General features: G+C 43.3%; 3 protein-coding genes across 3 annotated transcripts; 2 read left to right on the top strand and 1 right to left on the bottom strand.

The window, feature by feature from the left end:
* Positions 1 to 44,360: 44,360 nt before the first annotated feature.
* On the top strand, positions 44,361 to 46,237 carry LOC124705666. The gene is made up of 3 exons (XM_047237367.1): positions 44,361 to 44,700; positions 44,814 to 45,164; positions 45,372 to 46,237. The coding sequence occupies exons 1-3, from the start codon at positions 44,404 to 44,406 to the stop codon at positions 46,146 to 46,148; spliced, it is 1,425 nt and encodes a 474-aa protein (XP_047093323.1). The 5' UTR covers positions 44,361 to 44,403; the 3' UTR covers positions 46,149 to 46,237.
* A 452-nt stretch (positions 46,238 to 46,689) lies between these two features.
* LOC124647342 (probable metal-nicotianamine transporter YSL3) lies at positions 46,690 to 63,411 on the top strand. The gene is made up of 6 exons (XM_047187303.1): positions 46,690 to 47,029; positions 52,829 to 52,998; positions 56,349 to 56,446; positions 56,544 to 56,678; positions 57,061 to 57,258; positions 62,409 to 63,411. The coding sequence occupies exons 1-6, from the start codon at positions 46,690 to 46,692 to the stop codon at positions 63,409 to 63,411; spliced, it is 1,944 nt and encodes a 647-aa protein (XP_047043259.1).
* Positions 63,412 to 64,624: 1,213 nt separating this feature from the next.
* LOC124649416 (protein kish-like) lies at positions 64,625 to 68,565 on the bottom strand. The gene is made up of 4 exons (XM_047189061.1): positions 68,430 to 68,565; positions 68,211 to 68,317; positions 67,242 to 67,276; positions 64,625 to 65,013 (listed from the first exon to the last, which is right to left on the bottom strand). The coding sequence occupies exons 1-4, from the start codon at positions 68,430 to 68,432 to the stop codon at positions 64,946 to 64,948; spliced, it is 213 nt and encodes a 70-aa protein (XP_047045017.1). The 5' UTR covers positions 68,433 to 68,565; the 3' UTR covers positions 64,625 to 64,945.
* Positions 68,566 to 68,837: the final 272 nt, after the last annotated feature.

The raw sequence follows: 68,837 nt of genomic DNA, 5'->3' as shown, positions 1-68,837 counted from the left end.
GTGATATTCGACTATTATGCCTCGCAACAACATTATCCTGGGATTGCGATGAATGACATAATAGGCATCTGGACTTAAAAATCCGGGTGTTGACACTTTTCCTTGCAATTCCATTGGGTTGGTGTATCGGGCCAACGAAGAACAACCGGTTGTGTGTGTGTGTTGCGTTTGTATCTTCGATCCACCCCGCTTTCCACCCGTGTTCTTCGCGTTCCTCCACCTCCCCCACGAATCCCATCCAAATCCGTGAAGATCGGGCCTCCCCTAGGGCTTAGCCTTATCAGATGTCGAGTGTGCATTTGGTGTCCTCCAGCAGAGATTTGTTGTAGTCCGGTTTCCCGCTTTGACTTGGTCCAAAGATCAGATGTGAGAGGTGATGAACTGTTGTGTGTGCTTACACAACATGATTATCGAGAATGAGCGGAAGTATTCGGTTCCTCTGAGCGAACAAGCTGCACCATATGACAGAGATGGTCCTCTTGCACAGCCTAACCACCAGGTGCCTGCATCGTGGGCTGCGTTCATCGCTATGCGTCAGGAGATTCGAGACTCCACAATGCATCAACAGCTGTAGGATGATCTGGTGGATCACATATGGACGCTTCGAGGAAACACCAACTAGTTTTCATTTGATTTGTTTAAAAACTTGTCTTGTTTTGTTGAACTGTAATATTTATTTGTAAAAATAAGCCAAATATTGGCAAAACTGGTCAAATTCGCCGAATTATGCTGGAAATTTGGCAGCCATGGACGTTTCCAGGAACGTTTTTTTCCTGAAAAACGCCGAACACCGGGTGTCTACCGGGGAGACGAGTGAACTTTGGCGCTCCCCGGTTGAAATTTTCGTCCAATCCGGCTCTATTTAGCGCCGGATTTCGCTGTGGGGAACACCAACGGCTGGAGATGCTCTTAGAAGTCAGCAGATTATGGATAGCTGCAAACATGTGTATGATACGGTAAAACCGACTCTAGTCTTCATGCGGTTTTTTTATTTTTGCGGTTTTATTCGATTCATAACCGCTGCAGGTAACCACTTCGCTGTCGATTTTTTATTTGTTAGCAAAAACTAACTCCGCTAGCCGACTCTAATACTCTGCTTTTTTATGTTCCTTACATTGATTCTCTTTTTCTCCAACCAGTAGAAAAAAGGCATTAAAAACACTCTTATCATTGACTCAGAAAAAGAAGATATCCTTTGCTGGAAATTAAGTCCTAATGATAAGTGCACATCTAAATCAGCATACATGACCTCTTTGCAAGCTTTAGAGAATGATCGTTTGCCCTTCCAGTGCCACTGGATGATGCTACAAAAAAAAAAGTGCTAGCTCAGGTACGGAAGTGCAAGAAAATGATACCTCTAGTGAAAACATTTGCATGGAGACTTTTGAGACGTGTCATTCCTTTAACAGGGCTTCCAGGTACTCTAAGCATATTAATAATAAACTCCTGAAGATGATCAACATCTCTTTCTTAATTGCCCTTCTTGGTTCCTCGATCCATGGTTTACTAGAGCAGATGTCTTTACCTAGAACCAATATAATGTTTCACAAATTATTCCGAACTTACTGGCTCTTAATCACCACTGTAATGATTTGCAAAAAAAATCACGTTTATTTGGTGCTTATGGAAATCAAGGAACGAAGAGTTATTTTGCAGGAAAAAAATGACATGTCAGGTGGCCGTAAGAGAAAAAGCACTTCTAAACGACCTGGAGATTGACATCCCTAATTCTGCTGCTCCAAGTAGATTGCTCCAGCAACATAGCTCAACCAGCCCAATGCAAGGCTCTTCGGTTCCATGTGATTTTGTGTTTGCAGGTCCAAAGCTCAATGGTAATGCACCTTCAATGAAGAGGACTGGATTCATTCGTGCAACGGAAGGTCTAGGAATATATCTTCATTTGCTCGATCAGGGCTCATACAGATGTCTTCATTATGGCGTCAGTTCCCTGAATTTCATCTCCGATTCAAGTCGAAGCTGGAGCTTTACTTCTAGCGGGCCACTTTGCATCATCCATGCAGCTGCAGAACCCATTTTCTTCACTGACAATAGCTCTTTAGCAAGAGCAGCGGCGGCTCCAGGTGCAAAAGACCCCGTGGTTCTTTGGGAGATTTAAAACATGCCATTAAGTTTTAGAATTTGTCAAGGCCCTTGCAACCCTCCATTTACCACATCAGCAGGGAAATCAATGGCATTGCCCATTGTTGTGCTCATCAGGCAAAAAGATCTTTAAGATTTGAGCCCACCAGTTCATGTAGGAAGTAGGAACTCGGCTCATAGCAACACTTCTTGTCCTGCTCTTGTGGCAATCAATCGATTGAGAGACTGCGCTTTGAAATTCATGATGTACATAGCTTCTGAGCTGAAATGGAAGTTTTGCGTGCTCCACATCCTTCCCCGTTCAAAAAAAAAAGTGACTACTCAAAAAAATGTGGAAGTCCGACAATGAGGGGTGAATGGGAGTTGAAAATGGATGGTTTTGCATGATGGCAACGAACCTATGTCGTTTTGTTTATTTGGTGTTACTAGATACAAAGATCTTTATCCACAACCTAATAATTAATACACAGGTGAGAAGATTTGTAGTACTGTAACAAAAACGTCTTGTAAGTTGTAACTCTTTCCGAAGACATCTATTTTGGCTACAATTTATGAAAGTGAAGGCTTTCCAGATGTAACAGTTGCTTGAGGATCTACAATGATACTGGCAGTTGTAATCTTGGAGATGCCAATACAGATGTAGGCATGTAGCTACATCCAGATCAAAAACTTCTTAATCCCCTGCCGCACATCCCTGCGGAGCTTAGCTGCCTATCTATACTTAGTATGTATCTTTTGTCTTTCCGGCCGGCGCCGACCGATATACAGATGCACGCACGCACGAAAACGCCGTTCGACACGTAGCACGGTCGCCGCTTCATCTGCACGCATGCATGTGCCTGCGGCGGCCGCTACGGCAGGCCGGCGGCAATCATAAGCGGTTACCGCAAGGCATCTATGTCTACATACGTATACTAGCTCCGGCAATGACGCGACCGAGACCGTCGTCCATAATGCTGATGGATCGCAACAAAAAGGCAATTGGAATCCACAACGTGGCTGTGTCGAGCTCATCTTTGGCATATGCGCACCTGTGCAATCCACATCCGATCGGCACAGATTTTTATTCAGATTTCGATTCATGCACACACGATCAATCATATCGAACATCTCGCGGCGCAGCTAACTAATTAAAATGTCTCATGTCCTTACTCATCAGAACAATAAGCTCCCAGGAGGGAGCTTCCTCGGCAGCTACCCTTTCTGAATTATTTCTTGTTGGTGTTTTTGTTTTGTCTGTGTATATCAATCTAGCATAATGGTGTGTCTCGCAACAGACGATGCTGTTTGGTCGATCCGACCAAAGTTGCTGATTTATCGGATCGATCTACACGTGCTACGATCTGCTGATTTCGACCTACAGGTTCGTTGCTAGTTGCTATACAAGGAGAGAAAGAAAAGGAAACCTAGGAACTCCTTAGGGCCTGGGTAATTGTGGCTTGAAGGTAGTTATCACGTGAGAGGGTAGGAGCGCAAAGAGAGCACCACAACCTCGCCAGAAAAGAGGAAAAACATAAATGGTGATTTCTACTTAGATTGGTGATTCCCGGCCGATTGTATCCAACAGTAAATTTTTTATTCTCAAACAAATTTGATTTATTTGTTAAAAGGCGAAAGAAAATTGAATTATGCCCAAATTTGTCACTCCTGGCCGATTGTATCCAACCTGGTGATTGGAGATTGAAACATGCTTGGATTCGGGATTCTTGCTCTTAAACAAATATAGTAACCAAAATGTTGGTGCCCACTAGTAGGAAAAACGCATCGAGATGAAAATAATGATGTCCCTTATTTGAGCAATATGGTTAGCTAGTTTAAGTTTGAGCCACCATAGCATGAGTGGATATTTGTCTCGTCAATTTGGATTAATGCAGTTCTAGCACTGAGCAATTTAAGTAGGCAAACAGACGACATCGTTAATTATTACAAGGGTTTTTTCGGCGGTCCTAAGCAAAAGGCAACTTCTCCTTGGCCCAGTCTCGAATAGATGATATTTCTCAAGTTTTAGAGAATAAAAATAGCTTACTTACAAATACCTTATACTAAGGAAGAAGTAAGAAAAATGATTTTTCAAATGGAACACAATAAAGTTCATGGTCTCGATGGCTTCCGGCTGAGTTCTGTCAGAACTTTTGGGATGTTATCAAGTCTGATCTTCTAGATTTGTTTAGCTTCCTTTATTACGGACAACTACAATTGTTTCACTTCAATTTTGCTGAAATAATTTTCCTACCTACGGTTAAGGAAGTAGAAAGTATTCAACAATACCGGCCTATCTTTCTTTTTAATGTTAGCTTTAAATTTTTAATCAAAGTCGCGAGCATAAGGTTGAACTCTATGGCTGACCATGTGGTTCGTCCTTCTCAGACTTGTTTTATACAAGGACATAACAACCTCGATGAGGTGGTTAACCTTCATGAAACGGTTCACGAAGTACATCGGAAAAGGTTGAATGGGGTGGTATTAAAAATTAATTTTGAGAAAGCCTACAGTAAAGTTAAATGGTCCTTCCTTCAGCAGACTCTCGGAATTATATGTTTTTCTGATGAGGGCGTGCTTTAATCCAGAGCTTCATCTTGGAAAGAAGTGTAGCCATTAAATTCAATGACGACATTGACAAATACTTCCCAACCAAGAAAGTACTTAGACAGGGTGACCCATTATTGTCAATGATATTTAATATAGTGGTTGATATACTCGCTTTTATGACTAAACGTGCAACGTGTCTGATGGCCAAATTAAAAGTGTGATTCCTCATATTGTTGATATTGTTCATGGAGGAGTATTCATTCTTCAATATGCGAATGATACAATCTTTTTTTATGAAATATTCCATCAAAAAGGCAAAAAATCTAAAGTTAATTCTATCAGTGTTCGAGCAATTACGGGTTCTGAAGATGATTTTCCATCAGATTGAGTTGTTTTCTTTCGGCGAGGCTCAAGACGGTATCGCCCTGTACGCTGATTTATTTAGCTACGGTCAAGGTCATTTCCTATTATGTATTTTGGTATTCCGATTCATTATCGGATACTTACAGATGTTGAATGGAAACTGGTGGAGGAGAGGCTATAAATTGGATTATCTAGCTGGAAAGGAAAATTGTTATCCTTAGATGGGAGATTGGTTCTCATTAATCAATACTAAGTAATAATATGGTATTGTATATGATTTAATTTCCTTCAACTTGCAAAAGAATTCTTAAAGCGATTGGATTATATATTTCCCGTCAAGATTCTTCTGGTAGGGTGATAGTGAAAAATATATCGATTGGCTAACTAAAGTGTGGTTTGCCGCCACAAAGATCAAGGAGGACTTAGGGATTCAAGACCTTGAGGTCAAGCACAGGGTCCTCCTTGGAAAATGGCTTTTCAAGCTTCTTGCTTACGAGGCGGTTTAGAAATCCCTCCTTAGGAGAAAGTATGTTGGTTCACGTGCGTTGTCTCCGGTTAGTTGGAAACCTTGTGACTTACACTTTTGGGTCTGCTCATGACGACGGAAAAATTCTTATTCCCACATGAGTCTTTCTCTGTTAGGGATGGTGTCGAGGGTACTCCTCGGCAATGCCCTCCGATTGGGGCTTAGGGTTGATGGAATCCTGTAGGCTGACACGAGACATCGGTTCACAGACAAGCGGGGAGAGCGATTTACCCAGGTTCGGGGCCCTCGATGAGGTAAAACCCTTACGTCCTGCCTGTCTGATCTTGATTATGAGAATATTGGATTACAATGGGGTGCCGAAGGGTTCGGCTGAGATCTCGTCGAGAGGCTAAGTGCTGCGGCGACCTAGCTCTAGACTTCTGGTGGCTAAGATTGCTAAGATTGATCGTGTCCCTCGGCAGCCCCTCTCCTGGCCTTTATATAGGAGGCCAGGTCTCAAGAGGTCTAACCGAGTACGACTAGGTTTACAGTAGTCCTAGCTCTAAATTTTCCTTATTCGGCTCCTTCCTTGTCTTGCCCGTCAAGGAATCTTCTGCTGCGCCATCCAAGTGGCCCGCCTTGCCATCGAGTACCTTCATGGGCCTCCAGTTAGATCGTATAGGGTAGGGCAATGCCGGTTACCCAAAGGGTAATGCCCACGTCAGTAGCCCCCGAGTGTCTAGCCGAAGATAGTTCGGGTAGAGACTAAAGCATGTCTCCACCTAATGTTCTTGTCCCTGATTGTTTTTGTCCATCTTGTATTAGCATCATCTTCTTCTATCGAGTGCGCGTCCAGCGCTCCCGATGGGAGTAGCCCCCGAGTCTAGGTACGGATGCTTGCAATCCGTGCGTAGACTCAAGTTGTGCCACTCGAACGTTTCGCTCTGCCGAAGTTTTTCTGCAAGTCTTCATGGGTCATCCGATACTAAGGCTTGTATTCTTCGATAAGTTTTCCGCGCGTAAGGGATAATGAGTAACGTGCCCAACTTTTGTTGATTAACTGCCGATGGCAAAACAACGTCACCCTACACAGAATCAAGTCCCCGGGCATGATCCTGGAGTGCAAAAAAGTTCTATCGGGTGCGCGTCCAGCGCTCCCGATGGGAGTAGCCCCCGAGTCTGGACACGGGCGCTTGCAACTGGGTGCAGACTCGAGCTGAGCATTTCATCCTTTTCTTCAAACGTTTCTTTACAGGAATATCTTCGAGTCCTCATTTTATCGGATGCGCGTCTCCCGATGGGAGTAGCCCCCGAGTCTAGGTGCGGATGCTCGCAATCCGTGCATAGACTCAAATTCACCATTCGATACCTTTTACATTTCTTCGAATGCTTCGAGCGTTCCTCACGACGTCACTGATGACGCTATTGACACTTTGATTTTAACTGACAAGACGCGACCCGTTGGGCCCATCCTACCTCTGCCTGGCTCTGTTTTTAAGTAATATCCACCTTTCTCGTACGGTTACCAAGGCGCCTCCTCGATTTCCGCGATCAACGATTGAGAAAGGATCCTCTTAATGAACTGACAGCAGCGACACGTGCCCACGCAATCCTCAAGTTCTCCCCTACTTAAAATCTCTCAGGATAAAATCCTTAGCATTTTCTCATATTCATCGTAGCATCCTCCTGTTCTTCTTCTACCTTTCTCTTTCACAACCGCTGCGCCGCCACCACTGTTTTTAGATCTTCTACAGATCTTGCGATGGTGAAGAAGAAGAATCTCGCTGCCGCCGCCAGCTCCACGAGTGGTGGCGCCGCCGCCAAGGCCTCCTCGAATCTTGCGAAGAGGAGCACTCCAGATGCTCCTCCCCCACCTCCGGCGCCGCCAGCACCGCCAAGCTCGGTAGCTGCAGCCAAACCCGGAGATTGGCTAGCGTCCTCCATCACGAAGCGTGATGAAAAGAGGGCCCGAAGCCTCGGTCTAGTCTCCTCCGACGAGGGGAATGTGATTCTCCCAGGTGCGATCTCTCGGCCCAATCCTCCCGCTGGTTTTACCGTGATGTTCTTGTCGTTCCTGTATCGGGGTCTCTCGCTTCCTGCTCACGAGTTCTTTCATCGCCTTCTACGGACTTACGGAATCCAACTGTGGCAACTTACCCCCAACTCAATCCTTCACGTTGCTGTGTTCATCACCCTTTGCGAGGCGTTCTTGGGCATCGAGCCTCACTTTGGGTTGTGGAAGAAAATCTTCTTCATAAAGAGATACAGCAGTAGCAATGGTCCTTTCATCATTGGGGGAGTGGGGTTCGTTGTCCGTTCAGAGGTCAATTATTTCAGTTTTCCAAGGAGAGAATCCGTGCAAGGATGGAGACTGAAATGGTTTTATGTTAAGGATTCCCCAACAATCGAGTCCCAGCTTCCTTGCTTTGCCGATGTCCTTGAAGCCAAGCCTAAGCATTCTTGGAAGAACATCCTCTCTCCCGATGAAAGGACAGCAGCCGATGAGTTATTTGCCAAATTCCTTCGGATCAAAGAAGCCGATGGCCAAACCATGATCGGCACAGAGGTGGCCGCGGTGTTCTTGAAACATCGAGTCCAGCCAGTTATGGCCAGGATTCGTCCGATGTGGTTGTATTCAGGTCCAAAGGATGAAACCAGGATAAACATCGTTGAACTATCGGAAAAGGAGCTGCTTGATGAAGTTCGTCGCCTCACTCTCTTTAGTCAGGAAGACTCGATCCCGTTGATATCTTCTTATTCTCCCCTTGATGCCGATCATCCGCTGACAGAGGTAAATTTTCCTTCTCATACTCTTATTGCCCTGTTCCACTTTGTCGACACAACTACTATCGTTCTTATTTGCTCTTTTCTTCGACAGATCCCCATAGTTTCTGAAAACTTGCATGATTTACCAAACGACACTTCCGAAGGAAGAGGTTCCTCAGCCCCTGTTGATTTTCATACTGCCGAGTACACGAGCTCAAAGAGCGAACACGATGACCCGATAGATTCTGAGGCTATCTGCACCGATCTTCCTCCCCCAGCCAATGATACTTGCGACACAGCGGGATCAGTGCGTTATGACGACGCTGATCATGATGCCTTTGTTAATGCAGCTGTGGAGGAGGCCAGAGCTTCACCCGCGAAGAGATCAACCGGTGGCTTTGCCGACGAGGATGATCTCTTTGACCTGTAAGCGCCTTTTTCCTAGAATCCGTATTTTGCCTTTATCATTCGCATTTTCTTCATAATTCCTGCCAACCATTCCCTTTCGTAGTGACGAAGGTTTCATCGAGCCTCCGTCTAAGAAAGCCAAATCTGGCGCCGTTCTGCCGGATGTCGCAGCTTCCGAAGCTTTGGCTCCTACTGCAGCCCCCGTGGCCCAGGTATCGACTGCTTCCTCCCTTTCTAAGGGGAAGGATATTCCTTCGACTTCTACCGCCATGACCCCTCCTTCAGGAAAACCTGTAAGCCTTTCTCGATCGCAACGCGGATTTCCCTGAATGTGCCTTGATTCATGATTCTTCGTCGAACATCTGTTTTTTCCCTTTCCTTAAGGATCTACGGGGTGCTATATCTTCTTTGGAGGCCTTCGCCTCCCAATTTACTTCCCTGGAAGCAGACAAGGTTCGGCTGCAAAAGGAAGTTAAATCCTCTTCCTCGAAGTTGGAAGGCGCAATCAAAATAGCCGCCGCAGCTCGCCAAGAGGTCGACTCCCTGAAGGAGGAACTCAGCAGGCTGAAGGAGAAGCTGAAGGAAGAGGAAGAGCGTCTAGGCTGGTCGCCGAAGCTCGGGCGACTGAAAAAGATGAACTTCTTCGCTAGTCTTCCTTGGCTTTGCTTGGTAATTCTTTTTATGCTTCCCTGTCGATTATCACTTTGCAAATTCGATCCTTTGATAGTAACCTTTCCCATTTCATTGCTTGCAAAGGCCGCTGACATCCCTGCCGATGCCTTGGATAAAATTCCAAGCAACTCTCCGGCAAACAGTGTGTCAATGACTCTTGCCGCATGATGTCTACGGGAGCTTCTATTCTTGTAGACAGTGTTGGGCCTCCAAGAGCAGAGGTTTGTAGAACAGCAGCAAGTTTCCCTTAAGTGAATCACCCAAGGTTTATCGAACTCAGGGAGGAAGAGGTCAAAGATATCCCTCTCAAGCAACCCCGCAATCACGATACAAGGAGTCTCTTGTGTCCCCAACACACCTAATACACTTGTCGGATGTATAGGTGCACTAGTTCGGCGAAGAGATAGTGAAATACAAGTAGTATGGATGTATATGAGTGGTAATAGCAATCTGAATAAAATATGGCAGCGAGTAAACATGCAACAGAACAGTAAATAAACGGAGATTCGATGTTTGGAAACAAGGCCTAGGGATCATACTTTCACTAGTGGCCACTCTCAACATTGATCGCATAATAAATAACTCTTTCTCTTGTGTGCTACATACACTCTTTTGTTGGATGATGAACACATTGCGTAGGATTACACGAACCCTCAATGCCGGAGTTAACAAGCTCCACAATTCAATGTTCATATTTAAATAACCTTAGAGCGTAATAGATCACTGCAAAATAAACCAAGAACTAACATAGTGCACACGCTGTCCACATTACACTATGAAGGAGGAATAGATCACATCAATACTATCATAATGATAATTAACTCCACAATCTACAGGAGATCATGATCATAGCCTACGACAAGAACCACATGGTGCACACACTAGTCACCTTTACACCATGCAGGAGGAATAGACTACTTTAATAACATCACATGAGTAGCACATAAACTAGTAGCGATACAAAGCTCATCATATGGATCTCAATCATGCAAAGCAATTCACGAGATCATTGTATTGGAGTACAGAGAGAGAGATTAACCACATAGCTACGGTAGAGCCCTCAGCCCAGGGGTGAATTACTCCCTCCTCATCATGGAGTCAGCGATGGCGGTGAAGATGGCGGTGGAGACGGCGGTGGAGATGACTCCGGGGGCAATTCCCCGTCCCGGCAGGGTGCCGGAACAGAGAGTTCTGTCCCCCGAATTGGACTTTCGCGATGGCGGCGGCTCTGGATGGTTTTCTCTGTTTCCGTCCTTTTCTGTCGATGTTTTTAGGTCAGGGACGATTATATAGGCCGAGAGTCGGAGTCGGAGGGGCCACGGGGTGACGCCACCATAGGGGGGCGCCCCCCCCCCCCTTGGGCCGCGCCGCCCTGTGGTGTGGGGCCCCCGGCACCCCTCTGACTTTTCTCCGGTGCTCGGAAGCTTCCGGGAATTATAAGGCCTTCGGTCTTGATTTCGTCCGATTCAGAAAATATTTCTTTACTAGGATTTCTGAAACCAAAAACAGCGAGAAAACAAGCAACCGGCCTTTCGGCATCTCGTCAATAGGTTAGTTCGAAAAACGCATAAAAATGATATAAAGTGTGAACAAAACATGTTGGTATTGTCATAAAACAAGCATGGAACATCAGAAATTATAGATACGTTGGAGACGTATCAGCATCCCTAAGCTTAGTTCCTACTCGTCCTCGAGTAGGTAAACGATAAAAGATAATTTCGAGGTGACATGCTACCAACATAATCTTAATCATACTATTGTAAAGCATATGAGATGAATGCAGCGATTCAAAACAATGTTAATTCAATGAGTAAACAATTGAATCATATAGCAAAGACTTTTCATGAATAATACTTTCAAGGCAAGCATCAATAAGACTTGTATAAGAGTTAACTCATAAAGCAATAAATTCAAAGTAAAGATATTGAAGCAACACAATGGAAGATTAAGTTTAAGCGGTTGCTTTCAACTTGTAACATGTATATCTCATGGATAATTGTCAATGCAAAGCAATATAACAAGTATAATATGCAAGTATGTAAGAATTAATGCACAATTAATCACAAGTGTTTGCTTCTGGGATAGAGAGAAATGGGTAAACTGACTCAACATAAAAGTAAAAGAATGGCCCTTCGCAGAGGGAAACATTGATTGCTATATTTGTGCTAGAGCTTTGGTTTTGAAAGCAAGAAACAATTTTGTCAATGGTAGTAATAAAGCATATGAGTTATGTAAATTATGTCTTACAAGTTGCAAGCCTCATGAATAGTATACTAATAGTGCCCGCACCTTGTCCTAATTAGCTTGGACTACCGGATCATCGCAATACACATGTTTTAACCAAGTGTCACAATGGGGTACCTCCATGCCGCCCGTACAAAGGTCTAAGGAGAAAGCTCGCATTTTGGATTTCTCGCTTTTGATTATTCTCAACTTAGACATCCATACCGGGACAACATGGACAACAGATAATGGACTCCTCTTTAATGCATAAGCATGTGGCAACAATTATTATTCTCATATGAGATTGAGGATATATGTCCAAAACTGAAACTTCCACCATGAATCATGGCTTTAGTTAGCGGCCCAATGTTCTTCTCTAACAATATGCATGCTCCAACCATTAAGGTGGTAGATCTCTCTTACTTCAGATAAGACGGACATGCATAGCAACTCACATGATATTCAACAAAGAATAGTTGATGGCGTCCCCAGGAACATGGTTATCGCACAACAAGCAACTTATAAGAAATAAAATGCATAAGTACATATTCAATACCACAATAGTTTTTAAGCTATTTGTCCCATGAGCTATATATTGTAAAGGTAGAGGATAGAAATTTAAAGGTAGCACTTCAAGCAATTTACTTTGGAATGGCGGAGAAATACCATGTAGTAGGTAGGTATGGTGGACACAAATGGCATAGTGGTTGGCTCAAGGATTTTGGATGCATGAGAAGTATTCCCTCTCGATACAAGGTTTAGGCTAGCAAGGTTATTTGAAACAAACACAAGCATAAACTAGTACATCAAAACTTACATAAAACACATATTACAAGCATTATAAGACTATACATTGTCTTCCTTGTTGTTTGATGGCGTGTATTTCACACGTTCGTTGGGCAACCCCAAGAGGAAGGTATGATGCGCACAGAAGCAAGTTTTCCCTCAGAAAGAAACCAAGGTTTATCGAACCAGGAGGAGCCAAGAAGCACGTTGAAGGTTGATGCCGGCGGGATGTAGTGCGGCGCAACACCAGAGATTCCGGCGCCAACGTGGAACCTGCACAACACAACCAAAGTACTTTGCCCCAACGAAGCAGTGAGGTTGTCAATCTCACCGGCTTGCTTGTAACAAAGGATTAACCGTATTGTGTGGAAGATGATTGTTTGCGGAGAAAACAGTAAAACAAGTATTGCAGCAGATTTGTATTTCAGTATTAAAGAATGGACCGGGGTCCACGAGTTCACTAGAGGTGTCTCTCCCATAAGATAAAAGCATGTTGGGTGAACAAATTACAGTCGGGCAATTGACAAATAGAGAGGGCATAACAATGCACATACATGACATGATAAGTATAGTGAGATTTAATTGGGCATTACGACAAAGTACATAGACCGCCATCCAACTGCATCTATGCCTAAAAAGTCCACCTTCGAGGTTATCATCCGAACCCCCTCCGGTATTAAGTTGCAAAGCAACGAGACAATTGCATTAAGTATGGTGCGTAATGTAATCAATAACTACATCCTCGGACATAGCGCCAATGTTTTATCCCTAGTGGCAACAGACACAACACAACCTTAGAACTTTCGTCATCCTTGTCCCAGTGTCAATGCGAGGCATGAACCCACTATCGAGCATAAGTACTCCCTCTTGGAGTTAAAAGTAAAAACTTGGCCAGAGCCTCTACTAGTAACGGAGAGCATGCAAGATCATAAACAACACATGTATAATAACTTGATAATTAACATGACATAGTATTCTCTATCCATCGGATCCCGACAAACACAACATATAGAATTACAGATATATGATCTTGATCATGTTAGGCAGCTCACAAGATCCAACAATGAAGCACAATGAGGAGAAGACAACCATCTAGCTACTGCTATGGACCCATAGTCCGGGGGTGAACTACTCACTCATCACTCCGGAGGCGACCATGGCGGTGTAGAGTCCTTCGGGAGATGAATCCCCTCTCCGGCGAGGTGCCTGGAGGAGATCTCCGGAATCCCCGAGATGGGATCGGCGGCGGCGGCGTCTCAGTAAGGTTTTCCGTATCGTGGTTTTTCGCATCGGGGGTTTCGCGACGGAGGCTTTAAGTAGGCGGAAGGGCAGAGTCGGGGGCCAGACGAGGGGGCCACACCATAGGGCAGCGCGGGCCCCCACGGGCCGCGCCGCGCTTGTGGTGTCGCCACCTCGTGGCCCCACTTCGTGTGTTCTTCGGTCTTCGGAAGCTCCGTGGAAAAATAGGCCCCTGGGTCTTCGTTTCGTCCAATTCCGAGAATATTTTGTTACTAGGATTTCTGAAACCAAAAACAGCGAGAAACGAGAAGCGGCACTTCGGCATCTTGTTAATAGGTTAGTTCCAGAAAATGCACGAATATGACATAAAGTGTGCATAAAACATGTAGGTATCATCAATAATATGGCATAGAACATAAGAAATTATCGATACGTCGGAGACGTATCATTGTTCAAACACCTCACCAGAAAATATCTAGACTCTAGAGAAACCACCCATGCAAACCAAATTTTAACAAGCTCTATGTATTTCTTCACTAATAGGTGCAAAGTATATGATGCAAGAGCTTAAACATGAGCACAACAATTGCCAAGTATCAAGTTATTCAAGACATCATACCAGTTACTACATGTAGTATTTTCCGTTTCCAACCATATAACAATTAACGAAGCAGTTTCATCCTTCGCCATGAAAATTAAAAGCTAAGAACACATGTGTTCATACGAACCAGCGGAGTGTGTCTCTCTCCCACACAAGCATTTATTCAAACAAAAACAAAAACAAGAAACATACAGACGCTCCAAGTAAAGTACATAAGATGTGACCGAATAAAAATATAGTTTCAAGAGAAGGAACTCGATAATTTGTCGATGAAGAAGGGGATGCCTTGGGCATCCCCAAGCTTAGACGCTTGAGTCTTCTTAAAATATGCAGGGGTGAACCACCGGGGCATCCCCAAGCTTAGAGCTTTCACTCTTCTTGATCATAGTATATCATCCTCCTCTCTTGACCCTTGAAAACTTCCTCCACACCAAACTCAAAGCAAACTCATTAGAGGGTTAGTGCATAATCAAAAACTCACATGTTCAGAGGTGACATAATCATTCTTAACACTTCTGTACATTGCTCAAAGCTACTGGAAGGTAATGGAACAAAGAAATCCACCCAACACAGCGAAAGAAGCAATGCGAAATAAAAAGGCAGAATCTGTCAAAACAGAACAGTCCGTAAAGATGAATTTAATTGAGGCACCAGACTTGCTCAAATGAAAATTCCCAAATTGAATGAAAGTTGCGTACATATCTGAGGATTACTCACGTAAATTGGCTTAATTTTCTGAGTTGCCTACAGAGAATTAGACCCAGATTCGTGACAGCAAAGAAATCTGTTTCTGCGCAGTAATCCAAATCTAGTATTTACTTTACTATCAAAGACTTTACTTGGCACAACAAAACACAAACTAAGATAAGGAGAGGTTGCTACAGTAGTAAACAACTTCCAAGACACAAATATAAAACAAAGTACTGTAGCAAAATAACACATGGGTTATCTCCCAAGAAGTTCTTTCTTTATAGCCATTAAGATGGGCTCGAGCAGTTTTAATGATGCACTCGCAGGAAATAGTATTCGAAGCAAAAGAGAGCTTCAAGAGGCAAATTCAAAACAAATTTAAGTCTAACATGCTTCCTATGAAGAGGAATCTTGTACACAAATGAATTCATGAAGAACAAAGTGACAAGCATAAGAGGATAAAACACGAGTAACTTCAAGATTCTCGACATAAAGAGGGGAAACTTAATATTATTAAGATGCATGTAACCATATTTCCCTCTCTTATAATAACTTTCAGTAGCATCATTGATGAAATCCACAATATACCCATCACTTAAAACATTCTTATCATGGTTCATATGCATAGAAGTATCATTAAATTTGGCATAAGAAAAGTTATTCTCATTAATAGTAATTGGAGCAAGATTATTATCAAGAATTTGAACATGGTAAACAAGTTGCATATTAAGGGAATTGTTTTTGGTAATCCAATCATGACTATGACAAGTTTCATAAGGATAGTTATAACCTATATCATAGCATTCTTTATAATAATCATCAAAGATCGGAGGCACGAGTGTCGTCAATAGAATAGTTATCTTTCACGAGTCGGTTTATCCGTGTCCACACCATCATTGTTATTAGAAGGAGATGTATCAAACACATAATGATCAGTAGCAAAAGGATTTTCAAACACCTCTTCCCCAAGCTTAGAGCTTTCTATATCATTATGGGAGGAAGCATGGATAGCACTGACACTATGGCAATTATTATCATCATTATTTTCAGAATTAGTTTCCCAGAGATTTGCAATATCAAAAATAGTGTGCTCATTCAAATCATGATCACTAATGTATGAAAAGGGCATAGGAAGATCATCGTATTCAGATTCATTATCATAATAATCATTAGGAGCAACATACTTACGGTTACCTAGCGTTATCTCATTCACGCGGTGATACGCCGTTACCTCTTTCTTTTTATTCTCCTTCTTCTTCTTCTTCTTCTTCTTCTTCTTCTTCTTCTTCTTCTTCTTCGTTCCCTTCTTCTTCTCCTTCTTCTCGTTCCCTTCTTCAGGAGGAAGAGGCTTGAAGGGTGGCTTGTCCGCGTAACCTGATTTACTTTCAGAAACAATAGAAAAAACTTGGGAGGATCCCTCCTTTTCATTAATTAGTTGAAAACACACAGCGGTCCTATCATATTTTGGCAAGGTGTCATCTTCTAAAATATTTTGTATGTAAGTATTTGTATGGCTATTATCAATGCAATAAGAAAAACACCCATGCAGGACATCATCAATATCAAGATCACTCATATGTAACAAAGAGATTTTTCTCGACAGTTCTTCACACCCCAAAAATAAAGTAAGTTCATCATGCTGATTAGGAGTAATTTCATCATCACAATACAAATTTGCAGCACTCATTGGGTTCAAATTATCATTGGAGGGGCATTGAAAATTAAAATGACCCACTACATGGCAAACTTCACAAATAAAAGGATAGAGGGCACAAACTTTTTTACCAAGATCATCTAGAGCCCTAAACCACTTTCTAGTTTTTTCATTAGCATGATGGATACAATATTCATCTTTGATTTGATTAATTCCACAAGGTCTATGTATTCCACAAAAATTAACATGCTTATAGGAAATAACATTCTTAGGAGTTTGAGCATGCTCATTACAATAATTAACAACAATTTCATTCTTCATGCAAGCCTCTTTAAAAGGTTCATGATACTTATCAAAATTATTTTTAGGCAATTCAAAATGAGAAGCAAAGGCTTTATAAAGATTTGCAGCAACTTGAGAGTCAAGACCATAAGTAGCACTCATATTTCGAAATTTATCGGTATCCATAAAAGCTTCAATGCATTCATAATCATAATTTATACTTGACTCTTTACCTTTGTCGTTCTCCCAATCTTCAGCATTCTCCTTAATCCGATCAAGAAGGTCCCTTTTAAGCTCTTCTTTGTTGCGCGTGAATGATCCGGAACAAGTAGTATCCGGCAAGGTCTTATCTTGAAAAGAAAGTCTTGCATAGAAATTATCAATGATGATATTACCTGGAAGCTCATGATTGGGGCATTTGAGCATTAAAGACTTCAATCTCTCCCATGCTTGGGCAATACTCTCTCCATTATGAGGCCAGAAATTATATATTCGGTTTCGGTCTTTGTGAATTTCACTTGGAGGATAGAATTTAGAATAAAATAGAGGCACAATATCCTTCCAATCAAGAGAATGCTCATCTTTCAGCAGTTTATGCCAATGCGCCGCTTTACCAGACAACGACATAGAGAATAATTTCTTCTTCACTTCATCCATAGAGATACCTGCACAGTTGAATAACCCGCATAATTCATGCAAAAACAGTAAATGATCTCCAGGATGGACAGTTCCATCCCCTTAATAGCGGTTATCCATAACACGTTCAATAATTTCATAGGTTTTTTATATGGAATACTTTCAGTAGGTGCATTTAAAATATCGCAAGCATCATTAGAGTTATCGCATATGGGAGATAAAGTATTATCAGAGCAAATTTTCTCCCCTAAAGATGGGAAGCTAAAAATATCACAAAAACTAGCTTCCCCAAGCTTAGACTTCTCCATAGCATTAGCAGTAATTGCATTCGTACTAATAACATTGCTACTATCATGCAAATAAGGTTCCATAGGTTTTTTAATTTTCGCATCAAACAATTCTAAATTAGGAAAAAGATTAAAAAGCTCACCAAAAATTTTGTTGTTTTCCATTATGCCTAACTAGTGAAAACAAGAAACAAAAAAATGCAATTGCGGGATCTAAATGAAATAGCTTCGAGCACTCACACACCGGCAACAGTGCTAGGAAATAGCTTAGTAGTCGGAGGATGTGAATACCTTTTACCTTACCTCCCCGGCAACGGCGCCAGAAAATAGCTTGATGTCTACGGGAGCTTCTATTCTTGTAGACCGTGTTGGGCCTCCAAGAGCAGAGGTTTGTAGAACGGCGGCAAGTTTCCCTTAAGTGAATCACCCAAGGTTTATCGAACTCAGGGAGGAAGAGGTCAAAGATATCCCTCTCAAGCAACCCTGCAATCACGATACAAGGAGTCTCTTGTGTCCCCAACACACCTAATACACTTGTCAGATGTATAGGTGCACTAGTTCGGTGAAGATATAGTGAAATACAAGTAGTATGGATGTATATGAGTGGTAATAGCAATCTGAATAAAATATGGCAGCGAGTAAACATGCAACGAACGAGTAAATAAACGGAGATTCGATGTTTGGAAACAAGGCCTAGGGATCATACTTTCACTAGTGGCCACTCTCAACATTGATCGCATAATAAATAACTCTTTCTCTTGTGTGCTACATACACTCTTTTGTTGGATGATGAACACATTGCGTAGGATTACACGAACCCTCAATGCCGGAGTTAACAAGCTCCACAATTCAATGTTCATATTTAAATAACCTTAGAGCGTAATAGATCACTGCAAAATAAACCAAGAACTAACATAGTGCACACGCTGTCCACATTACACTATGAAGGAGGAATAGATCACATCAACTCTATCATAATGATAATTAACTCCACAATCTACAGGAGATCATGATCATAGCCTACGACAAGAACCACACGGTGCACACACTAGTCACCTTTACACCATGCAGGAGGAATAGACTACTTTAATAACATCACATGAGTAGCACATAAACTAGTAGCGATACAAAGCTCATCATATGGATCTCAATCATGCAAAGCAATTCACGAGATCATTGTATTGGAGTACAGAGAGAGAGATTAACCACATAGCTACGGTAGAGCCCTCAGCCCAAGGGTGAATTACTCCCTCCTCATCATGGAGGCAGCGATGGCGGTGAAGATGGCGGTGGAGACGGCGGTGGAGATGACTCGGGGGCAATTCCCCGTCCGGCGAGGTGCCGGAACGAGAGTTCTGTCCCCCGAATTGGACTTTCGCGATGGCGGCGGCTCTGGATGGTTTTCTCTGTTTCCGTCCTTTTCAGTCGATGTTTTTAGGTCAGGGACGATTATATAGGCCGAGAGTCGGAGTCGGAGGGGCCACAGGGTGACGCCACCATAGGGGGGCGCCCCCCTTGGGCCGCGCCGCCTCGTGGTGTGGGGCCCCCCGGCACCCTCTCGACTTTTCTCCGGTGCTCGGAAGCTTCCGGGAATTATAAGGCCTTCGGTCTTGATTTCGTCCGATTCCGAAAATATTTCTTTACTAGGATTTACTGAAACCAAAAACAGCGAGAAAACGAGCAAGCGGCCTTTCGGCATCTCGTCAATAGGTTAGTTCCGAAAAACCCATAAAAATGATATAAAGTGTGAACAAAACATGTTGGTATTGTCATAAAACAAGCATGGAACATCAGAAATTATAGATACGTTGGAGACGTATCACCGCACACCAACTTACACGGGAGCTCCTTGATAAGGGTAAAGGTGCCATGGCGCGAATGCACTCAATGATCTTCCCCAAGATCAGTCAAGAAAGACTCTGGGGCAGCTGATCGATGCCTTCGCAGTCGACACCAAGGAGGTTATCGAGGTATTCAAACGTACTTCGCGCACCTATGGTGCCCTCCTAGCCTTCCAACTTATGATGGGTCATAGCTTCAAGGCCGATATTGAGGAGATGTCTAGGGAGCTGCCGAAGGATCAAGATGGGCAGTTCATTGATTTAAGCACCTTCAAAATGTCAGCTCTTAAGTGTGCACGCCAGCTCCTTGAGCTGGTTTCATCAAAGAAAACGTCGGCTGGCCCAAGTTTATCGACCCAGATCCAAGCCCCTTGATTTTTGTAGCAATCTTCTTTTTGAATTGATGTGAAACAATGTTCTATCGCAAAACTTATGGTTGTAATAAATTCCGTGCTAGCAATGTTGCTAGTACACTCTTGTCGTGGCATTTCTACTTGCACTCTCCCGATGGGAGTTACTTTTAATGCTGAAGCGATACGATCCGTCATACCCTTGACACTGTTTTTGCAGGTTTTCCCAGTGCCTGTGTTTGTCGATGACTCTTCGGGTGCTCTTTCTGGAGATGCTCGAATCTAACGTATGAAGGATCGGATCGCGCAGATGGAAAAGGATCTGCGCAATACCTATGCCTTAGCTGCCATTATCAAGAAGAAGAGCGAGATTGCAGCCGACGTAGAGCGCTACGCTCTTACTGAACTGCATAAAGCCACCGAAAGTTTGAACTGTAAGTTCACTGGTCCTTGCGCTCATTACTCTTTTGTCAAAAATGCATTGTCTGATCTTCTATTGATTCCTTTGCTAGTCATAGCTCTGAACCGTGCTGAAGAGAACAAGCGGATTCACGAGCGCGTGAACGCATTAACCCAGCTATCATCAGCCGATGAAATTTTCTGGAGGGAGCACTCGAAAGCTTCGGCTGTCTCTCAGTTTCAAGATCGGGTCCAGCAAGTCCACCACTTCTTCGACAAGTGTTACAAGGGACTGTGAGTAATATGGAAGACAATGTTTCCGTTGAACGCAGTTCCTCCCACGCTGATGACTTTAATTTCAGAATTCAGCAATGCCAAGAAGATCAAGAACTTGGTACGGGCTCAAGTGTTTGCGGGAGCTAGATTTACGCTTGCCCTCGTCCTTGCGCGTTATCCTTCGGCAGACTTGCTATCCATTGCCAATGCAGTGGGCGATTTGGAGTTTCTGTACCCGAAGGTTATACTGGCGTCCAATGTAATTGTCGACAGGCTGGAAAAGGACTCGAAGGTACCTGAAGAAAAAGACACTTCGCAACAGTAATTCAGGGTCACGTTCTTATTGTAAATAGGTAGTTTGGCTACTTCATCCAAGCGTTTGGATTGCGTAGTTGAAACTTATTGTTCGGTAGGTACATGTATATGTATTTGTACCGTGTCAATGCCGTTGGCAAATTTTGGAGGAGCAAATCTTAATTGCCCGTTTAAACGTATGTGTATTCGTTGGTCAGCAAATTGTTTGAGTGATCAGCTCGTGTTGCAGGTCTTGCTAAACCCGTTGTATGTGCAACTTTGCTTTCAACCGATGTATGTTCTGACAGCAGCTCCCGAATATATTGGGAGCATTAACGCTGCTGATGAGCCCGTTGTTCTTTGATATTTCCATAAGTGAAATATCGAACGTGGGTTGTATTATATGTATTTCCAAACTCTTGCTATTTACGGCGCTCGTAGAGGCATCTATAGCAGAGGGAAAGGTTAGCACCCTTGTTTATTTTGCATCCTTTAGCACTCGTAGAGGCTTTTTCGGAGCACGATCTTTTGCCGCGTACTACGTTGCACCGTCGTTCGCCAAGGGGCGTAAGCAAGGTTTACGATGATGCGGTTTGGGTGCTCCGAATTACTGCAATGCTTTTCAAGGAATCAAAATTTAAGTTCTCATTAATAAAAGAAACACGGGACTAAGGGGCGAAAGAAAGAGGGCCCTGTTGAAAAGAGAGGGAAAACTAAACACTATTAAACCGCTTAAGCAAGGAAAGGGTTCTTCTTATCTTCCGGCTTGTCCACCACGGTAGCGGTTATCGAAGCTTCGTTGATTTCACTAGGTGTCTCGACAGCGATTGCCAGTGTCTTGTTGTCTCCTAGGACTATTGTGCCATCAACTGCCGAAGCTTTTGCTGCCGAAGCTTCTGGAGCAGGGTCTGCTGGCTTCTTCTTGGTTTCCCTGACGTGTTTTTCTTCCTTATTATCGCGTGACGATGACTTGGAAGGAAGATCGGTGATTTCCTGTTTTATCCCAAACTTTGCAGCAATCCTCTGAAAGTCGCGATCACAATTGTCCGAGCGTGAAAAACTTCCATAGACTGTGATGTTTGTCCCGTTGCTCCCAGGCATTTTCAGCTTGAGGTATGCGTAGTGCGGTACAGCCATGAACTTGGCATAAGCTGGTCTTCCGAGTATAGCGTGATACTGTGATTCCCAGTTCACGACGTCAAACTCGATCTTTTCCTTCCTGAAGTTGTCGGGTTTGCCAAAGACGACGTTCAGGTAAACTTTGCCAAGAGAGTACGCCGGTGAAGTGGGGAGAATCCCATGAAAACAGGTGTCTGTTTCTTCTAGCATCCTCATGGTGATCCCCATACTTTTGATTGTGTCGACGAATATCAGGTTTAGTCCGCTTCCACCATCCATGAAGACTTTGCTCATCTTGAACCCCCCGATTTGTGCCTCGACTACTAAGGCAGCGTGTCCTGGTTTTGGTATGGTCATCGGGTGATCTGCTCGGCTGAACGTAATGTTCTGAGACGACCACTCGACATACTCAGGGATGTTCGCCATGATACTTTCTGCCAGATTGATTTCTCGGGTGAGCTTCTTCATTTCTCTTCTTGAAACACCTGTCCTGTGGATCATGCTCATATGCCCACCTGGTGGTGGAAACGTCTCATTGGGTTGGTGAGGCTGAGCCTGCTGGACCTGGTGCTGCGGTGGTGGTGGTGGCGGTGGTGGTGTTGGCTGTTGCTGCTGCTGGATGAGTTTCTGCATGTCAATGAACTGCCTACAATCTCTGAGCAGGTGGTTTGACTTCGTTTTGTTGTCCTTAGACGTACGAGTGCAAATAGCAAGGAGCGTTGATCTGCTCGGCGAAGGGTAGCTCGGGAGTCCTCTGTGGTCGTGGTTTGTAGTTTCCGCGGTTTCCAGAGTTGTTCTGATTGCCGTCCTGCCGATCGTCTCGTCTGTCGTCATACCGATCGTCCTGTCGATCAGAGTATCCTGCGGCTACCAGGTTGCTATCGTTGTAACAGCGGTTTTTCCTTTTCTTGTGGCAATCCCTTCATCCACCTGAGTCGTGCTTCGGCTGGTCGTCGTCTTCATCGTCACTGCGCTGTCGCGGCTTTCGTACGTTGTCCTCGCCATCAGCCCAGCTGTTGGCGATTTCCATTAACTTGATTATGGTTTTTGGTTTTTTGCGCCCAAGTTCCTCTATGTAGCTTTCACGTCGGATGCCATCGCTGAAGGCATCGATTTCTCTGTCGACAGAAACATCTTCGGCAGCGTTTAAGAGCTTGGTGAATCTCCCGATGTATGCGCGCATCGATTCCTTCTGCTTTTGCTGGCAATGCCGTAATTCCTCAATCCCGACGGGCCTTTTGTATGTTGCTTGGAAATTGGCAACGAAAGTGTCTACTAGGTCGTCCCATGATTTGATGGAACCCTTCGGCGGGCCTCTTAACCAAGCTCGTGTTGAATCCTTCAGGTAAATCTGCAAGCATTGCATTGCTGCTATCTGATTTCCTTTGTGCAGAATCACAGTCTGCAAGTAGTCGTCTATCCAGGACCTCGGCTCCTGCTGTCCATCGTATTTGGCGGCGTCAGTAGGGGTAGGTTTGAACTTTCTGGGTGGCATCGCCTCGCGGATTTTGTAGCTTAAACAATCGGCCCCCCTTAGCTCGCCGTCGTTCTCCTGGCTTTGATCCGAAGAATCACTGTCATATTCCTCCCTAGCGGCGCGTCGTCGCCTTGCTTTGTCGATTCTGCTCTGGGTGATTTCATCTCGAGCATCTCTCGCATGATGCTTTGAGCCGCTGGCCTGTAACGTGGTCTTTTCCTTCCGCGGGACCAGGTTGTCTCCCAGTATTGCGAGACTTTCTAGGGCACCTCGATGGGCTTGGGCCATGGAACCTTCAGGGCGCTGATTGATGAGGTATGCTGCGAGATTGGCGGTTGCTCCTGCGACGGTTTTTGGCCGTGGCATGCCCGCGGTGTCTGATACGTCTCCAACGTATCGATAATTTCTTATGTTCCATGCCACATTATTGATGATATCTACATGTTTTATGCACACTTTATGTCATATTCGTGCATTTTCTGGAACTAACCTATTAACAAGATGCCGAAGAGCCGACTTGCTGTTTTCTGCTGTTTTTGGTTTCAGAAATCCTAGTAACGAAATATTCTCGGAATTGGACGAAATCAACGCCCAGGGTCCTATTTTGCCATGAAGCTTCCAGAAGACCGAAGGGGAGTCGAAGTGGGGCCACGAGGCGCCGCCACACTAGGGCGGCGCGGCCCAGGCCCTGGCCGCACCGACCTATGGTGTGGGCCCCTCGTGTGGCCCCTCGCGTTGCCCTTCCGCCTACTTAAAGCCTCCGTCGCGAAACCCCCAGTACCGAGAGCCACGATACGGAAAACCTTACTGAGACGCCGCCGCCGCCAATCCCATCTCGGGGGATTCTGGAGATCTCTTCCGGCACCCTGCCGGAGAGGGGATTCATCTCCGGAGGACTCTTCACCGCCATGGTCGCCTCCGGAGTGATGAGTGAGTAGTTCACCCCTGGACTATGGGTCCATAGCAGTAGCTAGATGGTTGTCTTCTCCTCATGTGCTTCATTGTTGGATCTTGTGAGCTGCCTAACATGATCAAGATCATCTATCTGTAATGCTATATGTTGTGTTTGTCGAGATCCGATGGATAGAGAATACTATGTTATGTTAATTATCAAGTTATTACCTATGTGTTGTTTATGATCTTGCATGCTCTCCGTTATTAGTAGAGGCTCGGCCAAGTTTTTGCTCTTAACTCCAAGAGGGAGTATTTATGCTCGATAGTGGGTTCATGTCTCCGTGAATCTGGGGGAGTGACAGAAACCCCTAAGGTTATGGATGTGATGTTGCGACTAGGGATACAACATTGATGCTATGTCCGAGGATGTAGTTATTGATTACATTACGCACCATACTTAATGCAATTGTCTGTTGTTTTGCAACTTAATACTGGAAGGGGTTCGGACGATAACCTGAAGGTGGACTTTTTAGGCATAGATGCATGCTCGGATAGCGGTCTATGTACTTTGTCGTAATGCCCAATTAAATCTCACTATATTTATCATGACATGTATGTGCATTGTTATGCCCTCTCTATTTGTCAATTGCCCGACTGTAATTTGTTCACCCAACATGCTTTTATCTTATGGGAGAGACAACTCTAGTGAACTGTGGACCCCGGTCCATTCTTTTATACTGAAATACAAATCTGCTGCAATACTTGTTTTACTGTTTTCTTGCAAACAATCATCTTCCACACAATACGGTTAACCCTTTGTTACAGCAAGCCGGTGAGATTGACAACCTCACCTGTTTCGTTGGGGCAAAGTACTTTGGTTGTGTTGTGCAGGTTCCACGTTGGCGCCGGAATCTCTGGTGTTGCGCCGCACTACATCCCGCCGCCGTCAACCTTCAACGTGCTTCTTGACTCCTACTGGTTCGATTAAACCTTGGTTTCTTACTGAGGAAAACTTGCCGCTGTGCGCATCACACCTTCCTCTTGGGGTTCCCAACGGACGTGTCAACTACACGCATCAAGCAAATTTCCGGCGCCGTTGCCGGGGAGATCAAGACACGCTGCAAGGGGAGTCTCCACTTCCCAATCTCTTTACTTTGTTTTTGTCTTGCTTTATTTTATTTACTACTTTGTTTGCTGCATTATATTAAAACACAAAAAAATTAGTTGCTAGCTTTACTTTATTTACTATCTTGTTTGCTATATCAAAAACACAAAAAAAATTAGTTACTTGCATTTACTTTATCTAGTTTGTTTTATTTACTACTGTTAAAATGGCTACCCCTGAAAATACTAAGTTGTGTGACTTCACAACCACAAATAATAATGATTTCTTATGCACGCCTATTGCTCCACCTGCTACTACAGCAGAATTCTTTGAAATTAAACCTGCTTTACTGAATCTTGTTATGCGAGAGCAATTTTCTGGTGTTAGTTCTGATGATGTTGCTGCCCATCTTAATAATTGTGTTGAACTATGTGAAATGCAAAAGTATAAGGATGTAGATGGTGATATTATTAAATTGAAATTGTTTCCTTCCTCATTAAGAGGAAGAGCTAAAGATTGGTTGCTATCTCTGCCTAAGAATAGTATTGATTCCTGGACTAAATGCAAGGATGCTTTTATTGGTAGATATTATCCCCTGCTAAAATTATATCTTTGAGAAGTAGCATAATGAATTTTAAACAATTGGATAATGAACATGTTGCTCAAGCTTGGGAAAGAATGAAATCTTTGGTTAAAAATTGCCCAACCCATGGACTGACTACTTGGATGATCATCCAAACCTTCTATGCAGGACTAAATTTTTCTTCGCGGAATTTATTGGATTCAGCTGCTGGAGGTACTTTTATGTCCATCAATTTGGGGCGGCTACAAAGCTTCTTGATGATATGATGATTAATTACTCCGAATGGCACACGGAAAGAGCTCCACAAGGTAAGAAGGTAAATTCTGTCGAAGAATCCTCTTCCTTGAGTGATAAGATTGATGCTATTATGTCTATGCTTGTGAATGATAGGACTAATGTTGATCCTAATAATGTTCCGTTAGCTTCATTGGTTGCCCAAGAAGAACATGTTGATGTAAACTTCATTAAAAATAGTAATTTCAACAACAATGCTTATCGGAACAATTCTAGTAATAACTATAGGCCATATCCTTATAATAATGGTAACGGTTATGCTAATTCTTATGGGAATTCTTACAATAATAATAGGAACACACCCCCTGGACTTGAAGCTATGCTTAAAGAATTTATTAGTACACAAACTGCCTTTAACAAATCTGTTGAGGAAAATCTCAATAAAATTGATATTCTTGCCTCTAAGGTTGATAGTCTTGCCTCTGATGTTGATCTTTTGAAATCGAAAGTTATGCCTAATAGGGATATTGAAAATAAAATTGTTACTACAGCAAATGCCATCCAAGTTAGAATTAATGAGAATATAAGATTAATGGCTGAACTGCGTGCTAGGTGGGATAGAGAAGAAAATGAAAAACTAGCTAAAGAGAATAATGTAGCTAAAGTTTGGACTATTACCACCACAAGTAATGTTGATTCTTCACATGTTGCTGCACCTCCTACTATCAATGGTAAAATAATTGGTGTTGGCAATGTTTCTACTCCTAGTGCAAAGCGCGCAAAATTACCTGAAACTGCTAAAACTGCTGAAACTGCCTGTGATAAAACTGCTGAAATTTTTTCCAACCTTGGGGATGATAATCCCATTGCTTTAGATTGTAATGATTTAGATTTTGATGATTGCCACATCTATGAAGTTATAAAGTTCTTACAAAAACTTGCTAAGAGTCCCAATGCTAGCGCTCGTAAACTTGGCTTTCACAAAACATATCACAAATGCTCTCATAAAAGCTAGAGAAGAGAAACTAAAACTTGAAACTTCTATTCCTAGAAAGCTAGAAGATGGTTGGGAGCCCATCATTAAAATGAGGGTCAATGATTTTTATTGTAATGCTTTATGTGATCTTGGTGCAAGTATTTCGTTATGCCTAAGAAAGTCTATGATATGCTTGACTTGCCACCATTGAAAAATTGTTATTTGGATGTTAATCTCGCTGATAATGCTAAAAAGAAACCTTTGGGGATAGTTGATAATGTTCATATTATGGTTAACAATAACCTTGTCCCCGTTGATTTTGTTGTCTTGGATATTGAATGCAATGCATCTTGCCCCATTATATTGGGAAGACCTTTTCTTCGAACCGTTGGTGCTACTATTGATATGAAGGAAGGTAATATTAAATATCAATTTCCTCTCAAGAAAGGTATGGAACACTTCCCTAGAAAGAGAATGAAGTTACCTTATGATTCTATTATTAGAACAAATTATGATGTTGATGCTTCGTCTCTTGATGTTACTTGATTTACACTTTTTGCGCCTAGCTGAAAGGCGTTAAAGAAAAGCGCTTATGGGAGACAACCCATGTTTTTACTACAGTATTTTTGTTTTATATTTGAGTCTTGGAAGTTTTTTACTACTGTAGCAACCTCTCCTTATCTTAGTTTTATGTTTTGTTGTGCCAAGTAAAGTCTTTGATAGTAAAGTGAATACTAGATTTGGATTACTGCGCAGAAACAGATTTCTTTGCTGTCACGAATCTGGGTCTAATTCTCTGTAGGTATCTCATAAAATTAAGCCAATTTACGTGAGTGATCCTCAGATATGTACACAACTTTCATTCAATTTGGGCATTCTCATTTGAGAAAGTCTGGTGCCTCAATAAAATCCATCTTTACGGATTGTTCTGTTTTGACAGATTCTGCCTTTTATTTCGCATTGCCTCTTTTGCTATGTTGGACGAATTACTTTGATCCATTAATGTCCAGTAGCTTTATGCAATGTCCAGAAGTGTTAAGAATGATTGTGTCACCTCTGAACATGTTAATTTTTATTGTCCACTAACCCTCTAATGAGTTGTTTCGAGTTTGGTGTGGAGGAAGTTTTCAAGGATCAAGAGAGGAGTATGATACAATATGATCAAGGAGAGTGAAAGCTCTAAGCTTGGGGATGCCCCGGTGGTTCACCCCTGCATATTCTAAGAAGACTCAAGCGTCTAAACTTGGGGATGCCCAAGGCATCCCCTTCTTCATCGACAACATTATCGGGTTCCTCCCCCGAAACTATATTTTTATTCCATCACATCTTATGTACTTTGCTTGGAGCGTCGGTTTGTTTTTGTTTTTGTTTTTGTTTGAATAAAATGGATCCTAGCATTCATTATGTGGGAGAGAGACACGCTCCGCTGTTGCATATGGACAAATATGTCCTTAGGCTTTACTCATAATATTCATGGCGAAGTTTCTTCTTCGTTAAATTGTTATATGGTTGGAATCGGAAAATGCTACATGTAGTAATTCTAAAATGTCTTGGATAATTTGATACTTGGAAATTGTTGTGCTCATGTTTAAGCTCTTGCATCATATACTTTGCACCCATTAATGAAGAAACACCTAGAGCTTGCTAATTTGGTTTGCATATTTGGTTTCTCTAAAGTCTAGATAATATCTAGTATTGAGTTTTGAACAACAAGGAAGACGGTGTAGAGTCTTATAATGTTTACAATATGTCTTTTATGTGAGTTTTGCTGTACCGTTCATCCTTGTGTTTGTTTCAAATAACCTTGCTAGCCTAAACCTTGTATCGAGAGGGAATACTTCTCATGCATCCAAAATCCTTGAGCCAACCACTATACCATTTGTGTCCACCATACCTACCTACTACATGGTATTTCTCCGCCATTCCAAAGTAAATTGCTTGAGTGCTACCTTTAAAATTCCATCATTCGCCTTTACAATATATAGCTCATGGGACAAATAGCTTAAAAACTATTGTGGTATTGAATATGTACTTATGCACTTTATCTCTTATTAAGTTGCTTGTTGTGCGATAACCATGTTTCTGGGGACGCCATCAACTATTCTTTGTTGAATATCATGTGAGTTTCTATGCATGTCCGTCTTGTCTGAAGTAAGAGAGATCTACCACCTTAATGGTTGGAGCATGCATATTGTTAGAGAAGAACATTGGGCCGCTAACTAAAGCCATGATTCATGGTGGAAGTTTCAGTTTTGGACATATATCCTCAATCCCATATGAGAATAATAATTGTTGCCACATGCTTATGCATTAAAGAGGAGTCCATTATCTGTTGTCCATGTTGTCCCGGTATGGATGTCTAAGTTGAGAATAATCAAAAGCGAGAAATCCAAAATGCGAGCTTTCTCCTTAGACCTTTGTACGAGCGGCATGGAGGTACCCCATTGTGACACTTGGTTAAAACATGTGTATTGCGATGATCCGGTAGTCCAAGCTAATTAGGACAAGGTGCGGGCACTATTAGTATACTATGCATGAGGCTTGCAACTTGTAAGATATAATTTACATAACTCATATGCTTTATTACTACCGTTGACAAAATTGTTTCATGTTTTCAAAATAAAAGCTCTAGCACAAATATAGCAATCGATGCTTTCCTCATTGAAGGACCATTCTTTTTACTTTTATGTTGAGTCTGTTCACCTATTTCTCTCCACCTCAAGAAGCAAACACTTGTGTGAACTGTGCATTGATTCCTACATACTTGCATATTGCACTTGTTATATTACTCTATGTTGACAATTATCCATGAGATACACATGTTACAAGTTGAAAGCAACCGCTGAAACTTAATCTTCCTTTGTGTTGCTTCAATACCTTTACTTTGATTTATTGCTTTATGAGTTAACTCTTATGCAAGGCTTATTGATGCTTGTCTTGAAGTACTATTCATGAAAAGTCTTTGCTTTATGATTCAGTTGTTTACTCATGTCATTACCATTGTTTTGATCGCTGCATTCATTACATATGTTTACAAATAGTATGATCAAGGTTATGATGGCATGTCACTTCAGAAATTATCTTTGTTATCGTTTTACCTGCTCGGGACGAGCAGAACTAAGCTTGGGGATGCTGATACGTCTCCAACGTATCGATAATTTCTTATGTTCCATGCCACATTATTGATGATATCTACATGTTTTATGCACACTTTATGTCATATTCGTGCATTTTCTGGAACTAACCTATTAACAAGATGCCGAAGAGCCAGTTGTTGTTTTCTGCTGTTTTTGGTTTCAGAAATTCTAGTAACGAAATATTCTCGAAATTGGACGAAATCAACGCCCAGGGTCCTATTTTGCCACGAAGCTTCCAGAAGACCGAAGGGGAGTCGAATTGGGGCCACGAGGCGCCGCCACACTAGGGCGGCGCGGCCCAGGCCCCGGCCGCGCCGACCTATGGTGTGGGGCCCTCGTGTGGCCCCTCGCGTTGCCCTTCCGCCTACTTAAAGCCTCCGTCGCGAAACCCCCAGTACCGAGAGCCACGATACGGAAAACCTTACTGAGACGCCGCCGCCGCCAATCCCATCTCGGCGGATTCTGGAGATCTCCTCCGACACCCTGCCGGAGAGGGGATTCATCTCCCGGAGGACTCTTCACCGCCATGGTCGCCTCCGGAGTGATGAGTGAGTAGTTCACCCCTGGACTATGGGTCCATAGCAGTAGCTAGATGGTTGTCTTCTCCTCATGTGCTTCATTGTTGGATCTTGTGAGCTGCCTAACATGATCAAGATCATCTATCCGTAATGCTATATGTTGTGTTTGTCGGGATCCGATGGATAGAGAATACTATGTTATGTTAATTATCAAGTTATTACCTATGTGTTGTTTATGATCTTGCATGCTCTCCGTTATTAGTAGAGGCTCGGCCAAGTTTTTGCTCTTAACTCCAAGAGGGAGTATTTATGCTCGATAGTGGGTTCATGTCTCCGTGAATGCGGGGAGTGACGAAACCCCTAAGGTTATGGATGTGATGTTGCCACTAGGGATAAAACATTGATGCTATGTCCGAGGATGTAGTTATTGATTACATTACGCACCATACTTAATGCAATTGTCTGTTGTTTTGCAACTTAATACTGGAAGGGGTTTGGACGATAACCTGAAGGTGGACTTTTTAGGCATAGATGCATGCTGGATAGCGGTCTATGTATTTTGTCGTAATGCCCAATTAAATCTCACTATATTTATCATGACATGTATGTGCATTGTTATGCCCTCTCTATTTGTCAATTGCCCGACTGTAATTTGTTCACCCAACATGCTTTTATCTTATGGGAGAGACACCTCTAGTGAACTGTGGACCCCGGTCCATTCTTTTATACTTGAAATACAAATCTGCTGCAATACTTGTTTTACTTGTTTTCTTGCAAACAATCATCTTCCACACAATACGGTTAACCCTTTGTTACAGCAAGCCGGTGAGATTGACAACCTCACTGTTTCGTTGGGGCAAAGTACTTTGGTTGTGTTGTGCAGGTTCCACGTTGGCGCCGGAATCTCTGGTGTTGCGCCACACTACATCCCGCCGCCATCAACCTTCAACGTGCTTCTTGACTCCTACTGGTTCGATTAAACCTTGGTTTCTTACTGAGGGAAACTTGCCGCTGTGCGCATCACACCTTCCTCTTGGGGTTCCCAACGGACGTGTCAACTACACGCATCAGTGTCCGTGGTCATAAAAGACTTGGTCAGATTCGACGTTATTTCTCTGGCGTCATCTTCCGAGAGTCCGGATAATCTTGATCGGTGCTTGCCTTCCCCTTGAGTGCTTCGAGAGGCGCTTCCTCGCGAGCCTCTCCGTCGTTCACTAGATTGGTCTGCAGCAGATAGGCGTCTCTCGAGGGTGGCTTGCTCTTTCGATAGGCGCTCCCGGTTTTTCTCCAATATGGAGCGATAAGCGTTGAGGGTTCCAACCAAGGTTCCTGCGGGGAGCGGTGTGTTGTTAAGCACGGCTTCCTTGGCTGCTGCCCATTCTTCCTCTGCGATGGTGTAATCGCTGTTGTTGTTACTGATGCTGTTTCCAAAACTTGCTCGTCTGCTGGAGCGGGGGGTGTGATCTTCGTCTCCCCTGTTCCTTGTGTTTCCCGTGTTATTGGCGACATAAACCTGGTGGTGTGCTGTTCTCCGGGTGGTACCTTGGACGATGCTGTCGACACTGTCCTCTCCCGATGAGTACTGGGCATTGCAGATGAACGGCGTGTCGCTTGAGCCTAGCCCGTGCCTGGTATCGCAGTTCAAGCAGTAGTACGAGGTCATCTCCGAAGATGCGGGATTGTCAGATCCAACGAGGAGTCGATGGCGCGGGCGAGTTCGTTGAGTCTGTCAGACCAGTCGAAAGGTCGATTGATGACGATGTGCTTGGACCTGTCGATCTGGAGGCGAGTGGTTCCAGCAGTCGAAGGACTCCTTCTGAGTTGACGTTGTAGTGGACGCTGCCAAAGGTCATCTCCATGTTTCCTTGTAGATCAGAGAAGGTCGAGCGAGACGAGTCGCTGTGCGGGGTGAATTCATAGGAGCCGAATCGAATCGGGCTTCCCAGACTTGGCGATGATGGTGTCGATGAAGCTGCCGATGACATGACTGGATCTGCCGATGACCGATCTTGTGCCGACGGGGTTCCCACGGACGGCGCCAATTGTCGAGGGTACTCCTCGGCAATGCCCTCCGATTGGGGCTTAGGGTTGATGGAATCCTGTAGGGCCGACACGAGACATCGGTTCACGAGACAAGCGGGGAGAGCGATTTACCCGGGTTCGGGGCCCTCGATGAGGTAAAACCCTTACGTCCTGCTCGTCCGATCTTGATTATGAGAATATTGGATTACAATGGGGTGCCGAAGGGTTCGGCTGAGATCTTGTCGAGAGGCTAAGTGCTGCGGCGACCTAGCTCTAGACTTCTGGTGGCTAAGATTTCTAAGATTGATCGTGTCCCTCGGCAGCCCCTCTCCTGGCCTTTATATAGGAGGCCAGGTCTCAAGAGGTCTAACCGAGTACGACTAGGTTTACAGTAGTCCGAGCTCTAAACTTTCCTTATTCGGCTCCTTCCTTGTCTTGCCCGTCAAGGAATCTTCTGATGCGCCATCCAAGTGGCCCTCCTTACCATCGAGTACCTTCATGGGCCTCCAGTTAGATCGTATAGGGTAGGGCAATGCCGGTTACCCGAAGGGTAATGCCCACGTCAGATGGATAAAAAAAGGTTCTTGGAGGATAAATGGTTAGGCAATGCCACATAAAAAACAATATCTTGTACAATATTGTGTGCCACAAAAGTGATACACTCGCTAAGGTGATGGAAACTTCCACGCCCAATGAAGAAGTCTCATTGGTCCTAGACAAGCATCTTGAAATGCTTTGTTACAACATCTGGATTTGGTCCATGTGATGCAAGGATCCGACGAATTTCGATGGAATCTCAGCGAGAGTGGTAAGTTCTTAATGGATTCTATGTACAAGGATTTAATCCAACCTAATATTTTTGTCGAGGGGTAATTTTTACCAAAAATAACCTTGTAAAACGCAATTGGCAGGGAAATAAGATGTATGTCGTTTGTCATCACGGCGAGACTATAGAGCACTGAGGAAATTGCATATAGCAGTAAGTCTTGGGGAAAATGTTTGTATAAGGGCATCTCTTATCTCGGATATAAAATATATTCCTTTTGTCTGTTTGGATCGGGATGAATCCAGCGGCTTGACACATGTTTTTTTAATAATATTTCATATATAAAAAACATAATTTTCATAGGGCAAAAAATAAAATAAAATGACATAGATAATAGATATCCTAAAATCCTACCTAAAACTAGGGTTAGCATCGGCGTCACCTATGGACCACCGGTGGCAACTAGGACCATGGTGGTGCAGGCGTCGGTGGCCAGTACATCACCTGCTGCAGCAGCGATGCAGGTAGTGCAGGCGCTAGCGTATGGGCTTGTCACCCATGTGTAAGCCACGACATCCATAGTCGACCATGTCCTCGCGGAAGTCCTCCACGGGCACTTTGTCGCCGCCCTCATTCTCGTCCTCATCCTCGGGGGGCTTCGTTGTCCTCGAACCATAGTTTTGTCATTTCAGCACTCCCCACTTTCACAAGCTACCGTTCCACCGCTGGCAAAATCCGGCCAGCTGCAGTTGGGAATCAAGCGGCCGCTGCTCCGCTACCGCGGTGAAAATCCATCGCCCGTTGTCTCGATTTCGGCCGATGCCTGGTCGCCGCGGTCGTCGGCCATCTACGGGGCCACATATCATCGGTGACCTTATATTTTAGCATACTGCCCCGGTTTGGATCTTGGGACCGCGGCGCTCTGGCGCCTTCCTAGACGTTGCCCCCACAAGCCAGAATGAGGACAGCGAAGCCCCCAAGGATGAGGACGAAAATGAGGGCGACGACGAAGTGCCCTTGGAGGAGCTCCACGAAGACATGGTCGACTATAGGTGTCATGGCTTACACATGGTGACATGCCCCCTACGCTAGCGCATGCACCACCTGCATCGTAGCGTAGTAGGCGATGTACTGGCCACTGGCGCCTGCGCCACCATGGTCCTAGTCGCCGCCGGTGGTCATCTCCATCGAGAACAAAGAAGAGTAGGCATAGGTGACGCCAATGCTAACCCTAGTTTTAGCTAGGATTTTAGGATATCTATTATCTATGTCATTTTTTTCTTTTTTGCCCTATGTAAATTATGTTATATATATAATATTATTTAAAAAAATGCGTTAAGCCGCTGGTTTTATCCCGATCCAAATGGATAAAAATAAATATATTTTGTATCTGAAATAGATCATCCTAGAGATGCCCTTATACATAATTTTTCTACTTTTTAGATCATTGTAGAAGTGCCAAATCTGAAGCAAAGCTGGTGTCAACCATGGGGTTAGCACACGCGCAGTACACACCAAGCCAAGGCCGCTGCCAAAGTATGGTGTTTGACGTTGTAATCTGATCATTACAGCGCCATGCAATGTATTAGATGTAGAGTTGCTGGTTTGTGCAAAATCAGATTCAAGTCTTAACGCAACGTTTGCCCCGCCCAACACTTGCGTGTATATGCAATTTTCTCTAAAGTACTTATTTTTTAAGTATAAATTTGCTAGATTTATATGGTCAGCACTTCGGATAGGATCTAGAGGAAAAGTGCTAGATCCAGCAACCCACAGCGTTGCAAAATTGGCTCAACGGTGTAGATCCTAAGTTTAAGCTACTTATTAGGGTGTGAGCAATTTCGTTATTTGGTCACTTTGGCTATTAAAAAATAACAAGATTTTTAATGATAGAAATGCTTTTGTTATGCAGGTCATCTACCGATGCACAACTACACTCCGTTTATGGCCGTCTCTACAGCGTGTGGAGCATCGCGACTTACTTATAAAGGTGTCTATATGGTTGGGGGATGCGACGAGGAATACTTTTACCCTACATGGATAGCAGTATAATCTACGGATCCGTTATCCATCTTCATAGACACTTTCTTAGTTCAGTACTGGCTACTTGTAGAGAGCCTTAAGTCTTCCTTTTTATATCTTGTGGATTAAAACATTTGTGTGCATCTAGTTATGCAGATGCCAGATGTAGTGCTTAAATCTTTTAAGTAATAAAGCGTTATTTATTGAAGAAAAAAAAAGTAGGCAAACAGACTGATGAAGAAAATGGTGTTTATCTACGCTAAAATGTTTCGTCGGCTTGTTGTTAACTCATGTGTATGTTTGTCTACTAAATTTAATTTGTGTACTTTGTATCATTTGTTTTGAGAAAACTGACCTGATTACTAGATAAGAAACTTCATCTAGTGAGGTGAAACACGTGGAGAGTTTCTCACTGCAATTTTATTGATATATAAGAACAAAGTCCGATAGGTACAAAGCATATTTACAAGGGATGAGAGCTTAGAAATAGAAAAAAGCTAACTATCTATTTAGCCACTCTTTGAATTGTTGGTGCATGCAGCTATTTTTTCATTCGAAACGCAAAACAACCGCAGTTTTTGCTTATATCTGATCCTCCATCCTTCAACAGTTGCCTGCTGGTTGTTAAATTTCTTATTGTTGCGGATGATCCAGATACTCCATGCTGTAAGAATAATAATCTTCAAATGTTCTGCAGAAGAGTATGTATTCAGCTTTCTCGTAGTGGAAGTTTTACCGCTCAACCTGAGAAGATTTTTTCACATTAATCGTGTCACGTATGCATTTGACCGTTGCTATTTCCGATTTAATTTGTTATTTGAAGCTAACCTCCAATTTCACTACAGGATCGAGATTGGAGAGTTTTATATGAGCATCGTGTTGCCCTCTATTTCCAACATATATTGATGTGTAATAGCCGGTTGTTTATTTCTTATTATTGAACCAAAAAGAAGTGTGGTGGTCAGGGTCGCCCGAAGCCTGAAGTCTGAAGGTGTTCGCCATGCTCAACATCAACGTCGTCCTATTAGCATAATACGTGCTCGGGCATCGTCTTCCGTAATGACCGGTGAAGGACTGTTGCATCAACGTCGCCATATATTTAGGATCGCAATATATTTAATTTCCCCACTTTGTCTCGCTCTCAATTTCTTCATCGCTGAGTTGTTTATTGCAACAGACAGCGCAGGCTTTCCTGAATTCTGAAGAAGAAAAACCGAGTTTATAGCATAAAACTACTACTTTTGACGCTAAATTTCGGAAAACTACCAGTTTTCGCTCCAATCGCACAGAACTACCACATTTGGGCGAGTTTGTTTCAAATAGCACTGATCGTCCACTGAACGCAGATTGACAGCGTTTTGACAACGCGGGCCCACTGTCAGGCATGACGTGGCGCCGTCCGTCAACGAGCCGTTAACGGCGTGCGGGACCCACCACTCGCGGACGGTAGAAGAGGCACGCGCGTTACCGACCGACCGAGCCCGTGCCCTAACCCTAGCTTATCCCCTTTTCCCCTCCCGGCGATGGCGGCGGCGACTCCCGGCGATGTCGGCGGCGGTGGCGGCGGTGGCGGCCATGCCGGCTCGTCGGCGGGCGGAAGCGGCGGCGCATGTTCGTCGGAGGGCCGCGGAGGGAGGATGCGTGGTGGCATGGACTCGAGCTTGCCGGCAGATCTCGCCTACGCGCTAGTACCCTCGCCGGCGAAGAGCAGCCACCGTTGGCCATCGGGATTCGATGGTGTAGAGTAAGTCCTCAACATCTCAAACCATCCAGCATTTCCATGCCTCGTCGGTTGCTGCCAATGATTTTTCCTTTGCCAATGCCAAATGGTAGTTACTCCCCATGCTTGTTTAGGCTGGTAGAAAATTTAGCTAGGTTTAATTTGTGTTGGCCATGGTTATTTTCCCATGCTTGTTTAGGCTGGTAGAAAATTTAGCTAGGTTTAATTTGTGTTGGGCATGGTTATTTTCGGTTGGCAATGCTTATTGAGAAAACTTTCCGTGGTAGCAAATTTAGGTAACCAATGCTAGGTTTATCTAACCAATGCTAGGTTTAAATTAATTTAAATTTACCCTTATCTAAGCAATGCTAGGTTTAAATTAATTTAAATATCTGTGGAACCTTTTTAATATAATCTTGCATTTATCCTTTGCTAGGCTGGATGATGATATTTGGGATATCAAATTTCATTTCCCTGGTCAAGATAACCTTGAAAGAAAGTTGAGCCGATCCGACATCACAGTTCTGAATTTGTTATCTTTGATTGAATCATATGGGTATGGTATTAGGGACAGCATGTATTATGTAAAAGAGAAAGGGAGAGGTGTGGAAGGAATGGAATTAATTGATAGCATGGGCAAAATCTCAGAGATGCTAGCACTGTATGAAGCTGAACAAGTTGTGTATATTACTTGTGTTGAAGAAGAATTCTGTTTGGCCAGCTGGATTCAATAAGGAGGCGAGATGAAGCTGAAGTGCTTGGATGTCCTCGTGAAGTTTTCCGTTGACTACAATGGTGTCAACTACATCTCGGATAATGAAGAATTTGTGCCGGTAGCAATTGACTTAACAGATGTGCTTCATGTTGGCACTCAACAAAGTTGCAATGTTCAAGGGATGCAGGCTCCTGTTGATATGATGTCTGATGATGAGGATGCTTTCTTTTATCCTTGTCAGTACAATCTTGAAGAAAGGAACAGATTGGTTGCAGAGGAATATGAACTAATGCACGAATTGAAGAGACGAGAAAAAGAAAAGGAACCTGATGAAGAGGTTGTTGAAATAATGCATAAGCTTGATGAGGAGAGGAAGCGGAGATCAAACCCAGCCATGCACTATGAAGGTGATACGGATGTAGAAGAGATTTATGAGGAGGAAGAAGAAGAGAGTGATGGTGAGGAGGTAGCAGAGCCGGAGTACTTTGACAAGGAGTACTCCTTTGAGAAAAAAAAAGCATTGAACCCTGGCCCAACTAGCAGATCTCATTATGAAGCGGTTGAGGACCGGTGGGAAGACTTTGTGCCATCTAGTGATGAGGACAACAGCCCAGGTGATGTGGGAGACAGTGATGATGATGGATTTACCAAGAAACACAAGATTCCATGTGGAAGGAAGAGAAAGCTTAAGAAGTTGAAGAAGAGGGTTTGGTATGATCCACACAGGGCTGATGCTCATCTACAGTTCTGGAAGAAGTTGTGTTTCAAAGATGTATATGAATTCAGAGTTGCTCTCAGGAATTACCACATTGCACAATTGAGAAATTTTGCCTATCACAGGAACACTCCTCAAAGTATCATTGTTACATGCACAGCAGAAGGGAAGGAAGAAGGCTGCAAATTCTATCTCACAGCCTCACAGATAGCGCATGAGAGTACTTTCTGCCTCAGAAAATATGGAGTCAAACACACTTGTATTCCTCATGGAGAAAACACTCCAGTATCAATTGATTGGCTGGCTGGTCAAGCTGTCCACACAGTGAGGATAGATCCAAATACTTGTGTCGACACTATTATTGAAAATACAAAATTGAAGTTTGGTGTTGAAGTGCCTAGGAGCAAAGCCTATAGGGCAAGGAAGAAGGCTTTTGATGCTGTCATGGGAGATCAAAAGGCACAGTATACTAGGCTCAGGGACTACTTACAGGCAATTCTAGACACAAATCCGGGCGATGAGGTGTGTTGTCACCACTAAGGAGCTTGTCGAGCATCCTAGCCGTAATCCAAGGTTTCATGGGCTCTTCATATGTCTCGAATGCCTCTTTGCAGGGATTCTTGAATGGTTGCAGGCCTTTCATAGGTACTAATCCAACTCCATATATACATTGACTCCTATTACATATTGTTTGCACTTTTCTATGTAATTCATTTCTTATTTTATGCAGGTGTTGATGGTTGCTTCATCAAGTTGACTACTGGACAACAGATTTTAGCCGCAATCGGTAGAGATGGAAACAACAACATATTCCCGATTGCGTTTGGTGTTGTCGACAAAGAAGACACTGCTAGCTGGCTATGGTTCTTAACCCAGCTTAGGTACTGCATTGGAGAGTCAGGGCAATTTGGCAATTACACAATCATATCAGATAGACAAAAGGTTAGATTGTTGACATTGGACACTATCATATGTTGACATTTGAACAACCTAGCTATGTATAATAATAAATGCTGGTTTTCTTACTCAATGTTTCTTGTGTAGGGATTGTTGAAAGCAATTTCTCAAGTATTCCCCAACTTCCCACAAAGATTCTGTCTGCGACATATTTATGCTAATTTTCAGTCAGCGGGATTTAGAGGGCCAGAGCTTAAAAATATATATGGATGCAGCAAGTTACTCATATACTAAAAATGGCTTCGATCTTGCAATGGCTGCAATGAAAGCTGACAATGAAGAGGCATACAATTGGCTGGCGCAGATCCCTCCTGAAACTTGGGCAAGACATTTATTTGACACTTACTGCAAGACTGACCTTGTGGTCAGCAACATCAATGAAGTCTTCAACAAAATGATCTTAAATGAGAGGAGCAAGCCAATTACAACAATGCTTGAAGGAATCAGAAATAAAGTAATTGTGAAATACAGTGGAATAAGGGATAAAGCAGAAAAAGCTAGATGGGAGATCACTCCTTTCTATTCGAGAAGCTAGCTGAGGCAAAGATGTGGTCCAGAGATTGTACTGCTAAGTTGGCAGAGGCTGGTCTTTGGCAGGTGACAAGTGTTAGTGGAAGAATTGTGGCCGTGGATCTTAAGAAACACTCTTGTTCTTGCAGAAAGTGGGATCTCACAGGAATTCCCTGCAACCATGCAGTGGCTGCAATCATGAAGTTGTCACAACATGCCGAAGATTATGTGCACGACTTCTTCAAAAAGCCTATGTACGAGAAGGCTTTCTCGTACACAGTTTACCCTGTTCCTGGACCTGAGGACTGGAATACAACAGACACGCAAGATATCGACCCGCCTGTGTTTAGGGATAGGCCGGGGAGGAAACAAACTGTGAGAAGGAAAAGCAAGTTTGAGCCTCCAGCACCTAGAGACACATCAAGGATGACATCAATCACTTGCAGCAACTGCAATCGTGTAGGCCACAGGTATAACACATGTACTGTACCATTAAGGCCAGGGCTTCAATCAAGAAAACAGAATCACCAGGTAAATTGCAGTCTAATACCCATGCATAGATTTGTAGCTATGATACTTGTATAAATTGCAGTCTAATACCCATGCATAGATTTGTAGCTATGATACTTGTATAAATTGCAGTCTAATACCCATGCATAAATTGCAGTCTAATAGGACCAGTGGTTGCTCCTCCACTTCTGCCACTACAAGTACAGCAAGGCAAACAGAAGTAGCACCAGCAGCACCAAGGCAAGCAGCAAGACCACCACCAGGTCCAAGTCAAGCAGCTGGTGTAGCACCAGGTCCAAGTCAAGCAGTTGTACCACCTCCAGCAACAAGGCAATCAGCTGGAGCAACAAGGCTACCAGCAACAAGGCTACCAGCATTCAGTGCACCAAGGGCTTCTAGGGTTGGCAGACAACCCAAGTTAACTCCAAGGATGGCAGGCTATCTCAATGCAGGAAGGTGGAGTAGCTACAAGAAGTGATGAAGAAAACTGCTACTTTGTGTAATTGATGGTTTGCCTCAGGTTATCACAAAGCTACTTTGTGTTATTGTGTAAGACAATGTGTTGAATTGCATCAGGTTGTGCTTGTTGTGTAAGACAATGTGTTTAATTGCATCAGTTGTGCTTGTTGTGTAAGACAATGTGTTGAATTGCATCAGGTTGTGCTTGTTGTGTAAGACAATGTGTTATTGTGTAAGACAATGTAAAACAATGCCAAGTGCTATGTGTTGTTATGTTTGTGCTAGATGGTTTGTTCAATTGCCAACTGCCAAGTAAAATGTGTTGAATTGCATCAGGTTATGCTATGTTAAATATTATCAGGTTATGCTATGTGTGTCAGGCTAAAACAATGCTAAGTGAATTGCATCAGGTTCCCAGGACACATTTGTTGTCAAATGTGCCGGCGACCATTTATGGGCGGCGCCGCCGTGACTAAAAATCGCCGGCGACCTCTTATGAGCGGCGCCGCCGTGACTAAAAACTGCCGGCGACCATTTATAACAACTCACTGGCCTAATTTAGAATTCTCCGACATCCCGCATACATATCACATTAACCAACTTTAGAATTCTCCGACACATTACATAAACCTAATTTAGAATTCTCCGACACATATTACATAAACCTAATTTAGAATTCTCCGAGATCCCGCTTACATATTACATAGAACCTTACTTAGAATTCTTCCGAGATCTAGCATACATATTACATAAACCCAGCATACATAAAATGAGATTTATCAAATCAGATTTCTCCGATAATGCCTTTGATCTGCAGCAGCTTCTCCTTGTTTGCACTGTTAACCTTGAAGAGGTCAAATACTGTGTACTCTAGCTTCTTTTTCTCCTCCTTCCATGCCTCTTCTTTCTTCTCCCACTTTTCCTTTCTAAGCTTCTCCATTGACTCCCAGTGCTTCTTCATCGACTCCCACTGCTTCTTCTCCTCCTTCAAATCAAACAACTCTGAATTGAGCTTCATCACCTCAGCTTCCAATGCAGGCCTGTCCAGGTCAAAGATAGCTTCCTTCTCTTCATTCATCTTCTTTAAATTTGCCTCCATGACCCTTTTCTCTTGGTCTTTCATAAATTTGTCAACATCATCCATTAAACTGTAGTAGTTCTTTTTGAACTTGTCCCTCTCCTCGACCAACTCTTGAACCAACTTGGCATTCTCAAGCCTCTCTTCAATTCTTTTGTCACTAGCCTCATGGTACATAGACCACAGCCTTCCCAAAGAATTCTGCAGAGCTTCTGGCCATTCTTCTACATCAACCCATTTCTGAAAACCACAATTCTCCACATGCTACAAGAACAGTAATTTTCCAATTATTTAGAGGCATGCAGAACTTGCATTTTTAACAAACTAACGAAAAATAGTGCTGCAATCAAGTAACCTGCAACTAAATAAGTGAACTATGATGTACTTATGGTCTCTTATCATTCATACAAATAGACATTTAGAATTAAAACTGAACTACCATTAACATGTGCAATCATTCATTTTAACACTTTAACTGAACTACCATTTACTAAACTGAATTCTGTTAACTAAATTTTACAACAATTATAGACAAAATCGACAACCAGCACTTACATTTTGAACGCTGCACATGAGAAACCTCCTCCCGGTCAAACTACCCTCAAATGCGACGCATCTGGTCGGCTCCAAGTCATGAACGCGGCAGCGTTCCGCTCCGACAGCAACTCCAGAGAATGAGAGGTCTGCGCATGTCTCAGGGGCGTAATCCATGGCATGCAAGTCCTAATCGACAAGAAATCGCAAAAGAAACAAACTTTATTGACCTAAATCGACAGAAATCGAAAAATCCCAAATCGGTACAAGAACCCTAACCCTAAATTCGAAATCAGAGATGAGAGGCTAAGAACTTACAGGGAGGTGCTCCGGCGAGCTTTCGCCGTCGTTCCAGCTAGGCATGCGGCGGCGGCGGGGGCGGCGGCGGCAATGGGCGACGGCGGTGCGGGAGCCTCGGCGGCGCTGCTTCTAAGGGGAGAAGGCACGGGCTCGGTCGGTCGGTAACGCGCGGACAGGGGCGCGTGCCTCTTCTACCGTCCGCGAGTGGTGGGTCCCGCACGCCGTTAACGGCTCGTTGACGGACGGCGCCACGTCATGCCTGACAGTGGGCCCACGTTGTCTTAAACGCTGTCAATGTGCGTTCAGTGAACGATCAGTGCTATTTGAAACAAACTCGCCCAAATGTGGTAGTTCTGTGCGATTGGAGCGAAAACTGGTAGTTTTTCGAAATTTAGCATCAAAAGTAGTAGTTTTATGCTATAAACTCAAGAAAAACCCCACCAGAATCGTTTTCAAACCAAGCATGAACATTTCTGGCCAAGTAAGTGGCATCAACTAGGAAATGCACGCACGAATGTAGACGGAGGACGAATGCAGACAGATAAATCACAGTCGGATAGGATCACTCGACCGGATTACATTTGCATTGCCCGATTGCGCGCGATCTCTTACCATTTCATTTCGTGGAAAGCTAGCTAGCAAAGATCATAATTTGGGGAATCAATCTCTGCCGGTATACATGCATGCAAATTCGAGGACCTCTTAATATATTGCAGACTAACTGTCTTCCTGCATCCAACCCGTCGATCTGTCAAATCAGATCTGCCCCAAGTGCCGCCGTCTGACCCTACAAGCTGCCCCCGAACAAGAGCTCATCAGACCAAACTTTTAAAAAATTCAACGACGCAAATAATTCGCCCTAGACCCGTTCATCGCCAGGACAGAGGCTTTTAATCAGGCAGTAATCAGATATTCGATCCCTTAAACAATGGGATCCGATATATTTATAGGAGAAAACAATGAGATTCGTCGTATATTTGCTTACAAATATATAAAATGGAGAACATGGTGGGCTGATCGAAGAAGTGTAGCGCAGAACGTGCAGCCACATATCCACGATCCATCCATATATACGACTGCTCATTGCTAGTGCTCAGCCAGTCAAGCGATTCATCGTCCTCAACCTCAACAGTCACGGCCAGAAGAAGAGTAGTTCCGTTCATCAAGCAGCAAACTGAGGAGCATTGACCATGAGGAAGGTGTGCCCCAACCTAGACCGGGAGGACGGCCTCGACACCGTGCTCGAGGTGCCGCTCCCCGAGCTCCACCAGGAGGCGTCGTCCACTGTGCGCAGCCGGCGCCGGCGCCGCACGGTCAAGTCGTGGGTGCGGTCGCACGTCGATCACCAGCACCGGCGTGATGGTGCGGCGCTAGCTTCGCGGGCCGACGTGCAGGCCATGCTCGGCGTGATGGGCGCGCCGCTGGTGCCCCAGCCCGTGCAGGCCAGGAAGGGCATGGCCGGACGTGACATCAAGGAGGAGCCCCTTGTAAGTTGGATTGGTTCACTTTAGCACCGATCGAGTGACCAGGACATGTTCTTGGTTTCGGTTTGTGGTTTTCAACTTTTCATGGCTAATAATGAAGATCGTTCCGTCTGCAGGAGGTGTCCAAGGCGAGGTACATCGTGGAGCAGTACGTGGCGGCGGCCGGGGGCGAGGCGGCGCTGAGCGCGGCGACGAGCATGTACGCGATGGGGAAGGTGCGGATGAGCACATCCAAGGGCAGGGCAGCCAAGAAAGGAATGGGCGTCGGCAGCGGCGGCGCCGGCGAGGTGTCCGGAGGGTTTGTGGTGTGGCAGAAGAAGCCCGAGCTGTGGTGCGTCGAGATGGTGGTGGCCGGCGGCACCAAGATGAGCGCCGGCAGCGACGGCAAGGTCGCCTGGCGCCAGACGCCGTGGCAGCAGGCCCACGCCTCCCGAGGCCCCCCGCGACCAATCCGCAGATGCGTCCAGGTAATGATCCAATTAGTCCTGTCCATCTTGATTTTTCTTGATCTTGTTTCCATCTAGCACGTAGTAAATTTCAACCAAATCTGTAAATATTTGACAATTAGGCAGCACGTATTACGGACACGGCTGGCCAAACGTGCGCCCATGTGCATATGGCGCATTTTGATTTCTTTGAGTAGTATATTAATCAAGTGTGGTAACGTGCTGCAGGGTTTGGACCCAAAGTCGACGGCGGACCTCTTCTCCAGCGCCGCGTGGGTCGGCGAGGAAACCGTGGACAGCGAGGACTGCTTCGTGCTGCGCGTCGACGCCGAGGTCTCCGCTCTGGACGCCCGGAGCACCGCCGACGTGGAGGTGATCCGGCACGCCCTGTGGGGCTACTTCAGCCAGCGCACCGGGCTGCTCGTCCGCCTCGAGGACACCCACCTGCTGCGCATGTCCACACCCTCGACCGATGCCGAAGACGGCGAGGACATGTACTGGGAGACCACCATGGAGTCCTCCATCCGCGACTACCGCCCCGTCGACGGCATCAACATCGCGCACGCCGGCCGCACCGTCGTCACCGTGTCCCGGTTCGCCAGCGCCGCCGGGACCGTGGACGACGCCGAGGCGCGCAGGAGGAGGCCCTGCACGTGCATGGAGGAGACGTGGAGCATCGAGGAGGTCGACTTCAACATCGCCGGCCTCTCCAACGAGTGCTTCCTGCCTCCCAGGGACCTGCTTGTTAGCAGCAGCTCCAAAGAGCAGCAGCGGCAGAAGAAGCTGGGCCACGGGGCCACAAAGGGTGGTGCTCGGGACGCCGTCAAGGCCGTCGATGACAGCAGCGACGGTGCTGGCTGCGGCATCCGCGCGTCCGTCGCCAGGAAGGCGCTCGTTCCGGTCGTGACTGGACTAGCTTGGTTCGGTCCGGTTAAGGTTGCCGCCGTCGACAGCTTGGACGCCGCCGAGGAGTCCAAGGACTCCACGTGCACATCGACGAGATGAGATGGGGCCGTTTGTGTATATCTACAATACGGTACTCGTATAATAATAGGCTAGTAGCTAGATCAGGAGGTGCGCTTTGCCGCGCCCGTCGGCGAATTTGATTTCTACATTTTTGTTTTGCTTGTCTCTTCGAACATGCAAACAGCTTCGAGCAAAGATCAATTGTTGTGAAAACAAGAAAGCGTCTTCATTCTTGCGCAAATGGGTTCATCAAAATTTGACAAATTTCGCATGAGTTTTTTGAGACGCGGAGCATTGTAGGGTGGCATTGTGTAACTTATTATGCCACCACATGAAGAGTGCGTATGCCTGATTTTCATCTTCGATTTTGCTCTTCAGAGATCGCGCATACTTCTATTTTTTGCTCCTTCCGACCTATACTCCCTCTCCACCTCTCGCCACTTCCTACCGCGCGCATGGCTCCTACAAGAGCTAGCAACCCAAGAACAGCACCCCTTCTTCCCACCGCAAAACTACCGAAACCTCCACGATCAGTCGATCGGGAGCTGGAGCTGGCGTCGTACGTGGTCCGTGACTCGGAATGGACGCGACGATCGGCGATCCGCTGCTGTTGGCGTCCGTTGAGCGGGCGTTCGAGAAGCAGCCGCTGCCCGACTTCTGGGAGCAGGCGACGCCGCGGGCGATGATCGTCGCGGTGGTGCTCTCCGTCGTCTTCGGCTTCGTGACCCTGCAGATCCAGATGTCCACCGGCGTCGTGCCGGGACTCAACATGCCCATCAGCGTCCTCAGCTTCATCTTCCTCAAGTGGTTCGTAAGCCTGCTCCGGTCCTGCGGCCTCCCAGGGTCGGAGCCCTTCACGCGACAGGAGAACTTATTGGTGCTCACCACCGTCACTACAGTCGGCAACTTAGCCCTAACCGGTAAGCGTGCATGCACTCCATGGCAACACTTTTTTAACTCACCAAATACCCATTACTATCGGTCTAAGGGTCTTAATTTTTTATCATGATCGAAATACAAAGGAATAGGGAAAACTCAGTAATAGGATATGATTACGTGTGCAAAGCAGAGGATTGCAAACAAGAGAATTTATTAAACATGAGTGTTTGATTCGCAGTAATAGGAAAACACATGAATTCTAAAAAAACATAATCAAACCAAGGTTAAAGTAAATTCAAAGGTGATATTAAATTATTATCATGCAAGTTATGACCTTTACCTTAGAAATGTAAAAAAATAGATATGAGTGGATTGTAAAATTCCTTTGTTTTTTCTATGGAACCTAAATCAATGGAAAAATATATCCATGCCTTTGAATCAAATTTATGAATAGTCCCACTAACACTATTCAAAAAATCATCCGATTCAACGATTTATCGGCCGATTAATCGCTACTTGATGGTCACCGATTAACCGATTACCTCATTTATCGCCCGATTAATCGGCTGATTTACCTATTATTCGCTAATCTCCAGCCAAATGAGTTGACAGCGATAAGCGATTTCCTCAACATTGCCCACTGAAATAAAAGAAATTCTTATGTCTCCCCTCTAGGATATTTCTATATACTACATCCGTTCCTAGATATAAGGTGTAATCTTTTTTGAGAAAAGTCTCCAAAATATAAGGTATATTATGTTGGGCAACTTATGTGGATATTTTTTAAGGATTTGATTGAGTTTCCTTATCTTTTTAAAATTTCTCTACTTTCTCATATCAATTTTTCAGGATAAAATCTTGCGTAATTTTTCCTCCACATGCATTTTTAATTACTGTACTAAAAACTACACACCTTATATCTAGGAATGGAGGTGGTAGTAATAAAGGCCATATGCATCACATGCATCTTATGATGCAGGGCCTATCCCCCTTTTCAAAGAAAAGGAACGGAGGGAGTACTAAAAAGGCTCTAAGATTGTTTTGAAGGAAAACTCCCACATCCACACAAAAAATTTGACGAAAAAGGCAGACTTTTCAGTTTTCATTTAATTAGAAGGAGAGCACAAGATGTACAAAGGACAAAACTGAAAAAAGAGAGCCAAAGAAAAGCTAGGGGAATATCAGATGTGAAAAACTGAAAAAGGGAGGGAGCTAGTATGGCTCCCTGGGTCTATCCAACAGATCAGCATCACTTGATCGACCTGCCTCTCTCCAAAGCTTTGCTTCGTCGACAACACACGCGTGGATCCTGCTCAAAGAAGCTGCTACCAGGTTAGCTGTACCAGGGCGGCAGGGCAGCCAAGCCCTTCCGCTTGGCAGGGGCTGAGCAAGCTGAGTGGAAACCAGCCACTCTTGCAGCTTGACCATATCATGTCTAGGTGCAAGCTGAGCCGAGCTGAGAACCCTCTCCCAGATGCTCTTCTGTCTCCGGCTCGCTGAGGCAAAGCACGCAAGCAACATTGTGCGGCCACCCCTTCTGCATCAGACGATGGACAGTGTGGCATTTACCCGGAACGGCAAGCCAAGCGAAGACGTGACATTTGAAAGGCGCAACACTGTTCCAAATGATCTCCTTGAAGCAGAACCGAGTAGAACCTTCAAATTGCATCACATAGCTGAAGTTGCGGAGTACTCTGCCATCTGCCGTCCATCTCCAATAGATACTATCAGCCATTTCAGGCTTTAGTTGCACAGCAGTCAGCCGATCAAACAATGGGATGAATTGATTCAGATCTTCAGGAGTTGAGTGCCCTTGAAGTTGCGAATCCACTTGTCGATATGCATGACCAACCCAACGGAGATGTTCCTCTTTTTTTAGATCGAAGGCTCGAAAAGCCGAACTTTAAATTAATAAAACCTTTTACGACTGAGTTTACAAATGTTGGAAAACAACTTACACACAACGAATACAACAATCACATCAAAATAGAAAAGGATGAAAATCCGCTTGATCCTCGAAGCTCTTGTCCTGCCCTATAGCTCGACAGAAGAAGAAGCAATGTTGATGAAGAAGGAAGTCGCCCCTGTCAGGAGGTGGAGCAGCTCACCCCGAGCACGGATGGACAACGACAAACATGATGCCAAGGGGAAGCACTCAAGCAGTACCACCTCACCACGTAGCTACACTAAAATATCGCTGCCGCCCGCAAAACTTGGGCTCCCAAGACCAAAACTGTCACAATAGGACATCAACAAAGATGCGGAGAAAGAGATGCGCAGAGCCACCAGGCTTGACCAGGGCTTGAACACTAAGAATTAGCTGCAGCCGGAGAGGGGATCACTTCCCCCTCACCGAGGCTCGAGGGCGACGAGCCACCGGCGAGCGAACACCTCCAGGAGAGCAAAGCACATCTCTTGCCGAAACACAACACGGAGACAGATAAACCGCTACAAGCTAGCTACCAGCTGCTGAAACTCAACCACCGACCCGGTATCTCTATGCGGCGCCTCTTCAGCGCATGGAGAACCGAGACCTATTTACGGAGGTCTGTACACGGTTGGAGGCTACGGCGAGGGATACTTTTTCCCTACATGGGTGGCAGCATAATCTACGGATTGAAATCCCACCCACATCTTAGGCGTTATATGATTCATCGTTCCGATATGTATTCCGCCTAGTTCCTTTTTAATTTGGTTTTTTTGGACTTAAAGACTCATAAACGGCTGTGTGCATCCTGGTTATGCAGAGGCTGGATGTAATTGCTTCTAAAAAGTAATAAAGCATCCTTTATCGAAAATCTCTATGCGGCGCCTCCATGGAGGGGACGACGCTAGATCTCCATTGCCGCCCAAGCTGAAGCTTTGTGTTTTCACCTGAGACAAGTAGGTCAGGAGAAGGGGGAGTATACCTCAACGGCGCCTTGAAGCGTCCCAATGTCATCGACGTCGTGGAGGCCGCCGTCAGCCAAGGGTCACCCCCGGTCCAGAGCCCCGCCTATGGCCTCACCTACCAATCATCGGAGCGAATCCAGGGCCGGGAGGTGTGGTTGAGAAGGACATGGAGGTGTAGCATCTTCAGATCTAGCGATGGAGGTCCGTCCAAGCGACCTCCACACCGCGCGCCCCGTCCGCCTCCACCACGTTGCCCACGCAACCGAGGCCGCTAGGTCGACACCGCCCTCTCCGTTCGAGGCCGTCACCTCAGATCCCGAGCTCCCCAATCCGGGGATGGAGCAGCGATGGCCTGGCCTCCATCTTCTTCGGTGGTCGCGCAGGCTTTCCCATCGGCTGATTTTGGCCGCAGCGAGGCCAGAGGAAGGGGGAAGGGTGGGCGGGGTTAGGGTCTTCGCCCTCGAGTCGCCTCCGTGAGGAGACTACGCGAGGGAAGCGTGTTAGGTGGAGATGTTCCTCTTGGTGCATCACTTAACCAGGTTGGGTGCAAGGGAGGCGAGGCTCGTTCCTCCCAACCAAGGATCATGCCAAAAATTGATCTTGAGACCAACTCCGGGATTGAACCCGAGAGATGTGTTGAACAAAGCACACACATGAGGCTTGTTCGTTTCAGTTCAAGATTGTGGGAGTGGTGTGGTTCTTGAGAACTTCTTCTGGTTGGGGAGGGGGCTCTGAATCTTCATGGAGCTTCACCGGTAGTTATTTCTTCTTCGTTTTCGGGGTGGATGTGGTCTTCTTGACCCGTCCGGCGACTTCCCGTCTGTAACCAACAACGTCAGGTCGACTCAGGGAGGAGTAACAGCGGCGGCGCGCCATCAACAGGTCTGCAGGCTAAAGATGAAACACATCTCAAAATTTTCATTATAATTTTCGTTTTTATTGAGATGTTTTGTACTGTTTAATATTTCTCTTAAAATAATACCAGGTTCTATTAGGAAAAAAACTACCACAGCTACCGCAACCTAAGGACATTGTTGCAGAGTGTTTTACAAACAGAGAAGTCATTTCCCTTGGTGCACGCAAACATGAGAGTGAAGAAAATTTAACAACCGAACATCGAATGGGATCAGAAGCCAAATAAAAGGAAAAAAAATTGCCTTTCAAAAAGGGTAAAATGAAATCTGCTAATCTGCGTCATTTCCACTTACACAAAACCCTAGAAATCCTCCAATTTCTCTCGCAAGGATTCCCATCTCTCCTGGCCCCCAGTCCCTCAGTTTCGCCGCCCAAATCCGGGATTTCCGTGATCTTCTCCTATCTGTTCGGCGGTCCGACGCCGACGACTACACCATCTTCATGGGGTTCCACGAGAATGAGAACGAGGACCTCACCAAGTGTGGCTTCTCCGAGGACATCTGGTAACACCCACTTCATTCCACCCAGATTTTTCGTACGTCGTTACGAATGTCTTAGTTAGATTTTGTGCGCCTTGAACTGATGCTATGCTGATGGAAGAATTCATGGGACAAGGAACTTTCTCAAGTTTGTATAGTAGGTTTTCCAGATGTATGAGGAGTGTGTGCACGATTAACTGCCAGAGAAAGCTGAGTTTGTTGTTAGTTCACGAAAGTTTGTTTATGGTTAGCAGCTGTTTCCTCATTGATATATCAGTTCCTTACTCTATTTTTTGTTTCGATATTGTTTTCAGAATCGATTCATAGCTTGATTGAGCAGTAGTTTTTGATCGGCAATTGTAATTCTTCATAATGAATCGGAACATCCAAATATCTAATTGGAAACTATCCCTGCTCACAACCAAATAATTCGGCATATTGAGCATCCACGTCTTGGGCTTCCCTGAAACAAATTCAATCTAATGAAAATTAATTTTGAGTCCCCAAAGTTGCTTGAATGCTGTTTTTCAGTTTTCTACCTTTTCGAGGGCGCGAGCCTTAAAAATAATCGTCTCATCGGCATATTAAAGGATACATAAACCACCATCCGGCAACTAGATGTCAAACTACCCCTCAATTTGAATATCTACTTTCGCATGATCAATCATGACGGCCAACATATCAGTCACTATGTTAAATAGTATGGGTAATAATGGATCTCCTTGCATTAATCACTTTTCTGTTTCCAAATAATGGCAAACGTCATCATCGACTTTAACGGGCACACTACCTCCAATGATGAAATTATGGATCCGACATGCAACACTTCTGTAGATCATTTCATATGGAAAGTTTGTTCAAGAAAATACAATATGACCTTGTCATAAGCATTTTCAAAGTCAGTATTGAGTATCACCCCGGTTAATATTTTCCACTATAATTCATGGACCATATCATGAAGGATCACCACACGATCTAGTGCAATGTAGAAGGTAGCATAATGACTAGGTCGACCATATAATGTTTTGAAAGGGAGAAGACAAAAGGGAGAGATTTATCCTATTTCGGTCTACCTACCATTCAGTTTCTCTTATCAATTAGCACAACCTTTTATTGTTTATCTAGCGTAGTTTTCACCTTCAAAACAAGGCATCAACTCTTTTTTATGATCCCGCTATGGTCCGCATTTCCTTGGCACGCTCAATGTCGCCGGTCTTGCATTCTACTTGACTTGAATCTCTTACGGTCGATGTTTACTAATCATAGTGTTCAATTATGACATGAAGTTGGGTATCAATAGGTGTTCTTGTTTGAAATGAATTTCATTTATTTCTCTAGATGAGGTGGTTACAGAGGATCAGCGGTGTGTAGCTCTACTCCAAGTCAACTAACTAAGTAAGAAAAACAATGTGCACATTTGTTCGCAATCCACGACCAAATTAGGATTGCAATGGTTGGAGGAGGGTTGATTTTTTCCCATATATTTTTAGGAAATATATAATATTTCATTTTAAATTTCACATTGACAAATATATCTTTTGTTTTCATTTATAGGTGGCTTTGCTTTGTACATCATAGCAATGACGTCCACCGTGGCAAAAGCACTTGGTGAAACAAATCCAGACCCAAGAGACATTGTTGACAACTTTCCAACAGGACAATGGATGTTATTCCTTCTCCTCATTGGTCTAATGTCAGTATTAACTAGTGTGCCACTGAACCAGGTAATACTTGTGTCATGTTCTTGTTGAATGATTGTGTCCCAATCTTAATTTGTGCATTTTACATGCATTATTTTGCATTTTATGTACATTATTTGTGCTATGCACTAGGGAGTGTGCCAGTTTTCGCAGTTGGAATCCATACTTTAATAGAAAAAATGGTGTACTACATATTATAATCCTATTGTGCAGTAATTTATATATAACTAGATTATTAGTCATCTGAAGTTTGTAACAATGATTTAGAAAACTTAGATTGATTCTGAAATGAGAAGTCATGTTTCCATGTAAAATTTATGCCATGGTTATTTGATACACCCGATTATTAAGTCCTTTTTCTCCATTCGATCCATGAATTTCGAGTCTCTCGACTAATCGACGACTAGTCCATGATTCGAAACTCCGAGGTTGACTCAGTTTCTTGACTTGACTTATTGGATGAGTTGGGCAACTAATTCAACTAGAGTCACCACTAACCTCACCTAGTCCAGCTTTTTTAGTTGAGCGACAAAAGAATTACCCCATCTGTCAGTTTTTTCCTATTTTTATTAGAGTAATTCTATAGTGCCTACCCAGTTTTGGAAAACCTAGATCTAGCTACCCAATTTCCGTCATGGAATCCAAAAATAATCCTGACTCCCATCGACTCAGTCCTCTCTCTTGACAGGTGCCGCTGCCACGAGCCTGGCGGCTGGCACCTGTTCCTTCTGGCTCTTGGTCTTCTCCTCCACCGGTTGTTGTGTGCATTTTACTGCATTATTTTGCATTTTACGTACACATTATTTGTGCTATGCACTAGGGAGCGTGCCAGTTTTCGCAGTTGGAATCCATACTTTGATAGAAAAGATTGTACTAGTTATTATAACCCTATTGTGCAGTAATTTGTATATAACTAGATTATAGTCATCTGAAGTTTGTAACAATGATTTAGAAAACTTAGATTGATTCTAAAATAAGAAGTCATGTTTCCATGTGAAATTTATGCCATGGTTATTCGATACACCCGATTATTAACTCCTTTTCCTCCATTCGATCCATGGATTTCTAGTCTCTCGACTAATCGACGACTAGCCCATGAGTCGCAACTCCGAGGTCAACTCAGTTTCTTGACTTGACTCATTGGATGAGTTGGGCAACTCATTCAACTAGAGTCACGACTAACCTCAACTAGTCCAGTTTTTTGAGTTGAGCGACAAAAGAATTACCCCATCTGTCATTTTTGTCCTATTTTTATTAGAGTAATTCTATATCACCTGCCCAGTATTAGAAAACCTAGATCTAGCTGCCCAGTTTTCTGTCATGGAACCCAAAAATAATCCTGACTCCTGCCGACCCAGTCCTCTGTCTTGACAGGTGTCGCTGCCACGAGCCTGGCGGCTGGCACCTGTTCCTTCTGGCTCTTGGTCTTCACCACCGGTTGTTGTTGCTCCGAGGATCCTCCCCTGTTGTTGTGGATGATGGTCCTCTCCTTCCTACATCGGCAGCTGCAAGTCTGCTCCTCCATCGGTGGTTGTTGTTGTTGCTGGCATGCTCCTCTACCGTCTGCTTCTGCTTCCAGGATCCTCCCCCAACTATCCTTCATCGTCAGATGTTGATATGCCTTGCTCTTGCTGGTGTCACCCTCCACTCCCATGGCCACATAAAATGTAGCACTTCACTTCTTGTAACACCTCTCCCTACTCCGATGGACATACTCACATCCACCTATCCTATGCAGCATCTTGTTCTAGCTCTCCGCCAACCTACATATCTCCATTGCTAAAACTTCACTCGTCCAATGCCTCTTAGATACCATACCATACATATATCTAAGTTTGGAAGGATATGGTGAACATGAATGATGTCCGCACAGATCGCGTGTAGCTAGTTTTCAAAAGTAAGACTATCAAATCCACAATGGAGCTGATTGGTAATGGTTTTATTGATTTTCGTTATCTTCACTAAAATGTACTTAAGAGATATTCTTAATTCTAGGCAAGGTAAACGAGAGTGATTGAGAGGTAACAACGTAATAGTAAATAAAGATGTAAAGAGAAACGATATGGTGCTAATGCTATGAAGTTCTTGAAACTCAATGGGCGTGAAGTGTTCCTTGGGGAGTTGCAGATTTACCACCAGCATTGTTACTAAGTTGATAAGGATTTAATATGTTCTTGTTGCATATGTGATGTGAGGAGAGGTTCGAATAAGGGTGCTCCTTGAAGCACTACTCCACACCCCTCATAACTCCTACCTTTCCCCTCGCATGTCGAGCATATTAAGGGTCTCCCCATGGCTATGGTCATATGCTCTTGTACCTCGTACCCCTGGTTGAGACATGGTTGAAACCGGCGGCAGATTCTGTCCCTAATGGAAAATATTGCATGGTGCACAACATACAACATCATCGAAGACAACCACCACTTTCACATGTTACAATTAAACAACATAAATATTTATTTAAATCATAGAGGTGTTAGGGGCCTCCATCTCCCTAAGAACAAATGGAACTACTCACTCATGGGGGCAAATAACATCATCATAAATATCAACGAAGTACGATGAATCAAATGAATATAAATGCAAACCAATCTAAGATTTAATATTACAACAAGATGGATGATGATGAAGATGATGATGGTGCTGATGGTGATGATGACGATGATGCCCAAGCCTCCCAGATCTGAGCAACGGCATGGTAGATCCCCTTCATTGAGTTCCCCCTCCATATCCCGTCGGAAGATGAGGTTTTCTGGTTTTCTGGTATCTCTACGCCTCTGATTTGAGATGCGTCTTCAGAGGGTCTAAATATTTGACGATATGAAGCCGCCGCCATGTGGTACGGTTACGCGGTACGGGCTGGTGTGACCGTAAAATTGGTAGCTAAGTCTTATGTTTCCTCTACTTCGCGAATTTCTTCCTTGATTTAGCTTCTGGGTGCTTGGCAAATGCGAGGAAGGCATTTTAATGCCTTCAATCATCATTGTTACACCCAGATATGATCTATTTTATTGAATTGTCAATCCTCCGACTTAAATGTGGGATCCTAGTGAAACAAGCAAACTAGGTGCGCACTAGCGTGCTAAATAACAAAAACTCCCTACTACCACAACATTTAGGTGTCGTTTTTTGCACTCATTAATGCACATGAATGGGAGCACAAAACCTAACCCTTGATGGTTAACATCATACTCTTCATTAGAAATCAAGGTGGAGGATAGTGAGATGAGAACTATGTCATGAGATGGTTTGAATATAAACTACACATCAACAAAATTGACAATAAATATTAAAACAAATTGTTGTTTTCCAATAAAATATATATTTCATATATATATATATATATCCACTAATGATTGTTCTTCACACTATAGGTGATGATTCTTGACTACAGATTACTATTCCCAACAGGAACAGCTCAAGCTCACCTTATTAACAGTTTTCACACCCCTCATGGAGCTATTATGGCAAAGTATGACGTGTCATTATTTCTCTTGCTGCAAATTGGTTTGTTAAAAATTGCATTCTTTGTTTTGGATTCACAAATCTAATATTTATGTTCAATCCAGGATTCAAGTCGCAACCATATTCAAATTTTTTTTTGGTAGTTTTTCTTGGACTGCATTCTCATGGCTATATGCATCAGGAAAAGATTGTGGATTTTCAAGCTTTCCGTTATTTGGATTACAGTTATATAAGAAGAGGTATGGAATATGTTTTCTAATAAACATCAAAAGATTTGTTAGACATTATCATACCATTCCCCCATGGATCAATAGGACTACAGTTATATAATAAAAGGTGCGTAATATGACAATGGACATTTCACAACATATATATACTTTGTAAAACGTATTTTCACTGCATGATTGCTAATATTATGCAAAATCAACATGGGACTTTTTCTTTTCTGCATATTCTGCATTTGTTTACACATGTTCCAACATGTTACTCATCTATGCTTTTTTTAGGAGGCAATGACAAGTTTGTACATAAATTATGAATGGGTATAACCGTTTAGTTATACGACAATATTCCTTACTGGAAGCAGTGATCCCGTACTGACATATAGTTATGTGCTTGTAGGTTTTTCTTTGATTTTTCTGCAACATTTATTGGCGTGGGAATGATTTGCCCACTTATGGTGAACATTACGTTTCTTGTTGGTGGTATCGCATCTTGGGGATTGTTGTTCCCTTTTCTCGAAACAAAAAGTGGGCAATGGTATCATACTCCTAGTCCATCAAGTTTGGCAGGGATTAATGGATACAAGGTATGTAAAACGTAACAAGAAAAGTACTTATTGGTTGCAAATTCATCTAATTAAAAATCTAGGGAATGAACATTTAATACTAGGATTTCTGGCATGACTGGTTTTCGTTCGTGTGATTAGCCTAGTGTATATGTTCTTGTCATATTAGTATGGCCCATTGCATTTAGTAGCTAGCTCCTAGTTACACGCATGACAAGAATGATTAGTAAGCACATGCGGTAAAAATCGAAAATAATAATAATACAGTCTTAGCAACATGATTGTACACTCTTACCTAGTACTCGATCATCAGATAAGTACATCAACATGATAGGGTGTAACTCAGTCTCGTAAGTACATTTGTATCATTGTGCTAACTAACATTGACGATTGTAGTGACTCCACATGTGAGTTTGACCAAGTGATATGGTACACCTATGTAGTTACATCACGACTATACAATTTTCTAAACAACGTAGCAAATGATAATTATCCGAAGTTGTATCAACTTGTACACAGTATGATAAGTACATTACTATTGTGGTGTAACTAATACTAAGGACTATGGAACTACAATACCTAATAACTTTGCGCCAAACAATATTGTAAATAGATCATCACCATGGTAACTATATCATTGTTATCACCATAATAAGGTACGTACATCACAATCATGGTGGTAATGTATACATCATAAATGGTGATATAACAATTCTAGCCAAGTGGTACGGTGAATTGATATAACAATTCTAGCCAAGTGGCACGGTGAATGCATCACTACTACTGTATTAACTTTCCTTGTAGAATGCAAGAATAGCCAGAGATGCCCATGTAGTAGTCTGCTCCTCCAGGTTTTTGAGTCGTGACTCAAAACTGAGTCGCCAACCCTATGACCTAGTGATTTGTCGACGAAAGTCTTTGTATGTCACCATAATTCATTGTTTAGTCGTGAGTCACCGTGATTTTGAGAAAATGACTCAGTGACTATATTGCGACTAAACAATGACTCAAAATCCATGGTGCTCCTAGAACTTGGCACGTACAGTACATGTACATAGGCGTTGAGGACTCCATGATTTATGCATGTATAACAAAACTAAAGGCATTACTCTCTTAAATTAACTGGACTGAAATACTGTAATTTTTTTTACCAATACGGTGATTTCACAAGTTATTGAGTGGTAACTTTTAACACACAAAAATAGTCCAACCTACTAGAGGAGATCTAGATGCAAATCACACATTAAAGTAAACTTGAAAGTGTAGGAGTACCGTGAATTCCGCTTTTAAACAAGTTACCATGTTCAGATTCACAACATTGCAATACATGTATACACATGTTGTGAGCATATACACACGTGGAACATATCTAGAGACATCTAGAAATGGCACATGGTCAAGCACAAACATACATAAGCCCCTATGGAAACTGAAATTACATACATGTCTCGAAGATATTTTGTGTTGGACAAAGTTTTTGCCTGTTGCTTAAGGCCTTATTTACTTCTAGGGTATTTACGGGGATAGGAGGGGATTATTTCGTATCCCGGAAAATTCCCACTAGTCCGTTTACTTCTCTGGTTTTGAACGACATAATCCCGAGATATCCCCTCCCATCCCCTAGCTCCCATCCCCATATTTTTTGCCTAAATCAAAAACTCGCCATTATACTAGTGTATTTTTGGGGAAGAGTATTTGAGGGGATTGGGTGAACACCAAATCCCTTCTCATCCTTATACCCATTGAGAAGAAAAATACGAGAGAAGTAAACAAGGCCTAAGATATTTGCCAGAGGAAGAAGAGATGGAGCACCATCTGACCTAGATCCAGCTTAACTTCATCACAAGAACTCATTTTTGAACCAAGTAGAACTTTGTGGCATGTCGGTAAGGGACCACCTGATGTGTCACTGTACACCGGATATGTTGTGACATTGTCCCAAACAGATTGGTGAAGGAATGATGGAACCACTTTTAGTTGTATTTCTCAGAAACACTAAGCTGTCTGCTCACTGGCATGGTGGGTGCTGCTGGATGCACAAGTTCTAAGCAATTGCCCTTCCAGAAACACCGCCACGACCGCGGTTGAAGAAGACCACTAGTGCCTGCCACCATGCATCATGTACAAGTCTAGCGTTCTCCACAATAGTTTGAAGCGGGTGTCGCGTTGGGAGTCCATTTAGGAAGAAAAATATATACCTCATGCTTGCCCCGCCGCCTCAACCAGAAAACCTACTGCATAGATCCATCCCCAATCAAGGAGGAGGCCACTCCATCGGTGGATGATCTTGTGCACTCTTATTCGCTTCCGCGGACACCATTGTTATAGCCAAATTGTCTGTCAAAACGCCTAACCTAGGCTAGGCCACGGATATAGAAACCTCTGCAAGGTTCAACGACTCCCTTCCCGTCGATGACTAGGAGGCCATTAGGATAGGGGAGCCGTCGGAGAACGGCGCTAGAAAGTTGGTTGTAGGGCGGGGGGGGGGGGGGATTGTTCTTTCTCTCTTCTCCAGGAAGAAAGGCGAGAAAGCAAAGTACTCAAAGCGTAAATTTGGGTAAATTTGGGTAATGGCTTAAGAGTTAAAATATTTTGAATTTTTTGTTTCACAAGTATGCAATTGACTTTTCATTGTTTTATTTGGTTGCGCGTGCAACACCCTAGATGCACCTTCCTATCACTCTATGTTTGTAGTGTCCATCCACTATTGTAATGATATGTCGTAAGTTTTAGACGATGTTGCACTATAGCCCCGTTCTAGAATTCATTATTTCTAAGGGCATGTGCACTTGTTGAGAAGCCTTTTCTTAGTTATTCATATCATCTACATATCATAAAAGACACGTTCTACAATGACCTCTTTGTGTTATCTATAGAAATTAATACTTGCATGAATATTGTGTATTAATAGCAACTAGAAAATAATATGACTAAGATATTTACTGCAATTGAGAAATAAACTTATCTTGGGTGACAAGAGACCATCTCTTAACTAAGATAAGACAATAGCTTTTTTCATCTCTCTCTCTCTCTCTCTCTCTCTCTCTCTCTCTCTCTCTCTCCCATCTAAGAAAAAAATTCTTTGTGTCCTCTTTAGGCTGATGTGTTCCCCAGTTGTATGTTCCCTAAGTCTGTTTGTGAGTTTGTCAATCCAAGGTATCATTGCTAACCTGCGATAAAATATTGACTATAAAAATAACTCATGGTTTATCAATCATAAATAAAGGAATTAGATGTAAATTTTGGGCTGCCTTCACGAAGGTGAAGAAATTTGGGTGGACACCTACCTCACAGTGTGAGGCAGGTTTGCCCTTACTGTGTCATATCTTGGGCTACATAGACTCATACTAGCACGCCTCAACATGGTTTGTAATCTTGAGAAGTCTCAGATACTTATCATTTTCTTCCTTTTTTTCCGTTGAACTTGTGCCCGACAGTCGAAGCAAGAGGATTTTTCAATCTTGCAATCAGTTAGTTATTAAAACCTAATGGGATAATGTGAGAAATGTTCATTAGACTTTTAGCACCAGGGACAATGGCAGAAATGTTGTTTAGAGCGCATTATGGTTCCTCATATCCAAATCCATGCTTCCTATAAGAAAAAGGAGGCCAAAATCGACGATGGGTCACTGCATACAAAAAAAGCTTTGCATGTAGATGCGAGGGTGGTGTTTTGGCTCCCGCAAGCAATGCTCTTAGAAGACAGTAAATTCATTAAAAAATATATCTTAAAATTTCAAAACAATCTGATTTTTTATGGTGTACATATTTGTGTATTTCACATGTCTGCAAACTTTCATGAAGAAAAGACATATTTTGTGTCCTGAAACGACAAAAAAAAAAGTGATGCAAAAAATTCTATTGATGGAGCATCAAATTTGTTTTCGTCGAAGGTCGCGAAAATTTGTTTTTTCCTTTAAACTTTGTGTGAACATAGGACATGTCACATGAACATGTAGATGTGATAATTTTTCAGATTCTTTATTTCAAAAGCCTTTTTTGGAAGTAGGAGCATATGCTCGTGGGGACCGTTTTAAATTTCTGTGTAGATGCATTATTTCTAGATAGTGGAGGCTAACTTTTGGATCTACATGACCTTATAGGATCCTCTCAAAGTGCCCCTTCTATGCGTCTCTGTGCAGCACATGTTACTATGGTCAAACAGACATTACTAGGATTTATTTACATTCTACAAAAAAAATTCTATTATGACTTTAGTTGCTCTTTGTTTCGCATGATTCTCAAAACACAAGGCAAATACTAAAGATGGAGACCCACGGGTTTTTATCATATAGTGTTTGGGATCACACGAAAAGGCAAAGGAACTATAACAAGAGGTTGAATGGATGGAATTTATGCTCAATAATAGAGTCCAGTGCAATCCTTGGAAAATAATTTATGGACTCCAATTATACAAATCAAATGACAAACATGAAAAATCAAATGATATAAATCTCCCAAAATCATTTGAAATTTCTTTGAATTAGCTTTTGTGGACTGAGATAGAATAATTTTTGTATCACATCTCCTTGTCCGTGTTAAATTTTCGAAATACTGGGGATGAGTTCATATGGTGATTAAATTGAGGTGGGACGTACAAAGCAGCAGATGTATATATGATCTCCTTTTTCAAGCCTTTTTTTCATGGACAACCCAACGTTATTTGTTAAAGTGATATTACGAATTCCTAGATGAATGTTTTACTCCCTCCGATCCATGAAAAGTGTCGTGATTTTAGTTCAAATTCACTTAAATTTGAACTAAGATCACGACGCTTATTAAGATCAGAGGAGTAGCTTTCTTTTTATTCAAGTGTGTTCTGATACATTTTATTAGCTTCCCCATAAGCTAGAATACTCTCTCCGGAGTTTCTTTTCCAATATAACTACAGTTGGACGTCCAACATCCGATCAAGATTAGACATCCGCGTAAAAATTCCGCTCAATCGTGAATCACAATTTATATGCTCAAACATATTAAACTTACAAATGTACTAGAGAAACATTGCCTTTGAAACTGTTCGTTGAAATGTTTTTCCTTTGTTCTATTGACAGGTCTTTATTTCAGTTGCACTGATTCTGACTGATGGCATTTACAACTTCATTACACTTCTTATTGCTGCCTTCCTCGACTTCAGGCAGAAACAACAAGAAACAGATACAGTGGTGGGTAACTACTTGAGAAAACACCCCAGTCTGAACTACGATGACCGTAGAAGGATTGAGGTATTCCTGGAGAACAAAATCCCTGCTTCCCTGCCAGTGGCTGCGTACGGCGTGTGCGCAATAATCTGTGGGGTAGTTATCCCACAAATATTTCACCAGGTAAATTTCCTTCACGTCATTGCGATGTACATCATCGTCCCGGTGGTTGCCCTCACCAACACCTACGCAACTGGGCTCACGGACTGGAACATCGCCTATACATACGCCAAGTTCACAATCTTCGTCGTCGCAGCATGGGTTGCCAAGCCAGGCGCGATTATTGTTGCCCTTGTATCCTGCGGGCTAGTGGTGTCAGCGCTTCACATCTCTTCGCAGATGACGCAGGACGTGAAGACAGGTTACATGACACTGACCTCGCAACGGGCTCTGATCATGATGCAGACCTTCGGCGTAATCGTCGGCTCCGTTCTTACACCGTGTATCTTCCGTGCCTTCCAAAGAAGCGCCAAGGCGAATGTCCCCATCGGAGCAGCGGACTCAGAATACCCGTGCCCCTATGCAATGCTCTACCGTGCCATGGCGGTGATCGGCACGGGAGGTGTCAAGGAACTCCCTGACCATTGCCTCACCTTCTGCTACGCTGCTGCTGGCTTCGCCGTCGCGGTGAACACGCTCTCGGTCGTGTCTCAGAGGAAAGGCTGGAAGATACAGGTGTACATTCCCAGTGTCACGGTCTTAGCGTTGCCCTTCTTCATCGGGTCAGCCGTCGCTATCGATATGTGCATAGGCAGCGCGGTGATTTTCCTGTGGATGAAGATGAACAGCCAGAGCGCCGCCATACTGTCATCAGCAGTTGCAGCCGGCTTGATCTGTGGGGAAGGGCTATTCGCGTTGCCATCGGCGTTGTTCACCCTTTTCAGTGTGGAGGCACCAATGTGCATGAAGTTCATTCATAGTGGAAAGCAGGTTGACTTGGCAGATTCCTTCATAAGAAACATGTCAACACCGGCAAAGCCATGACGGATGCATCCAGAGGTAAAAACTAACCGAATTTCCCTTCTGAGCTAGTAGGTCTCAAAGGATGGAAATAAGTACTCTGCAGCTATGAACAAACCCACCAGGCTACAGTGATTAGCATTACAGATTCAATCATCATTTAATCCAAATCAGAGTTTATGGGTGCAATACTACAACCATTAGAGGCACTGTTTGAGAACTGAGGCTTCCAATGGTTTTTTTTTAGATGGCTTCGAATGGTTGGCATTGCAGAGATTGTACTACAGTAGTTAGATGCAGCATTTTATGTAGTTTTGACCTAGAATTGTTTAATGTACTTTTCTGCATTTGTTATAACTGTATATGATACGTTTTAGTTCCATAATGTCAAACATTGTAGTACCATAGGCGGAAATTTCTAGATATCGTTTTTATGCAATATAGATGGCATGCTCGACATGCATATGATTGTCTGTTGAATGGCGAAAGTAGTTTCGTAGTAGTTTAGTCTTATTATGTGCAGAAGGATGGAAATAACTTCTGTCACAAAGGATGGAAATAACTACTCTGCGGCTATGAACATATCCATCAGGCTACGGTTACAATTTCAAGCATCTTTCCATCCAAACCAGAGGTTATGGATGCAAATACTGCAGCTGTTACAGGCGTTGTGGTGGCTTTGAATGGTTGGTATTACATATATTACTACAATAGTAGACACAAAGCATTTCTCTAGTTTTATCTAACAGTGTGTATGCACTCCCCTGATGCACATTAATGCACCCATCCTTATTTTTTCTTCTAATTGTACGTGAGATAACATTTTAGTTGCACCCACTACAGAGTGAGATAAACCTTAACAGTCTCCTTAGTTTAATACTCTGTCAAAACAAAGTAGTACCGTGAGCACAAATTTCTCAACTATTGTTATGCAATAGATTTCATAATCAAACAAATTTCCAACTCTGTGTACCATGTCATTCGGAAGATTGTATACTATCTGTCGACTAGGTGAAAACATCTGACAGATAATATTTGGGTCCTCAGAAGTCTGCACTAACTAATCAGTAACATTTACTATACTGCAGTCTCAGACAAAATTACCATACTGTCGTGTGGTTTTAATTCTGAATTTTGGGACACAATTTAACTTCGTTTCCCTTCTGCTATAGTAGATAAGTAATGAAAAGGAAAAGCCCAGTTCAGAGAAAGAGAGGTTAATACAAGGTCGTCCAAATCAAGAAAAGTGAAACTGGGTTAGCATGGTCCAAAGAATTTCAAGTAATATGATCCATCATGCGCTCTTGCTAAATGCTTTACAAGTAGCACTATCTTCAAGGCATAAACCAGTACAATCACGTTTCTGTCTTCCCAACAGGGGTACAGACCTGACTGATGTTTGGTAGTTACATGCAGCGCTTGCAACAACAGCTATCCCCCCAGTTAAACTGAAGCAAAATGCTTCTCTAAAATATGGACATGAATGCAATGTGACATAGTTCTTCTGAGACAACTTCTGCAACCTAGATCAAAATCTGGGAGATGATTGCTTTAGCCTTCAGAAGAAGATTGTGGATACCCCCATAGCGAAGCACCCAAATGCTACCCAAGGACTCAATCGTTCACCTGATGAAGCAACACAAGAAAGGTTCAATTTCGGACACTTAAGACAACAGGGTGCATTAATATCAAATAGTGTGTTCTTCAGAAAAATCATATGTGCACATCGTTTGTTTCATGGCATAAGCTTGACACACCACCTATATGTGTAAATAGTAAGTACGAATCGGCAATTATTGTTCATGACCAAGAACAACCAAATTTAAGCATTAATGATACTTTGGTTTTCTATGGTAAACGAACTATCCGCATCTATACAAACGAAAAATCAAATGAGCTATGAACATTCATAGACAAAAACAATCTGCTTCTATGCAAAATGCTTTCGCACCTGAGTTTCCACTAATATAAAGCAAGGTACAGTCAATAACTTGTAGTTGATTGACACTGGTTAAGCCTATTAATTAAGCCGGTCCTTGCAAATATTACAAACGTCTATATTCCAAGCAAAACTAAATTTAAATAAGAAGTTAAGGTTCATAGACAATGTCATGCACTATGCCCGTCAGCACAAGCCAAAGCAGGACTCAACGGCACCAACTCTGCCTTAAGGATTTGTAATTTGCTCTATCCTAAGTTATCTCGTTATTTGTTTGGAAAGGACCATTACATTGATTCCCTATAATAATATGCCAGGGGCAGCTGTTATAAAGCATGGAAATTATCGTTGTTTGATTATCCAAGAAATAAACAACAGACAATGGAGGCTTTCCACCACAATCCTATCTCTCCCTTGGGCGCCACGGCCCCAAGTCCATGCACCAGCCCCAGACCTCCTACCACCCATAGCTATCCTCGGAACTTACCACCTAACGGGAAGAATCACCATAAACTTATATGAAGCCTGCTAACTGCTACAACCAGGCACTACCTCTAACAATGATCTGGGACAGGTGAAACCTTATACAGACTGAAGATCAGCATTTACATGTCTTCAGGGGTTATAACTAAGCATGAGTCGATTTCAAATTCTTTTCCATTCATGGAGAATTTCAAAAGGAGCTGATGATACAAAATAAAAATGGCTTACCACTTGCTTAAATCCACAATCCCCCTTTACAGTTGAAGGTCATAAGTTCCTAAGTTGATTCTCTATCAGCAATTTATGTAGTTTTAGCATTGAATGCATAAGTTGAACTAAGACTTTGAGTGAAGGAAAAAAATGCTGCAGATCAAGTACACTGCATGTCCACTGGTCAATTCAACTTTCAAGTGTCACTAATAAATATGTGGTGTGTTTTCAGTTTTCTGTACCAACAGGAATTAGCGCATGAACAAGGTTCAGGAAAGCGGGAAAAAGCGCCGCTTATGCGCGCTAAAGCGCAATGCGGAGGCCTTCCGCATCAATTGCATAAGCGCTTAAGCGGAAAAAAGCGGAGAAAAGAGGGGAAAAAGCGCCGCTTATGCGCGCTAAACGGAAGGCCACCGCACCAATTACGCTTAACGATTTCTTGAACCTTGCGCATGAATCAACCAGATAGTGCCGAAAATGAAATCAATATGTAATGCAACAACAGCTTACATGGGATCTGAAATTTTCAGTTAAGTTTGTGATACTAAAAGCAATTTCTCCTTTGGGTATTGTCAACAAAATCTGAGCAGTTCGGGGAAAATTGAAAAGATCTAGTTTGCAGCGTTTTTTTCTAAAAAAAAGCAAGATAAGTGAAATCAAGGAAAATATGAGAACTCGTCTACAAAGCAAATGCAGTAAACATTGCCAACAAAAAACAACTATGAATTTCTTTGAAATAGTTCAACATTTGCAATTTCAGCATGTCAGGTTTGTTGAGTATGAAAAGAAACTAACATAATGAATCAAACCCAAAGAGTCTATTTACATTTTGACCAATATAAATAAGTCGTAATCAATCCCCAACAACAGGAACTACAACACAAATGAGATAGTGAAGCTTTCTGTCAATTGTTTTCATTTATTTAGTAGCCCTAACAAGGTAAACAAGAAGCAATGAATTTAAGAAGATTATCTCTAAACAATAAAGTCCATAGAAAGAATATAGTATGAACCACTAGAGCAGTCTAGCCTGAACTTAACCTATTAGCGCCTTGATCATCAATCAACTTTGCAATACAGCTCGACAGATGAAACTAGGTGCATACGCTGAGAAAAAATAGTGGTCCAAATCAAGAGAAACTAGGAAACATGCAGCAGATTTATCAACAATTGGAAATGAGCTACCATAGGATTGGAAGTGGAAGCTCAGAAAGAAGCATACCTATTCTGGCGGCTTTCCAGAAGAAACCACGGAATCTGTCAAGAGATGAAATTCAAGTAAGAAAATAAAGAATATCTGAGATAAAATAATGTCTGCAGTCTGCCCTTCCAGTCATATGTGGGTTCATGGCCTTCCAATTTAACAAATTTTAAGAGGCAATTGCATGAAGAACAGTTGGGCACGAGAGGTCCATACGAAAAATAAAGATGACCTATCTTTGATCCAGAGGATTTTGTGGAGATCGGTTATCCTTAGGAATTTGCCTATAAGGGCTATTTATTTGTAGTATTGTTGTTCATACGAATTTGTTCTAACTTCTAAGGATAACATTGTAATCCTTCTATGCACTATATTTGTGTAAGAAAAAACTTCCCTTCACTCATCATGGAAAGATACCAATTTTCTTCCTACGGTGTGATCAGACATGATTTTAAGGCCTATAGGATCATGTAGCCATAACATTCCAGTCATACTTTTTTTTTTTTTGTGTGTTTCTTACATCCTAGGAGTGAAAGAGGTTCCTTATGGAGTTAGCAAATAAAGCTTAATCCTATATAAAAACAGGGGTATCCGTGCATAGACAAAACAGACGAGTTTTACGATTTTACCACTCGAGCTTCATCTGTATCAGAAATTCATAGGTTCCAATTGACTCTGAATCAGCAAAAGATTGGGCATCCAACAGTTCAATGAAAATGCCCCAAATTAAAACTCCATAAGGTTGGACATCGGACAGCGTCTACAACCCCAAATTAAAATGCCCTACACTAAACCTGACAGTTGACGCAGGCCCACGGAGAATCCATGGTTAAACGTAACCACAAGATAAGCTGCAGTTCTTCAAACTAATCTTGACAGTTCAATTTATGTTCATTTGCCAAGAAAGGAAACACAAACTGAGCAGATCAGAGCGCGCACAAGGAAAAACCTCAGATTGCTATTCAAATTGGGAATCTTTGGAAAATATACCCGGTGCGGTCGTTGAGGATGGCAGGGAACTGCATCTTGACGTAGGTGCAGGTGCAGATCACGAGCAGCACCACGATGAGGAAGGAGTTGAAGTTGAACAGCGCCGACTGGAATCACGCCAGCCAACAAGAATTAGGTTTCCAGATCCGTCGAGTTAAAGCGAAGCGAGGGGGGAGGAGGTGATCTGGAGACGAGGTGGGGGAGGGATCGATTGCTTACCATGGCGCTGAGCTCCTACCGTGGTCGCGCCCGCGGTGGTCTCGTGATTTCTTCTCCCGGACAGTGAAGCTGTGAAGGCGATTCGGTAAATCTTGGATCTACAGGCTCGCGGCGGGTGTGTACACAGGTGTGTGCGTACACAAGCTATCCGGCTATGACTTGCATAGCGGCCGCTTGCCAGAAAAGCAACCTAGCGGTGGAAGCAGTTATACATCCGGGTTTCAAAAAATACCATACACATGTCCTAAATACTCGTGCAAAATTTTGGTAGAAATTGCACTGTATTTTAAGCTAGAAAAAATTGTGGCTAGGTATAGGAGTAGATATTTGTAAGAAATTTGCCTTTTTGTATAGCTAAAACTACAACATATTTTTCTCCAAAATTTCTACCGTACCTTCGAAATATTT

This window comes from Lolium rigidum, chromosome 4, assembly GCF_022539505.1.
Source record: "Lolium rigidum isolate FL_2022 chromosome 4, APGP_CSIRO_Lrig_0.1, whole genome shotgun sequence".
NCBI lineage: Eukaryota > Viridiplantae > Streptophyta > Magnoliopsida > Poales > Poaceae > Lolium > Lolium rigidum.
Note: the sequence above shows the minus strand (reverse complement) of the source record. Positions and strands in the feature narration are given on the sequence as shown.

Excerpts from the sequence above, each read along its gene's own strand:
- LOC124649416 (XM_047189061.1), bottom strand. Across the intron at positions 67,277-68,210 it reads ATCCTCAACGACCGCACCGG|ATTCCGTGGTTTCTTCTGGA; the intron begins GTATATTTTCCA and ends ATCTCTTGACAG. Across the intron at positions 65,014-67,241 it reads CTGGAAAGCCGCCAGAATAG|GTGAACGATTGAGTCCTTGG; the intron begins GTATGCTTCTTT and ends TTGCTTCATCAG.
- LOC124647342 (XM_047187303.1), top strand. The coding sequence starts at position 46,690 with ATGGACGCGACGATCGGCGATCCGCTGCTGTTGGCGTCCGTTGAGCGG. Across the intron at positions 47,030-52,828 it reads CGGCAACTTAGCCCTAACCG|GTGGCTTTGCTTTGTACATC; the intron begins GTAAGCGTGCAT and ends TTTCATTTATAG. Across the intron at positions 56,447-56,543 it reads CATGGAGCTATTATGGCAAA|GATTCAAGTCGCAACCATAT; the intron begins GTATGACGTGTC and ends TGTTCAATCCAG.
- LOC124705666 (XM_047237367.1), top strand. The coding sequence starts at position 44,404 with ATGAGGAAGGTGTGCCCCAACCTAGACCGGGAGGACGGCCTCGACACC. Across the intron at positions 44,701-44,813 it reads ACATCAAGGAGGAGCCCCTT|GAGGTGTCCAAGGCGAGGTA; the intron begins GTAAGTTGGATT and ends TTCCGTCTGCAG. Across the intron at positions 45,165-45,371 it reads CAATCCGCAGATGCGTCCAG|GGTTTGGACCCAAAGTCGAC; the intron begins GTAATGATCCAA and ends AACGTGCTGCAG.